This window comes from Bactrocera neohumeralis, chromosome 5, assembly GCF_024586455.1.
Source record: "Bactrocera neohumeralis isolate Rockhampton chromosome 5, APGP_CSIRO_Bneo_wtdbg2-racon-allhic-juicebox.fasta_v2, whole genome shotgun sequence".
Classification (NCBI taxonomy): domain Eukaryota; kingdom Metazoa; phylum Arthropoda; class Insecta; order Diptera; family Tephritidae; genus Bactrocera; species Bactrocera neohumeralis.
In genome coordinates, this window is record NC_065922.1 from 15692449 (window position 1) to 15755114 (window position 62666).

General features: G+C 38.3%; 7 protein-coding genes across 7 annotated transcripts; 1 reads left to right on the plus strand and 6 right to left on the minus strand.

The window, feature by feature from the left end:
• The first annotated feature begins 9033 nt into the window (after positions 1-9033).
• LOC126760561 (uncharacterized) lies at positions 9034-12908 on the plus strand. Its single transcript, XM_050476272.1, has 2 exons — positions 9034-9139; positions 11698-12908. The coding sequence occupies exons 1-2, from the start codon at positions 9137-9139 to the stop codon at positions 12865-12867; spliced, it is 1173 nt and encodes a 390-aa protein (XP_050332229.1). The 5' UTR covers positions 9034-9136; the 3' UTR covers positions 12868-12908.
• A 1065-nt stretch (positions 12909-13973) lies between these two features.
• Positions 13974-21513, minus strand: LOC126758252 (nematocyst expressed protein 3-like). The gene is made up of 2 exons (XM_050472414.1): positions 21493-21513; positions 13974-15170 (listed from the first exon to the last, which is right to left on the minus strand). Exons 1-2 carry the CDS (start codon positions 21511-21513, stop codon positions 13974-13976), a joined length of 1218 nt encoding a protein of 405 aa, XP_050328371.1.
• A 2742-nt stretch (positions 21514-24255) lies between these two features.
• On the minus strand, positions 24256-25795 carry LOC126758254 (cuticle protein 16.5-like). The gene is made up of 2 exons (XM_050472417.1): positions 25755-25795; positions 24256-25071 (listed from the first exon to the last, which is right to left on the minus strand). Exons 1-2 carry the CDS (start codon positions 25755-25757, stop codon positions 24256-24258), a joined length of 819 nt encoding a protein of 272 aa, XP_050328374.1. The 5' UTR covers positions 25758-25795.
• A 3422-nt stretch (positions 25796-29217) lies between these two features.
• Positions 29218-35162, minus strand: LOC126758259 (uncharacterized). Its single transcript, XM_050472423.1, has 2 exons — positions 35118-35162; positions 29218-31977 (listed from the first exon to the last, which is right to left on the minus strand). The coding sequence occupies exons 1-2, from the start codon at positions 35160-35162 to the stop codon at positions 29218-29220; spliced, it is 2805 nt and encodes a 934-aa protein (XP_050328380.1).
• Positions 35163-43363: 8201 nt separating this feature from the next.
• On the minus strand, positions 43364-44462 carry LOC126758260 (RNA-binding protein 12). The gene is made up of 3 exons (XM_050472424.1): positions 44442-44462; positions 43801-44398; positions 43364-43725 (listed from the first exon to the last, which is right to left on the minus strand). The coding sequence occupies exons 1-3, from the start codon at positions 44460-44462 to the stop codon at positions 43364-43366; spliced, it is 981 nt and encodes a 326-aa protein (XP_050328381.1).
• Positions 44463-46115: 1653 nt separating this feature from the next.
• LOC126760562 (loricrin-like) lies at positions 46116-48008 on the minus strand. The gene is made up of 4 exons (XM_050476273.1): positions 47842-48008; positions 47207-47717; positions 46913-47008; positions 46116-46825 (listed from the first exon to the last, which is right to left on the minus strand). The coding sequence occupies exons 1-4, from the start codon at positions 47842-47844 to the stop codon at positions 46317-46319; spliced, it is 1119 nt and encodes a 372-aa protein (XP_050332230.1). The 5' UTR covers positions 47845-48008; the 3' UTR covers positions 46116-46316.
• Positions 48009-55340: 7332 nt separating this feature from the next.
• On the minus strand, positions 55341-56949 carry LOC126760563 (loricrin-like). Its single transcript, XM_050476275.1, has 2 exons — positions 56908-56949; positions 55341-56402 (listed from the first exon to the last, which is right to left on the minus strand). Exons 1-2 carry the CDS (start codon positions 56908-56910, stop codon positions 55341-55343), a joined length of 1065 nt encoding a protein of 354 aa, XP_050332232.1. The 5' UTR covers positions 56911-56949.
• Positions 56950-62666: the final 5717 nt, after the last annotated feature.

Sequence of the window (62666 nt, forward strand, 5' to 3'; positions counted from 1 at the left end):
TCCTGTTCAATCACGCTAAGGCATGATCTGCCTGATCAAGAGAAGATTAAATGCTGATAATCGTGTAATGGAATGCCTTAAGCGGTGCTTTTTAAATTTATGTGATGTCTTTTGGAAAATAAAATTTTTTATTTTCGCTCTAAATAAACCCCTGCAAGTTCCAATCTTGTTAAATATATTTATTCTTTCCTTATTTTACTGAACCAGGAACCCAAACTAAAGGCTTAAGCTTGCTCTTCATCGAGTCAAGTAATTTTTTTAAGCTTAGCACTTCGTGATATGCACCTCGCAGCGTTAGGGTGGCTCATTGAGATTAAAATGATCACAAATTTTAATACAAATCTGTATTATCATTTCTCAACATAGATTGTTTTTGAGCCAATCAGGCTAACGCTTAATCTAATTCTCTATACTAAGCCTTGGTGGCGAATGCCTTCAGGGAATGACTTTTGATGGTTTCAATGACCTAATATCGAGAATTGCTTATTGTGAACACCTTAGAGCGCCAAGTAGTATTCCTCATTGATAGTTTGAACCTGTGGAACGAATTCATGGTGAACCACACCACAGTAATCAAAGAAAATGTTGGGTACCACCCTGATTTTTTATTGACTTTCTCGTGTTTTTTCGGTTTCCTTGATTTTCGACCGACTTTGACGTAACTTTTTCGGTTTCGGATCATTTTTGAAGCATCAATTGCTAGATTGCTGGATAATTTCGTCGTCATATACATACGTCTCGTTACAAGCAATGATGCATTTGATGAATGTAGGACTGCGTTGTCAAGCAGCTACATTATCAAGCCTCTTTTTGGCGACTTCTACTCGACGGTTTTTGTCAAAGATTCAAGTGTTTTGGTACGAGTCTAATTTTGACTCATTTCATACCCAAAACATTAACCAAAATATGTAGAGTCGACTCATAAGAGTTGTTAAGCTACTTTGCTATTTCTCTGATGCCAATACGATCAATTATCTTTATCTTTCGATTTTATCATCATTAACTGAGTTGGATGCATGACTCGCATGAGGCAAGTTTTCGATGGCTTCACGACCTTTTCTGAATGCTTTACGCTATTCAAATAGCTGTGTTTGAGATGAGTGGACTCCAAAAAACTCTTCTGCAACATTTTCAATGATTCCGTAGCTGTGATTCCATTGGAAGTATAAAATCACTGGCAAACTCGTTGTTAAAGTTTATCCACAGTAAAAGTGGCCGGTTTGTGTCGTGAAAAAACCGCTGCATACAACAAGAACATTTTTCATGTTCATTGTATCAATCTTGAAAAAAAAACATTGTCGATTAGGTTTGTATCAGTCCGAGTCAAATTTGATCGGATGGCATACTGATAAGAATATATTACAAGAACATTTTTCAGTGTTCATTAAAATAGTTCAAGTCTAAACTATTTAATATTTTAAAATTAATATATAATCTCTTTACTAACAAAAATATAAGTTCAATCTAAGTTTGTAACGAACATCCCTAATGTAAGCATTAACATACAAATATATTTTGATGGGCTTATATTGTCTAAGTTATATAATTTTTATTATAATAAATTTGCAATATGATCCAACCCACGAAATGAACACGAAAAACGATGTTTTATTTGTTTACATTTTTTATCTGATTTCGTTAAGTCATTGACCGCTTTCGAAACTTTATATAATCACACTATTTACAGCTTGTCATAAGAGAAGAGACAATCCATATTAACATATTTTTAAATTTCTAAAGAATACATTAAGAAACATAAATAGAGATATTTATTAAACTTATAACCATTTTCTAAATCTCAGTGATTTTCCTCTTTTGGACATAAGTACATACATATATGGTATTTAAAGTTGGGTTAGTTACGAGTATCATTTTCTACAGGTTGACTGTTGCTTTAGAGTTGTGACCTAATTTTACGTAATTTGAGTCAAATATAGGGTGATCCATTTCGAGGTTCTCCACTTTTTTTTGAGAGAAAACACACACACTTCAAATTTAATGGTTAACTTTTATTATAATTCGAAAGAACATTCTGGGGTATTTATTTTTTGAAGATTATCTCCTTCAAATGTTGGTCGCGGCTACGTCTCAGATGGTCCATATTTTGATTCGAATTTTCCATGACTTGTAGACTCGTACGAGGATTCGACTGTTAATGGTGAATGACGCGCGTGATGTTTTGCTCCAAGGCCTGAATTGAAGCGGGATTGTCGGCATAGACTTTAGACCTTACATATCCCTACCGGAAAAAGTCTAACGCTGTGATATCACACGATCTTGAGCGTCAATCGATCGGCCCAAAACGTGAAATTATCTGCTCACGGAAGTCTTCCCTCAATAAATTCATTGATTTATGCGATGTGTGGGAAGTGCCGCCGTCTTGTTGAAACCAAATGTCGCCGAGATCACGAGCTTCAATTTCAGGCATAAAATAGTTGGTTGTCATATTGGTTGTAACGGTCGCTATTGACGGTTACGTTCTCACCGGAATCATTTTTGAAGAAACATGAACCGATAATTGAAGCTAAGCTTGACATGTGTAAATAGCTTCCTTTGACATCTTACTTATAATATAACATATTTACATTCAAGTCAAAGGCGATAGACGAAAATCAGAATTTCCTGTATTGGATGTATTTCAGACTAAGGGAAACCAGCGATTTTTGTTCAAAAAAAGCTTGAATTGCAGAGCCTTAGCCCGTAATATATTTAGTCTGACCTTTCTTTCTTGAAATTTGAAAAATATTTAGGAAAAATGGCAGGTTTGTGACTATTAAGGAGATAAAACTCTGGATATAGTACTTCAAGTTCTACCTAAAAATGTTTATCGGAAATGCTCAAAATTTTGGTATAAAAAATATACTATATCTGAGGGGTGTTAATTTGAAGAGAACTTCTTTGTTGCTTAATTTCATTTAATTTCATTTTTCAGATCTTCAAAAACTGTCGAAGTCTAACTAATTAGCCTGCTGATACAGTTCTACTTTTCATGAGCGGGCTTTGGTTTCGTTTAGTTCGCACTACGGATACAAAAACACTTTTAGGTCTTATGGCCTCTTGAGCAGTTATTACATTTATGAAAATAGTCGACAAATTTCTTGAAACTGACAAGAAAAGAGCTTCATCGAAACGTCAGATGAAAGATTCTGGGATAATGGAGACTCAGTTGCGGATGTTTGGAGCATGAATAATATTTACAGTGAAGTTTCCTAATCGAGCCTTTTCAACATAAACAAAGGTGTTTTTATTGACTCTCTCTAAAGTGAATTCGAGTTTTATGAAACATAGTTCCTGAACCAACCGATATGCTGGCTGGATCATGTCGTCCGAATGGATGAAAACCCTTCAGCTCTGAGAGTATTCGACGCAGTACCCGCCGGGAGAAGCAGAGGAAGATTAAGATCTCCACTCCGAGGGAAATACCAATAAAGAAGAAGAAGAAGTTCTTGAATCTATTCGATACGATTGTGATACATTTTGTGTTTGTTTGATTGTTTGTTTTGGTTAATGGTTTGGGTTTGGTTGTGAAACTACCGAAAGTGAAAGGTTGAAAAGACGCCTAACTTCTAATTCCATTATGGAATGAACAATTATTCATCGATTAAATATGTTCAATATTCATTAACGATGTTTGAAATCGAATTATTACTTAATAAACGCATTATCTGTGGTGACAGTAGTCCCATTCCACAAACATATTTTTCATGTCACTGAAAAGTTTAATTAGAGATTTGAGTTTATTAATGACATCTTGATGAAGAAGTTCAAGATTACTGAAAGAAATACACCGAAAATTATACTCGTATCGAGTATTGAAGAATGTGTAAACTCATAAACAATATTAAGGAAATAATTGTTTGAAATAACTAACTAAAATAGTGTTAGCATCTTTTCGTCATTACCTATTAGCTTTGTCACATAAAACGGTAGTTTGTGCATAAATTTCAAACAAGTTTTATCTCGAAGAATGACCCCAACATATCACTCATGTATTATTAATCATTTCATTATTTTTTTTCCAAAATAAATAAATTCTCACAAAAAGAAAACTAAAATTAAAAAATTATCTTGTTAGTCCACATAGTTTAGCTGCCGGAATGGGAAATTAGTCGAGTCACAGAAACATTTAATTGCTGTCTAAGCTAATTGCAAACAATTAGTGCTATGATTGAATGATTAAATGATTGACTGCCTGTAGTTTGAATGATTGACTTGAATTTTGTATTATTTTGGCTTTTGGAATTCGCAATGCGTTAAGATGTGCGTACTTATTATATCATTCTGTTGGCTAAATGTTCACATCGGCATTCGTATTAGAATCCGCTTAGAGCTGACGTACTTACTATAAATGGCAGAATGGATGTACTCAGTTTGGCCTGCAAGGTACACGTATGAACAACAGTATGAAGTATGAGTTTGAAGGGAAAAAGCAGATGCGGTTTTCGTAGAGTAAAAAGAGCTATTGACACAGCAAGCTTCAAATATGATAAATAGAATATGAAATTTTGACAGAGTCGAGAGTGTTGCTGCTTCAGCTTTGACTATTGTTATCTCCTTCTGCCACTACCTGGATATGAAGGAATTGTAATTCTTGTCACTATATTTTTGTACCCGAACTACAAGTTTTCTATAAAGTATTATTACCAAGAAAGGTTCCAAAGTTCAAACTGAAAGCTTAAAATATCTTCAATAGACGTCATATATGATTGTTTCTCATGGGTTCAGTTTAGCTTCGATGGATTTCACTTGGACAGATATTTGCCCTTAGTGTTACCCATGTACTCCTAAAAGTGGAGCACCAGATCCTCATAGATCTTTGAGCTTACAGGGAATTTATTAAGGTGGTTAATATCAATCACAGCCACTTCGCTAAGTTCGCCAAAGGTGTTCAATCTCAGGTTAGAAAAAGCCGGGCAAGAGAGGAGGTAGTGACAAGATAGTTCCACTTTACCTTCCTCCATACAGCTTTTGCTAAGAGCGTCCAACAAAATATTTAGCCAGACCGCGTATAAGCTTATTAGTCAGTGTCCAGTCATAAAACCTAGTATAATTGCGGGGAGATTGGCTTTGCAAAGAACCAGTAGTTGAGGGGGGGCCTCTTACGTTTGACTCTGGACCAAAAGTATTTCGCAGTTCTGGTTGTAGACAAGGTTTCCTGAGGTTGCTGGAGTTCCAAAAGTCCAACACCAGAACGTAAGACATTAAAGGACCTAAAAATTGGCACCTCTTCATACCTAACGTTTGACTTTGGGTCAGAAGGATTAAGCAGTCGCACGAGTTCTGGTTACTGACAAGGCTTTCTGAGCTCGCTGGGGTTCTAAAGGTATAATGACAGAACGCAAGATATTGGAAAACCGACTCGCTTCCAGGAGGATGAAATTGGGAAATAATTTTTTCCTTAGCCAGCTCGTATGTTTTGCAGTTTTCGGCGATTCTGCTGTGAAAGGACGTCAACACGAGACATTTTTAAATGAAAGCTGCACCGCAGAGTCTTCCGGTCTTTAAGTTCGAAGTTCTGTCAAGCTTAAATTTTATAAAGCTTTTGCTTTATCGATGTTCGTAATTCTGTAGGGAGTAACAAATACGTTTCCGATATAAAACATAATCGTTGGCATGCAGAGTTTGCCATTTTTGAAAAACAGAATGCAGGATGTAACATAAAGAAGAAATTCAAAGAAATATGTAGATAAGGCTAAACAATTGAGACTAGCTAAAGGACTTCGCAAAAATCAGTTTTTTTCACAAGAGACGTATGTATATGTTAGGTTCTATGGGTAATTCCATAGCAGAGACAGCTGAAGAAGAAAGTCCTTTGTGAGGTTCGAAAACCGCTGTAGTGGGATCTCTACCTATAAAAGACCGAGTTCCATATCGACTAGTTTGCCTGGATGACAGATGATGTCAGATACTAGACGTTTCAGTCTTGGTTTAGTAAAGGTACGACAGTCAAAAAGGAGGTGTTGTCTCTCTATCTTGACTACATCAGAACAACTTCTATTTCGCCATTTGGACATTGATCAGGTAAAATACCTGCAAGTAGAGATACTCGAATCTTGTCAGAATATGAAAGAAATCATCTCCAAATGAATTTCAGTTTACTTTACACGTTTTAGTTATTATTGTTTAGAATCTTATGTGGCAAAACATTACTTCCATAGACTGCGGAATGTCAGCGCAAATTCGTTTTATTGGCCAATAAAGAATGCAAGGTGTTTTCCGGTTTTATTTGACCACCAGAAGTGGCTTATTGTCTTTTCGTTAATAATTATGAGCATTTAACTTTGCTTTGTTTACTTCGAACAAAAAAAATTCCAAAAATTTAAATAAGAAAGAATTTGTCAAGCGGTGGCGTTTCTTATAAATTACAGAGACCAAATGACGGCGCCAAAGCAAATATGTATGTTCGGGTACTACAACAACAACGAGACAATTGAGTTGTTGATTGCTGCGATGATGAGCGAAAAATAAAGCTAACTCTATATGGTATACTTACTACTGTTGTTGTTGCAGCTGCTGTGACAATTGCTCAAGCGCCAGGGGAAGTTCAACACTTTTGATTTTTTGGCTGAGATTTTTTATGACACTTATGAGCAGCGTCATTTTCGGCTTTAATGTGGTCCCATACAAGGCAATAACCTGCGTAACCTGCAATTTTTTAAATATATTATGTTTAACATATAAATATATGTATGTGTAGGTGTATGAGTGTGTGCGAACGCTTGATGCGTCGCTGGCGGCTGCTGTTGCCAGTGCAAATAGCTAATAACACTCGCAAGACGCAGCTCTGAGGTGCATGCAGTCAGTCGGCCCATCAATCACCTCGGCAGTCAGTTAATGCTTTAGACGCTTGGTTTTCGGTGCTGCCAGCATGCTTTGAATTAAATTAAAGGTATTTTATTTATTTTAAATTGTGGTTATTTTATTGGATAAAGTTATTTGTCTACTTGCTTCTTCTTAGTAGTAGGTTCATACAACCGATAAATGGAGAGCTTTAAAGGGTTACATGGGTTTCCTCGGGTAAAAAACAGCCTTATTTCAACAATTTTGTTCTCATATAAACAATTTTTTCTTGTTATAAGCAACCATACACTATTAACAAAGAAATTCTGAAATTTTCGGAAAAAAATATTTTAAACTCGACCATTGCGACGCCATTTTCGGTGACCCCTTGGCAAAAAGATGCACCCTCGTTGGCTGGATAACTCCTTACAGAATCATCTAAAGTAAAAAAAATACTTGTTTCAGTTAAAACTTTAACTTAGAACTTCAACGAAGGAAAACAAAACTGAAAATTGAATTTTTGGCAGACATTTTTTACAAAAAAAGGAAAATTTCAGTGAAATTTTTTTTCAAATAGTTTTAATTGAAAAAAATCCTTCATCCAAGTCTTTAAGAATGTATCTGAAAGACCTGTGTAAAATTTCATGAAGATCGGTTGAGTAGTTCTCGAGAAATCTTGCCAACCGACTTCAAAAACACAGTTTCGAGAAAAACGCGTTTAAAGACGGCGCACAAGCTCTCAAGGCTGTATCTCCGAAACTGTAACTCGATCAACTTGAAAATTTAGGACAATATTCTTGAGGTGTTGTAGAAATTAATAAGATCGATTTTTTGAAACCTGTAAGCCCATGTAACCCCTTAAAAAAGGTCTCAATTTTTAACAGATATTTATTTCGAGATTTTCTTCAAAGTGGTATCAAATTGCTAGGTGGTCAGTTGGTTGAGAGTACTAAAGATTGATCCAATTCGAGGTTCCCTACCTTTTTAAATAATAAACACAGAAGCTTCAAATTTATTGGGGAATGTTTATTATCATTCGAAAGAACATTATTTGGAGTTTATTTTTTGAAGATTATCTCTTTGAAATTTTGGCCACGGCTACGTCTCAGATGGTCCATCGGTTGAGTCCAATTTTCGACCAAAAACATGAAATTATCTGCTCACAGAAGTGTTCTTTCAATAAATCATCAATCATTGATGCGATGTGTGAGAAGCAGCACCGTCTTGTTGAAACAAAATGTTGCCTAGATCACGAGCTTCAATTTCAAGCATCAAATTTGTTGTCACACCATTTTCCGTGACGTTCTCACCGGCATCATTTTTGGAGAAATGTGGAACGATGATTCCACTGGCCCACAAATCACACCAAATCGTTGTTTTTTTTGGACAAAATGGCAGCCCTTGAATCCCTTCAGGCAGCTCTTCGTCCCAAATGCAGAAATTTTGCTTATTTACAGACCTATTGAGCCAGAAATGGGCTTCATCGCTGAACAAAATTTAACTCGAAAACGTCGGATCTTTTTGGATCTTTTCAAGAGCCCAAAGAGCTAAACGATGTCGCTTGGGAAGGTCGAGCGGCTTCAGTTCTTGCACAAGCTGAATTTCGTACGCTTTCAATTTAGGATCTCGATATTTTTAATGTGTGGCAACATTGTTCTAAAGCAAAATCGCATGTCAAAACACAGTTTTTCGAAAATATGACGGAATTTAAGAGTCAAATATAGTTTTATAATTCCTTCATAAAAAAACCACAGAACCAGAAATCCATGTCTGGCAACACCGAAAAGCTAAAATTTGCACTGACTTTGCAGGCAGTTTTGGGTGGAGTCATCGTCCCCCGATTTTGAAGAGCAGCAAGCCCCTCAACACTTTTGTATTAGAATATGATATTCTTAGTGTTCATTGACAACAACAACAAAAATAACAAGAAACACAACAATAATAACAACATGACAACCGCTCAGAATGACAAGCTGGCAGCGATTAGCTCAAAAGTTTGCGAAAAAATATAAAAACATAACATTTTTGAACATTTATTTTGAGTTGTTATTATTGTTGTTGTTGATGTGTTGTTTGTTTGGTGGCCGCTGCGCGTTGAACATTTGTTTGGGAAAATAGGCGCGCATACAAAGCAAAAAGAACTAAAAAAAGCCAAAAAACAAATACCAAAAACACACAAATATTTGCGTGTTGCTTCGAAGTATAAATTGGCTTGTTTACCTCTGCTTCGGCAGCAGTTCTTAACTCACCACAAACCGCAAACAACGCGTCCGCAACAACACGCAACGCGCCTTAAAGCCAAGTTTACACAGCTTAACTTAGAACTGGAGATTTTCGTGTGCAAATTAGTGCGAAAATGGTTAGTGTTATGCAGCATGGGAATACATAGCTCGCCTCTTATTGCACAAGTGTGGGTGTATGTGTGGTCGTCTGCTTTGTTTTGTGTGCAACAGTGTGTGAAAAGTGTAGAAAAAGTACTAAATAACCGCCAACTTGGATATTTCATTCAAAAGAGTGCTATTACAAGCCTTAGAGCGGATGATTTAATAGTTACACTAGTCAACAAGAATTTTTCTTGGTGCTGAAATTTGTTTTTTTATACAAACAATGGCAGGACTCTTATTGAAAAAAAAACCGTACATTCCTTGGAGCCGATGACTTAATAGTTACACTAGTCAACAAGATTTTTTTGGTGCTAAAATTTGTTTCTTTTTTGTATTCTACAAAACAATGACATGATTGTTATTAAAAAAAACCTTACATTCCTTAGATTCGATGATTTAATAGTTACACTAGTCAACAAAATTTTTTTTTTGGTGCTGAAATTTGTTTTATTTTTTGTTCTTTTTTTCATACAATACAATGGCAGGATTGTTATTGAAAAAGAAAACCTTACATTCCTTAGATTCGATGATTTAATTGTTACACTAGTCAACAAAAATTTTTTTTGTGCTGAAATTTGAATGGCAGGATCGTTTTTGAAGAAAAAAATTATCTTCGAAGATTATAGCGTTGTCTTGGATAACCATCTATGCCGAAATTCGGAAGAGACAATTTGTCAAATAAAAAAATTTTTATGGAAAAGTTAAACAATACTCGTAATACCATTTGAATAGGATTTTATAATATGACAAGCGAGATGCCTTCACAGCTGTAACTTTTGACGTTTTTTTTATTAGAAGAGTTTAAGTTGCAAATCATATTTTGAGTTAATGGTCACATATAAAAACATAATACAAAAAAATTAAAAAAAAATTTTTTAAATCAAAAAAAATTTAAAAAAAAATTATTTAAAACTATTTTTTGTAACTTTATATTCAGGAAGCTTGAAGTATGACTTCGGTATTTTTCACGAAAAAATTAACTACAAAAATAACCGAAACTACATACATATCGTTACCTAAAATTCAAAATGACGTAAAATCACTTTTCATAAGTTTAAGGGGATAGATTGCGTTTGATCGTTTAGTTTGTATGACATATATTTATACTATAGTAGCCCGATTTAAACAAGTTCTTCAGAGATTATAGCAATGCCTTTGATCATACTTTGTATCAAAATTCGTGAAGATATCATGTCCTATAAGAAAGTTTTCCATACAAGGACATAATTTTGAACGTTCAGTTTGTATGGCAGCTATATGCTATAGTAGTCCGATCTCAACAAATTCTTCTGAGATGGTAGCAATGCCTTGGATCACACTTTGTGTAAAAATTCGCGAAAATATCTTAACCAATAAAAAAGTTTTCCATACGAGGACATGATTTTGATCGGTCGGTTTGTATGACAGCTATGTACCATAGTAGTCCGATTTAATCAAGTTCTTCAGAGATTGTAGCAATGTCTTCGATAATACTTTGTGTCAAAGTCCGTGAAGATATCTTGTTTAATAAAAAAGTTTTTCATATAAGGACATAATTTTGAACGTTCAGTTTGTATGACAGCTATATGCTATAGTTGTCCGATCTAAACAAGTTCTTCAGAAATTATTTTACTACCTTAGATAATACTATGTGTTAAATTTCGTAAAGATATCTTGCCTAATAAGAAAGTTGCCCATACAAGGACATGATTTTGAACGTTCAGTTTGTATGGTAGCTATATACTATAGTAGTCCGATCTCAACAAGTTTTTCAGAGATTGTAGTAATGTCTTAGGTAATACTTTGTACGAAAATTCGTGAAGATAGCTTGTCCAATAAGAAAGTTTTATATACGAGGACATGATTTTGATAGGTCAGATTGTATGGCAGCTATATGCTATAGTGATCCGATATCAGCGATTTTAACAAACAAGTAGTTTCTTGATGAGAAAAGGACCGTGTGCAAATTTTAGATTGATATCTCAAAAACTTTGAGTTCCTAACTACAATATGTTACCAAAAAAGGACGTAAGTTCATTACTTGCAAATTTATATTTTAAGAATTAACATAATCTGACCGATTATAATAAATAATCATTTATAAAAAGTAGATGCTAAAAACCCTCTTAGCAATCTTTGTTTACGCGAATAATGTTGCGATGAACTTTAAAAAGGCTTAAGTTGAAATACTGTTATTTAGAAGTTGGCAATAATGTTGAAATAATATGAATTTTAAATTTTATCGAACAAATTCGTAAATTTATGCCAAAAAACTGTGTCTGACATGTAAAAGGTCTTAACTCCAAATTTTGCTTTTTAAGGGGGTTCAACGCTAAACCGACATAGCGGTCATACATATATGACTAAAAATTTTTTATAAAATCATTTGAAAGTTTAAAAAGACGAAATTTATTTTTTTTAAGTCAGTGAGTACGTATTGAATTGAAAAAAGTGCTAAGTCGAATTTGCTCATTTCTCAAAAAAAATTTATTCTCGCAGTAAAATTATCAACAAGTTTCAACATTCTTTAAAATTTGCGTCATTTTTCTTACAGAATTCCTTCATCAGTATTGCCCTACTCGCGCTGGTCGCATGTACCCACGCTGATGTGTCACATTTGTCACACACCTACTTACCGCCATCGACGGCCTCCGCATCCCGTACCGTTACTTTCAATCCAGCCACAGGCTATTCTAGTGGTGGTGGTGTAGGTGTTAGCAGTGGCGGCAGCAGTCTTGGCGGTCATCGTTACACTGCGTCCGCAGTTTCGCACAGTGCACCCTCCACACAAGTGTACAGCACATCGAAGAGCTCCGGCGGTTATTCTGTGCCTCCTGCACCACCTCGTAAATACCTAGCCCCCGCTCAAGTGCCGGCTCCAGTGCAACACAGTGCTACTAGTTATAGCGCACCTGCCGTGCACACATCTTCTTATCGCGCCCCGGCTGCCACATACATTCCTCCAGCAGTTCAAAAGCCAGCCGTTGTTCAACATCATGTTCAGCAATATCGCGCACCAGTTGTATCACAAAGTGTCTCGTCGGCCACCCAATATCGTGCGCCAGCTCCTGTCCATAGTGCAGCTGCTACGGTGAGTCATAGCGCAGCGTCCGGTTCTTATAGAGCTCCTTACTCCTACAACGCTCCGGCACCAGTTGTCTCACAAAGTGTCTCGTCGGCCACTCAATATCGTGCGCCAGCTCCTGTCCATACGGTGAGTCATGGCACATCGTCTGGTTCTTATAGAGCTCCTTACTCGTACAACGCACCGGCATCATCTCATCGTGCGCCAGCGGCTCAATATCAATCGTCTGCCGCAACATACAGAGCTCCAGCCGTTCAGCATCAAGCAGCCACCGTAACGTACAGAGCTCCAGTTGCTCAATATCAGGCTCCTGCTACTCTATACCAAGCCCCTGCGACTACGTATGGAGCCCCCGCGTCACAATATCAAGCTCAAACGACTAAGTATCATGCACCCGCCTCTACTTATAAAGCACCTGTAACCTCTAGTTATCAAGCTCCGGCTTCTTCCTACACCGCATCCACCACATACCATGCTCCGGCTATTTCTACAAGCAGCATTTCAAGCGGTTCATACCAAACATCAGCTGGTCATTACAGCAGCCCTGCGGTCTCGTACAATGCTCCAGCTAAATCCATTTCGACATCGTCATCCAGTCTTGGTACCCAATATGCGGCTAACGGTGGCTATATTTATTAAAAACTATATTTGCTCAAGGCCTCGATCTTTTCTATGTTAAATGTTGGTATTATCTCGCTTCGAATTGGTTGAAGAACATTAAACATTTTTTATTAAAACGAAATTCTATTGTATTTTTATTAACTCAAGTAACTTTGGTTTTACCTGATCATTATTTGGACGAATGTCTGAGAGCTTTGAGAGCTATGAGTATGATTGAATAACTTGGAGAGGGTGAAATTAATGACATCTGTGTTTGAATCACCTTTATCTATTGAAGACTAACTATAAAAATAAAGTTATGTCTGCATGATCGGAGTCCACACGAAAGCTTAAAGAAAAAGTTAGTCTACCACAATCTCGATAAATATTTTCCTGGAAATACTATTGAATCTTCATATATTTTGACAATATTAAAGCTCCTTTGATCATTGGAGGGAACCAAGTTGAGATAGTTTAGTTGGTATAATCTTTTATCTTCCTACATGGGAAGTGGTGGACCACTTTCACAATAAGTTTTAGCTTTATTGCAATTTTGTAGTCGTCGGATCGTTTTCATTCCTCTTTCAGACAAGTTCTCCTCGGCCGAACTACTAGTACTTTCGTCCCTGCCTTACGTCCGCTTGATTTGAAGTTTTACTATGTATGAAATACGCATCGGCTAAGGTTTTGACTCTAACCCTAAGTTCTTTCAATTATCTATAATTGTCTGGTTTCTTTGCCAGTTTTTCGTGTTATCGGAATACATCAAGGCTTGGATAGAATAGCCCTCTATAATTGCTTTCCCGCAGCAAAGGTGGAGTAATAAACTCGGTTGAAACTGTCTTCACATCTAATCTAAAATGCGATGTAGATTTGCAAAGTTAATCGTAGGCAACCAGCTTTCAACTCTTAAATGGAATGAGTTCCATCAGCATGAATTCTCTCTTCGTTCTCTTGAGCAAAGCTAGGCCCTCAATTGCAAATTAAATTCGTTATGAATCTATAAAGTAATAAAAACCCAAAACCATGTTCATATTTTGCTTGATATCACTTTCGTTTATTTGTCGTGTAATCGTTTGTCCGCGGAATGAAAAGTTGCGTCAGCATCGAAGAAAAATACTGAATATAATCGACAATACAATGGTTTAGTTCCTGTGTCTGAAACGGTATTCATAACCACCATTGGCGGCATATTTAGTGCCATAGTTGGAGGAGCCAGCGGCAACAACTTCCTGAATGTTGGAAGGAGCAGCAAATTGCACTGGAGCTGTGGCTGGTGCTGGAGCAGCGTAAGTGACATGTGGGGCCGACGCAGCGGCAACTGGTGCGGAGTAACCATATCCGGCATTGGAGGCAGCACCGACTGGGGCGGCATAGCTGGCGTGGCTGCTAGAAGCAGCGCCTTGTCCACCGAAACCGCCGGAGAAGCCAGTAGCAGGAGCGGAGTAGGCAGCGGCTGGTCTTGGAGCTGGAGCGAAAGCAGGAGCCACATGTGAGGCGGCGGCAACTGGAGCATGATGTACTTGAGGACGTGGTGCTGGGGCAGCAGAGTAAGCCACATTTGAGGCGGCAGCAACTGGAGCGTGATAAGCTTGAGGACGTGGAGCTGGAGCGGAGTAAGCCACATTTGAGGCAGCAGCAACTGGAGCATGATGTACTTGTGGACGTGGTGCTGGGGCAGCAGAGTAAGCCACATTTGAGGCGGCAGCAACTGGAGCGTGATGTACTTGAGGACGTGGTGCTGGGGCAGCAGAGTAAGCTACATTTGAGGCAGCTGCAACTGGAGCGTGATGTACTTGAGGACGTGGTGCTGGGGCAGCAGAGTAAGCTACATTTGAGGCAGCTGCAACTGGAGCGTGATGTACCTGAGGACGTGGTGCTGGAGCAGCAGCGTAAGAAGCTTGCTGACCAGAAGCGGAACCAAAACCACCAAAACCACCCGAGGACGCGAATCCTACTTGAGGCCGTGGTGCCGGAGCGGCATACGAAGCTACGTTGTGAGAAGCGGCAGCGACTGGCGCATGGTAAGCCTGTGGACGTGGAGCAGCCACTGGAGCAGCGGCATGGAACGAGGGTGCAGCAGCGTAGCTAACGTGTTGAGCCGATGCAGCACCGCTGCCGCCAAAACCGCCTGCTGATGCGAAGCCACCCGATGGTGCCACATGACGGCTGGGAGCTGGTGCGAAGCTAGCATGAGATACGGATGGTGCAGCGTAGGAGGCGGGCGCGGCATAGCTGCTGATTGAGTTCGAAGCTGAGGCCTGTGGCGGCAAATAGGTGTTGCTCAGCGCATTGGCGCTGACGCCCAACAAGGCAATAACGGTGGTGATAGCGAAGATTTTCTGCAAAGAAAAAGACGGTCAGAGCTCGAGTTTAAAGTGCTGATAGGTGATCTTGAGTTGCTGGAGCTATAACTGCTAGTCTTTACCATATTTTCAGCAGGACTTCTAGATTGTTGAACTGGAAATCTGAGACTGTTGCTGTTTGCTAGAAATCGTGCAACTTTTATACGAGAATCTATTTAATTCGGCCAGATGAGAGATGCTTGAATATGAGTAATAAGTAGAGGTGAAAAAATAAATGTCTGCAAAAAATTTTGGGTTTCTTGTTTAAAAAGGTGTTCTTGCGTCTTTCTTCACGCAAGTATTTGGTTAATTCGAAAGTCAATTCATTAATTAAAACGGGTTTAACCAAATATTTCTAGCCGATGGAATTAATATTATCAGCTTAAGTGAAGCGCGTATATCCAAATATCTACAAATGATTACATACATACTTGACTACAGACATACTTACATGCATACCCAGCAGGAAATTGCGAACTACGTACACTAAACAACGGTTCGGAATCAGCAATAGCTTCGTGTTGAGAATGTTGTGAGTTGAGTTTCATCCAAGTAGACCCGAATGAGTTCATCCGCCATTTGCAGAAGAGTCTCCGTTTGGGGGCTTACGAAATCCAATTCGTGCTGGAGTGAAATGGCGAATGTGCCGAAATGAAGAAGGCAGCCAATCACGATTTTCACAAGAAAATTTTAAAAAATTTTTGATGAAGCTCATTTTTGGTTGAATAGTACGATAATAAACAAAACTTTCGAATTTGGAATGACGCTTATCCACAAGACCTCGCTGATACGCCGTTAGGTCATCAAATAGTGACTGTTTGTGGTGCTCCATGGGAAAGGCGAATCATCACCATATCTCTTCATAAATAAAGTCGGCCACAAAGTTACCGTCAATGGGGAACGCTATAGAGCCGTTATTAATGACTTTTTTGTGCCTGCGTTTGGGAATGTTGATGTGGGGGAGCTTTGGTGTCCACAAGACCGCGCTTCATGCCATATAGCCAATGAAACATTCATTTTATTGAAAGAAACTTATGATAAGCGCGTTATCTCGCCTCTTACATCATCCGATTTAATGCCGCTGGACTATTTTTTGTAGAGTTTTGTGTAACTGCTTGTCCACAAGTCCACAAGTCCATGAAGTATTGGCTGAAATTTATTCAAGCCAGAAAAGAAAGTCACTTGACCGAAACTATTTTTAAAACGTAATGTCAAACCCTTATCTCTATAATAAAGTTAAATTCTTGGCCATAAAAGTAAAATATTAACGTTTTTTTGAATGAAAACTATACAGGGTGTATGCGGAAAGTAATAGAACTGATTTGCTTCCGCCACGACTGTACTATTCCGCACCGACTGGATTCGGTAGAGGGCGCTCCTAGCTAACAAACGAGCGGCTAGTCAGTTGTCTCCGAGCACTTGGAGAGTCAGGCCAAACATTTTCGGACGACGTGTTTCTGTCGGTGGTGCAAGCCGAAAATGCAGCATTCGTTAGATCAGAGGTAAGCGATTAAATTCTGTGTGAAACTCGGTAAATCTGCGACAGAGACGTTTGATATGATCAAGCAGGCTTACCCAGATGTTGCTTTAGCAAGAAATGGTGTGTGTCGGTGGCACCAGGCCTTTTTGGAGAGCCGGGTCGCTGGTGAAGACCGTTCTGGGAGACCTGCGACTTCGACAAACACCGACAATGTGACTCGTGTCCTCAAAATTTTGAACTCAGACCGTCGTTTAAGTATTATAAATGCCCAGATGTCTGTGGTTCATGACATCATCAATCGGGTCCGACAAGACATCGCAGCCGATTAGAAGTTTCACTAGGACAACGCCCCGGCTCACACCGTCTTTCTTGTGAACAGCTACCTAACTAAGGCCGGCATTTTGTTTTCTTGCCTGAAAAGATCGCTGAAAGGCAAGCAGTTTGAGACGACAGCGGGATCCAAGGTGCATGCTCCTCGGCTTTCAAGGCTATTCCGGAGAATGTCTTCCGTGACGCCTACAATGCTTGGAAATCACGCTGGCAGCGCTGCATCAACGCAGAAGGATCCTATTTTGGAAGTTTTTAAAGAATTGTAACGATTGGTTCAATAATTTTTTTTAATCGACTCAGTCCTCAGTTTACGGCTAAATAAGAGCATAAGAATTTCCTTATCAATCAGAAATTGTGCTGGGCTCACTTGAGCCGTATCTATTCCCGCATTTTCCTACTGGGTACATAGGCACATACAGGCATATATAAGTATATATACAACTATACATACATATATATAAATATATAAATGCAACCAAAAAGCAATAATAACAAATAATGGGAGACTAATTGGAGTATCAGAGTAAAAAATGCGTTTGAAGACACGAAAAGTAGAAGAAGAAACAGCAGCAGAAGATTGGTACCTAGACATGAAGTGAAGCTTAAGCCAAATTGGCTACTACTTTGTTATTTGGCTTAAACATATACCTAAATACATAATAATTTAAGAGATTACACACACACCCACTCATACATACACAGACCGAGGCACATCGCCAGCAAGCCTTGCCAAATTCGAAGTCCAGCTTCGGGTGTTGATTAGACTCCGATCATTTGTTCTGGTCTTCGAAATTGGCGTTGGCTCGACTAGCTGCTTAAACACAACAAATACAACAACACTTGCTCAATCAGGCAGCCAGCAGCTTGTTAACTGTTTTTTCTTTTCTTATTTGCTAAGTTTTTTAATTATTTAAAATTAGTATGCAGAGTAGGTATGTAGTATGTATGTATGAATATATCTATAGACGTATGAACGTGAGTGTGTGTGGCACTTCAACAAGATATTTATGAACTCAACCAGCAACAACAACCATGGCCAAACTGGAATCTATCTATCTATCTATTAAACACGCGCAGAACAAACAGTAGTTGATACATTTTACTAAATTAACTCAACAGTTTCATTTTGATTTTATTTAATATAATCGCTGGAATTGAATTATTTTATTGTCTAATTGTATGTAGCGCCATTAGTGGCGGCTTAACGATGTGATTATAGATAGTTTATGCGTGTGAACGAAAACATGCCGAGCCGACTGTGGCACAAGCTTAGAGCATATGCCAGTGTTTGTTATTGTGGTTGTGTGTATTTGTCTAATAACTGTGTTAAAAGGTTGTCAATAGAGTGAGAAAATTGCATAATTTGTTTTTGATTTATTTAAAGATTATGCGGATTATTTAATATAAAAAAGAATATGTGTCATAAAAGCGCTTGATAGATGGCGCTCAGAACGAAGTTGTTCTATAAAGAAAATTTTGTGATTAATTTGTAAGAATGGTAAATCTGAGATGTTTTCTGTAATATTATACTTATATATACTCTATAGTCGACTGAGGTACACAGATGACAGCTTTACGAAAGATTTTAGGTTCGAGTCTCGTCCGTGACAAAAACTTTTATTATGGGAAAGTCTTTTTCGGTCCACAGTCAACATTACGATGAGCCATGTTTAACATATTTCAATGGTATTTTTGCCATTAAAAAAACTTCGCATGTAATCTTACAGTCCTTCTGAGGCTGTAGGGATCTCTATTTATAGGATAAGTTAGTCTGTTTAACGATTGGCTCTCATTTGCATCAGTCTATATATCCAAGTTTCAGGCCTTCGATACTTACCCCTTCTTTTTCTTTAATGGCGTAGACACCACTTACGCGGTATAGCCGAGTTAACAACAATTCGAGATACCAAGTGCAGTCAGGTACTTCTCCACCTGATCTCTCCAACAGAGTGGATGTTGTTCTCTGCTTCCCCGAGCGGGTACTGCGTCAAATACTTTCAGACATTCCATTCCAACGACATGGCCTAGCCAGCGTAACCGCTGTCTCTTAATACTTTCCAAATCTCATAACGCCGATTCATCATGTTGTTATCGTCCATGAATCTGCATCTGCATACAGGATCATAAATATTCCGCAGAACCTTTCATCATGTGTAGAAAATCGCAAAGCTAATGAACATGCAATTAACGATACTTCTCATGGTTTACTATTGCATGCCTGAGTCTCATGTGAGCTTGACGAGCGAAGGTCGACTTCAAGAACTTCCGTAGTAGTGTCTGTCTGTTGTAGAAGTCGTTGACTGTCTAGTTCTTGCGAGATTATGGTTGGAAGGTCTCATCTAGGCCCTAAGGTGACGCGGTTGGCGGGAGTAGGAATGAAACTCCAAAACGGAGTAGTAATGGGCTCAAGGCGTATAGTTAGAACATGAAATCCAATCACAAGAATTTTCAGGTTTCAAAAGAACATGTTTTTAACAGTCCAAATGTGATCTTCATTTCGGAGATCAGCTATAGAATCTAACCAGGTTTAGTGATATTTTAAGGTGTTGCGCTGAACAGTTGACATTTCTCTTCAGAACGATTGAATTATAAAAGGACCAAGATTCAGTGCCGTTTATGGTTGATATAATTAGTTTTTATGACTGTACTAAGTTAGCTACGCTGAGACTTACCAATCCGAATATATCTCCGAAATAGGAAACTCCTACTTATCCGGAATAGACCCTGACATATCAAATAAATGTCCAGCGTGCAATGAGTCCTCGCATGACACTAGCCACCTCTTTGCATGCCCTGCTAGCCCTACTCACCTGATACCCTGCTGCCTTTGGTCCGACAACTTATCTCATCCTTACCATCCTAACGAGGATTGGGTACCCGTTGGAACAATAACAACAACTTTACTGAGGCATTAAGAGTCATGAAGGGACGAGAGCTAACTCATTGTCAATATTTCAGTTTAAGAATTAGAAGTTATACAACTTTATAAGAAGATTTCTTTGGTTTGTGAGTTATATAGAGAGGACAAAAGAGAAGCAAATACTTTAGTCTTCCGATATTAATGATAATCAATATATATATTTAAAGAATTTAGACACCGATGCCTTCGCAATATTTGTCGCATTTTCCGGGACTTATGATCACGCATAAATGACACACTCCTGCAGGATGAAATTCTCAAAGGAAAATGGGTGGCTCGGCAATGCTTAGAAACGCATTCTAAACACAATCATCCGGAACGCTATCAGTTGGTATCCACAAGGCAGCCGACGGAAAGACCGACTTGCTCTGCCCTGGAAAAAAATTTGGACATCGAAATATCTAAGGATCAAAAAGTTGGAGTCAAATCAGAGTGTAGCAAAAAATTTAAATAAATTGAAGACCCTTATTGTAGCCCGTTGCTTCCCCGCGGAGCCATAGGTTATAATCTATATCTTCTTTGGAGGTCGTATTGTATGAGCTTCATAAGATTCTGGGTTTCGATCCACTTAAACAGTATTTTCTATTAACGTCGCCTCCTCGGCAAACTATGGCAAATTTACTAGTGAATTTCCGGTAAAGAAAGCTTTTCATAAAAGCTCTTCGTATAAGATCTTTGAAGTAACTTAACCAAACAAGCAAATAGCCTATTTAGTGCCCAGGCCAGTTTCGAATATTTTTTCTTAACAAAAGAAATTTCCAAACAGCTTCGAAATGGGATTCGAATGTTGTTTGCGTCAAGTCTGATTAATCATGATTTAATTCAATTAAAATAGAATTTGAATTTATTTTAAGTCGAATGAAGTAATACCCACTGCTCCATCGTCTATCTTTTAAGCACGAAATAAGTAAACAAAAAATACTTACTCATAAAGTCGCATTAAATAAATGCATACCGTTATAAATTACATATAGTATATATTCATATGTGAAAGTTGTCCAAAGAGTCTAAATGACAATAATAAAATGCCTCTGCAACTTGTGGAGAGATTTTTTTTTAACCTTTTATACCAGTTTGCTACACGTTACCAGCATACCTTAGCGAATGCCGAGACGATGTTAATGTTCATATTGTTTGGTGTAAACAGCTCATGGTTCTAAGCAAAAAATGGTAATGTGAAGGAACTTCGAAATTTATGTACTGTTGGACGATTGAAAATTATTAAAGGGAAAGAGTCTCGGACCTCGCACTCTATCTTGCCGGTTTATTGACTACGCAAAATATTTCGTACAGGTCATTGCTTTATACTTTGTAAGATATTCACTTAAGCCAACCCCAACTCGGAAATCCATAATGCCGAATTTCTTTTTGTAATGCCAAGAAGTAACACTTGCCGACCAGCCTCTGTGCGACTGCGTGATGCTTCTAGGTAGAATGCAAGAGATCTGCTTAACTACTTTCCTTACCCTTCATCTTGCCGCGAATGTAGGAGTTCTTACTAGACATCTAGCCGATTGCTAGTCGCAAAAGTTTCTCATCCACTGTACAGCCTTTGCTAGACTGAGGCTGAAACATCTCGGTAATCTTACCTTCGGCGAACCAGAACCCATTTCCGAAACTGAAATCAGTCGTCTCAATTAATATGTGATAGGTTCAAAGAGCTTTGTCGATCTGTAAGGCTCTTATGATCCAGTTCTGAGGTATTTATAGGTACCACAACTGACCGGCGTTCTAAGCTCTTCAATTGAGATCCCTTTTAGGATCGAGCTAACCTAACCTAATACATCAGGATTCGGCCTCGGGTACTATAGTCTTCTTCGGCTAGCATTATATAGGGTTTATCCGGAAAGTAATAGGACTGATTTTCTTACCCCGCGACTGTACTTCAGAGCGTGCCCACAACGACCGGATTCGGTAGAAAGCGTTCCTAGCTAACAAACGAGTGACTTGTCAGTTGTCTCCGAGCACCTGGAGAGTCAGGACAAACATTTTCGCGCGACGTGTTTCTTTGAGTGTTGCAAGCCGAAAATGCAGCGTCCGTTAGAGCAGAGGTACGCGATTAAATTTTGTGTGAAACTCGGTAAATCGGCGACAGAGACTTTTGATATGATCAAGCAGGCTTACCCAGTTGCTGATTTAGCAAGAAGCGGTGATTTTCGGTGGCACCAGGCCTTTTTGGAAGGCCGGGAAGAGCTCGCTAATAAAGACAGGAAGAATACGCAAATCCAAAGTGAAAACGATGCTTATTGCTTTTTTTTGACATCAAAGGCATCGTCCTCTAAGAATTTGTTCCTCCTGGATAAACCGTCAACGCCAAGTTTTACATGGAAGTTCTCAAGAGACTCAAACGAAGGATCAATCGGGTCCGATAAGACATCGCAGCCGATTGGAGGTTGCACCGCGACAAGGTTGGGAACCGCTACCTAACCAAGGCCGGCATCCTAACGCTTTCGCAGCCGCCCTACAGCCCAGATGTGGCCGCTCCGGACTTTTTTTGTTTCTTTGCCTGAAAAGCGGATCCAAGCAGAATGCACCTCGGCTCTCAAGGCTATTCCGGAGAATGCCTTTCGTGACGCCTTCAATGCTTGGAAATCGCGCTGCATCGACGCAGAAGGAGCCTATTCTGAAAGTTTGTAAAGAATTGTAACGATTGGTTCAATAAATGTTTATAAAGGCCTATCTATTGACGTTGGGGTTGGTGTTTGTATTGTTCCAATAAGGAAGTGGAAATACCGCATCTATCCAATGAAACCAACCTTGAATGGAGATCCAATTTTGAGTTTGCTCCCACGACAGTCCGGTTCCCTTGGAACCGACACAGAACAGGATTTATATCCTACTACATATTCACTGTCTACTTGCCAACATTTCTCCAAATTATTTGGGTTTCGTCCGCACAAGGCAACCACTTACTTTTATAACATTGTGCCGTTAGCCAAGGTATTCTAATTGCTTTAAAAATAAATAATTTAAAAAATTTAATCAACAATTAGAAAGTACGACGGACCGACGACTCTGCTTGGTTATGTAAGATTTCCACAAAAAAAGGCTCATTTACATAATGCCATTAAATGTGCATATATTTTGTTGTTGCGCTCGAATGTAATTTTTTGCCGTTATTCGAAACACGATTGATTCTTAAATATTTCTTAATTAACTTGAAAGGAATTAGCGTGTTTATTTGGCGTAAGCGTTGCCACGCTTGCTGCTGGAGACAAAGTGGCGCAATTTTTTTATTGCTGTTGTTATTGTTATTATGGCAAAGAATCAAAAGCGTTAAAGAATTAAGGTTAACTGCTGCAGCGGCGAAAAAAAGCGAGAATTGTGCGCAAAAACAATTATCTCAAGAAATAAAAAGACGCTACAGCTGAGCGCCTGCCAACGGCCACAGGTAGACTTTGCGCAAACTCGTTAAACCCGAACGCGGCTGGGTGTCCGTCGGCCGTGCGCCGCGGCGCCTTTGGACGGCGTGTGTGCGTAGTAGGCCGCGTAAAGCGCGTTGCGGCGCCCGATGTAGCGTGTGACCGAGATTAAGCGTCGTTTATTTGGCGTAAATTGCCTTAATTAACTTCGTTTGTTGTTGCTTTCTTTTAGGCTGTGCGTCTTCGACGCAGCAGGCTTCAGGGAAGAAAACAGCGAAAATGGGGAAATTAAAGCACGCATCATATAAAAGATATGCGAAAGTGAAGTGTATGACTTAGTTTCACGATTCTTGTGCGTTTGAGACGACGCCGTTTGTTACGCTTGCGCGGAAGGTTTTCGCACGACGGCCAAGGTTTGTTGCAAATTATGGTGCAAATTTTTACATAAATTCTTTAACATTTTTGCAGATGTTCTTTTTCGCAATGTTACCTCTACTCGTCGTCGGCGCGCTCACACAAACGGTACACGAACCCATGACTGAGCATATTTACTTCTATCCACGACCCGGCGATGAGGCATCGCACAACATTTACGTAAAGCCTACAGATCTTATAACACGCCACCGATTGCAGCTTGTGACGGATTGGCCTTACCCGGGCGTCATGGGCGGCCACGTACACAAACCCATTGATTTGGTCGCCACGGCCGAGGTCAGCTCTCAGCCGATTTACTTCCGCAAACGTGACAATCTCGCCAATGTCAAACTCAAGCAGAAACAGAATATCTTATATCTACAATTGCCGATGTTAGCGCAGAGCAATCTACATATGACTAGCGAAAGTGAGAATAAAGTTTTGTAATCAAATCGAAATACATATTTTCTTAACAAAATTATATCAAATGCGTTTTTATTTCGTTATCGCTTCGTTTTTCCAAAGTACACACATAATTATATATGGAAATATATATTAGGCAATGATTTTGAAATCCTAACGACGTTTGCGGTAGATGTAACCACCGTTGGCACCGTAAGCGGTGTCAACACCAGAGTAAGAGGGAGCTGAGTGTGAAGCGGCAGCGACTGGAGCCGAGTAAGAGGCAGCTGGAGCTGAGTATGTTGGGGCTGAGTACGAAGCGGCCGCAACTGGAGCTGAGTAAGAAACGGAACGAGCTGGAGCCGAGTAGGATACAGCTGGAGCTGAGTATGTTGGGGCCGAGTACGAAGCGGCAGCAACTGGAGCTGAGTAAGATGCAGCTGGAGCTGAGTAGGAAACGGAACGAGCTGGAGCCGAGTAGGATGCAGCTGGAGCTGAGTATGTTGGGGCTGAGTACGAAGCAGCAGCAACTGGAGCTGAGTAAGATGCAGCTGGAGCTGAGTATGAAACGGAACGAGCTGGAGCCGAGTAGGATGCAGCTGGAGCTGAGTATGTTGGGGCAGAGTACGAAGCAGCAGCAACTGGAGCTGAGTAAGATGCAGCTGGAGCCGAGTAAGAAACGGAACGTGCTGGAGCCGAGTACGATACAGCTGGAGCTGAGTATGTGGGTGCTGAGTACGAAGCGGCAGCAACTGGAGCCGAGGAGTATGAAGAGACGGAACGGGCAGGTGCTGAGTAGGAGGAGACCGAGCTGGTAGGTGCAGCGTAGATCACGCTGGGAGCAGATGCAGCTGACGAGTAGCTTGGGGGCAGGTACTCGGATGAGACGGAGCTAGCAGCAGCCGATGGTGGCAGGTAGGTGTTGCTCAGGTGGCTGACATCAGCAGCAACGCTGGCAATAACGGCGAAGGCAATAGCAACAAAGAATTTCTGCAAGCATTTTAGGCAAAGAAAAGGATTAGTTTGCGCTTTGGATATTGAAATAATTAAAAAAATTATAATTAATGAGGCGATCGAAATTAGGATTCAGCGTATAGATGGGCTATAGCTCTTTCCTGAACTTTCTGTCGTGTCCAGGGTTGCTTAGGTATTATCGAATTAACTCAAAATGTAGTTTGTTATTACATATATTTTTTTCATATTATTATTATTTTAATTTATAATTAGTTTTTTAGTTAATTTTTAAAAAACTAATTTCGTTAATTAATTTTTTTAAATTATTTTTTTTTTGTATTATTTTTATTTTTAGTTTATAATAAGATTTTTAGTGAAGTTTTACTCAACTAATTTCGTTAATTAATTTTTTTAAATTATTTTTTTTTTTGTATTATTTTTATTTTTAGTTTATAATAAGATTTTTAGTGAAGTTTTATTCAACTAATTTCGTGAATTAATTTTTTAAATTTTTTTAATTTAAATTTTTTTGTTCAAATTTATAATTTGAATAATTTTTTTTAAATTAATTTTTTTAATTAAATTATTTAAATTAAATAATTAATTTTTTTAATTTAATTAATTTTTTAATTAATTATAAATTTTTTATTTATTCCACAGAACTATTAAACACACTTTATGCACCGAAGTACAATTTTCCTCCTTTTCTTCACACTAACCATTTTAATTTTGGCTCCGTTAACGGTTGGCTACACTTAACTCAATCAAGTGTCTTGAACTAATAACACACTTCCGTTCGCCAGCTTATTTATACAAATTTCACCGGTCGTCTGTCCGTTTATTTGCATGCAAATAGTCAAACGCATAAGTTCGCCAAGAACTATGTAGATATTATGCTAATTTACCACAAATTCTGGATCCTGTACTAGCATTCAGCTCGTTTCATAAATAACTCGTAAAAAAGTAATCATCCCAATGACTAGTCGCTAATAAATATGCAGCGAGTAGCACCTTCAACAAATTTCTATTGTATACACACACTTACAAATATATTTATAAATTTGATACGCTAGCAAAAGAACGAAGAAAAAAGTCTTTAATTTCAAATTGACGCCAACAATCTAAAACAATAACATTAAAAAGGCTTAAACTCTATTAATCACTACTTAGTGCTTTTGTACTGGAGCGTTGTGGTTTGGTGGCGACGCATGCGTCACGCCGGCGGGTTTGCGAATTGGCAGTTTATGGCATAAACCACATTTTAATTTGCGAAAACTTTTAATAATTATTTCTAAAAAATACATTTAAATATATTATAGACCTGATTTATGCCTTTTTTGACTAACTTTTATAATTTTTTTTGTTTGTTTTGAACTTTTTAAATTGAATAAAATTAGTAGTCAAACTCTATTTATCTTTTCTATGAAGATCATTAGCGAATACTGCTTTGCAGACGAATATTAGAAGTGGATTACGCAAATATACTATGCAACACAAGCTTTGCTCCTAGTCTTCAATTGGCGTTCGCTGTTAAATTTCTTCAAGAAAAGTAAATCTTAAACGAAAGTTAAGGAAAACAGGTTGGATCCGTCTGCATCGAAGCTAGAATACCTGTTACAGGTGCATTTTTTATAGCATAAAAGGGTATAAAAAGATTTGTTTTTTATTTTGGTAGGTAAATTTTTATAGCCGCTATATAACCGGATTTTCAATAAAAGCGTTACAAAATTCATTTTTAAATAACACAAAAACTCTTTATTCCTCTGAAAGTTCATACGATGCCATTATGTATAGAACTCGATTTCTTGGCATGGCCACCACGGGCACGCTTGCAGAAGTCCAGGCGCTGAACCCAATTTTCGACGATTTTATCGTTCAAGAACTGAAGTCATTGGACCATCGTAAAGCACGTGAATTTTGCTGATTGTGTCTTGGAACAACTTGAAAATGATAACGATTTTTTTAAGAAAATCATCTTCTCTGAGCTCACTTTCATCTGAGGCGTGCGGTAAATAAACAAAACTGTCGATTCTGGGGCGAAGAAAATCCACAAATTATTCATAAACAACTATTACATTCAACTCAATTGACAGTTAGATGTGGTTTTTGGTCTTGTGGAATCGTCGCTCCGTACTTCTTTCGAAATGAAGCTGGTGTGTCAATGAAGTGCAGTACTCATCGACTATGGCCGAAATTAGGACAAGTTGATCTTGACAGCATCTGCTTTCAACAAGACGGGCCTTCGTGCCACACAGCTCGTGCAACAACTGAATTATTACATTATTACGACAATTTCTCCGAGTTTGGAGATTCGATTATTTAAAGAAATTGTGACATTGAATGGTCTCCAGGTAGTTGTGATTTAACACCATTAGACTACTTCTTGTTAGGTTATTTGAAGTCCTTCGCCTCTAGGAATAAACCAGACTCTCCTCAAGCTTAGAAGTCAATATTGAGCATGCTATTCATGACATATAACTTGATTTAGTGGAAAAAGGACTCGAAAATTGGGTTCATGGAATTCGTTACTGAAAAGAACAGCTTAAAAGTAATAACAAACCGTAAATGTGAGTTAGATAAACCAACTTGAATCATGAGAATTCTATTACCGACGCTAAGAAATACAAATATGAATTCAAACCAGAGGTAGCCGAAGAAATTGACTTTGTTATGAATTACTGTACCAGAATAAGCCAGATTCAGAAAGCAGTCGCTCAATTAAAATATTTGACAGAATACATATAAATAGCTTCCGCTGCGGTTAAGTCATACATTTTGGGAATGGATCATTCCATACCCCAAATGCTGTGATTCTCGTTAAAAATTCATAAAATTGAAATATTTTCCATCAAATATTAACTGATCCCCTCTTTGGAAATCGAAACACAGTGTCACTAGAACCGCTTGCAACTACTACTTGTCTTCCTAGAATTTATTAATGGAATAACAAATTCTTTGCAGTACAGTGTAATCACCAACAAACATATACAATTTATGAGCAGCGTTTTATGTCTGCGAATTTCGTGTGGTCACATCAGGAGTGCGACTCGCAAGTTCATTATGAGCTAAAGATACAAGTATTATTATCCGGCAAATTTGCACCAATTAGTTGATTGTCTAGTTTCCGAAAAAAGTGGAAAGTGCTGTTCTACTTGCTGCCGTTTCAATTTCAGCTATTCAAGTATGCGTTTTAGATGCCGATTATGCAGATGCGATCGCTTAAACTGGAATATTTTCACCTACGAGCGCGGCGATAACAAGTGAGTGGCATTGGAGAAATTGAAGTATTGAGATAGTGATAGTGAATGAATGCAGGTTGGGTCTTCCATGCCGCTTGTGCGGAGAAAGTCAAAGGTTTGACAAATATTTATTTATAAATAATATTTAAGTGAAATAAAAAAGTGCAATTCACTTCATCAGGTTTTAGTTGAATGAACAATTTTTTTTAGGTTAGTTTAGAGTTCAGTGTCTCCAGAACTCGAACGTTAAGCAGGTGTTTAAGGCTACGGCGGATATTTGGTAGAGCTTTTTCGGCTCTTGGCGCTGTGATAATTGAAATTATAGGACTATCTTCTAGGACTAGTTTGAGGTATATACAGTTTCAGGTTAAGTCACCAAGGCAATCTGAGGTTAGTTTTGAGAAAAGTTGACTAGCAACTATTTTCTTCGAGCTTATTAGCTTGGCAACTATTGGTACTCGAACCCACGAGTGACAAAGTTATAGTGATGAACTCAACACACTCGGCCAACTCGTTCGTTGCTTCATCCATCATTACACACGCACAGCTGGGTTGGATTCTGGAAATTTATTAATACTATAAATCATCCCGCAGAGGTATTGTTAACCCCAAATAAAGCTGGAATCGTTCATAATTAATCAATAAAACAAAATATTAGTTATTTTTTTTTATATATGTACATATATGTGTGAATATTATTAATGCGATAAGTTTTTATTTACAAATGAGGTAATAACAGTATTAACCAAAATTATTATGGTACAACAAATTGACAGCATGGCGCTGACATCATGGCAATAAGATGCTATGAAAAGCTATTAAGATGATTAAATGCAAATTCGAATACTAAACACTACGAAAACGAGCGGCAGCAAGAGCTGTTGAGTCCGCTCACATTTCTTTCTACTGTCGGCTATTCGCCAAATTCCATCGACTTTACAGTTTATTTCACTTTTCTGTAAACGTAACCGCCATTGCTGGCGTATTCAGTGCCAGAGTCTTGATTGCTGACTTCCGGCGCCGTTGCATGCGATGAGGCGTGAAAGCTTGGACCAGCTTGCGGAGCCAATGCTGGAGCAGAGGCAGTTTCGTATTGAGGCGCTTGGCTTTGAGAATTACTCCCTGATTGGTAGCCTGAGGACGTTTGCTCGACGGTTTGGCTCAAAACAGCGCCACCCCCATGGCTGTTACTGAGGACTGGAGCTGGTGGTGGTGCTGGAGCTGAATAGCTCTGTGTTGCTGGTGGCAAGTATTCCTGGTTAACTGAAGGGTACTGCGGAGCTGGTGCTGAGTAAGACTGTGGAGCAGGAGCAGAGTAGGTAGGAGCTGCTGGAGCTGAGTACGAGGGACCCGCCTGTGCGGAGTAAGATGGGGCTGCAGGAGCCGAGTAGGATGGAGCTGCTGGAGCCGAGTAAGATGGGGCTGCGGGAGTCGAGTAAGATGGGCTTGCGGGAGCAGAATAAGAAGGAGCTGCTGGTGCTTGGTAAGATGGGGCAGCTGGAGCAGAAGCCGGTGGTAGATATTCATTGTTAACTGGAGCTGGAGAGGGATACGACTGTTGTGCCGGAGCTGGGAATGAAGCTGTATAAGGCTGTTGATTGACTGCGGGTTGGGCTGGACCAGCATGGGATTGTTGTTGAGCCGGAGCTGGTGCAGGCGCCGAATAAGTCTGATGACCAACTGGAGCTGGAGCGTGTGCCGGTGCTAACACAGCTTGTTTCACTGGAGCTGGTGGGAGGTATTCATTGCTAACAGGAGCTGGAGCTGGGGCAGAGTAAGACTCTTGTGCTGGCGTCGAGTGTGATTGTTGAACAGGGCCTTGCGAAGGAGAGGAATAATCTTGGTTACCCTGTGCTGGTGTAAAAAGCGGTAGTTTTTCGGGTGCAGGAGGTAAGTATTGCTTATTTACTGGCGCTGGAGCAGGAGCCGAGTAGGACGGTTGAGCTGGAGGCGAGTATGACTGTTGAGCTGGCGCCGAGTACGATTGTTGAGCTGGAGCCGAGTACGATTGTTGAGCTGGAGCCGAGTAAGACTGTTGAGCTGGTGCCGAGTACGATTGTTGAGCTGGAGCCGAGTAAGACTGCTGAGCCGGAGCCGAGTAAGACTGTTGAGCCGGAGCTGAATAAGATTGCTGAGGCGGAGCCGAGTAAGATTGTTGGGGTGGTGAATACTCAGGAGCAGGGGCTGCAGCTGGAGATTCGTAAGACTGCTGGTTTGGAGTTGGAACTGCAGCAACACTTTCGCCCTGATAACCTGAGGAAGTTTGTACCACAGATTGACTTAAATTATCTCCACCAGATTGATTGTGTCCATGTTCATGCACCGTCTCTCTTGGACCTTCCTCTTGTGGAGCTGAATAAGTTTGTGGTGCTGGTGCTGAGGCTGGTACTGATGCAGGTGGAAGGTATTCGTTTGAAACTTGTGGGGCCGGTGGCTTGTTCTGTTCAGAGTAAGATTGCTGAACAGGTGCAGCATAAGATTGCTGTGGTGGGGGGTTGTAGCTACCGGGCTGTGGAGCTGGAGGTAAGTATTCGTTGGATACTTGAGGGGCTGGAGCTGGGGAAGAGAATGACTGTGGTGCAGGGGCAGGTAAAGGAGACGATGCTGGAGCTGGGTCAGGGGCTGAAGCTGGTGGAATGTATTCGTTCGAAGGTGCCGCTGGTGCTGAATAAGATTGTTGGGGTGGTGCCGAATAGCTTTGTTGATCTCCACCAGAATAAGATGGGCTTGGTGCTGCAGAGTGAGCTGGTGACTCATAATTTTGAATAGGTGTTGCTACTGGTGTTGGGCCACCATAACTGTAAGAACCATCATTTTGCTGTCCGCCTGAAGAATATGAGGGGCGCGACAACTGTGCTTGGTGCACAGGAGCTGGTGCTGGCGATGCATGTGATTGGTGTTCGGGTGCTGGTGCTGGAGAACCGTAGTTATAAGATCCATCATTTTGTTGTCCGGAACTATATTGAAGAGCTGGAGCAGGGGCAGCATAGTTTTGCTCTATTGGAGCTGGTGCGGCATATGTTTGTTGAGGGGCGGGAGCTGAAGCAGGGGCGGTATAAGATTGCTGTACTGGAGTTGGTATCGACGCTGGTACTGGTGCTTCTGCAGGTGAGCCGTAGTTGTAAGATCCATCATGTTGTTGGGCTGGTGCTCGAGCAAGAGCTGGTGTCGGTGCAGGGGCAGCGTAAGATTGCTGTACTGGAGCCGGTGCTGGAAGTGGTGCTGGTGCAGGCGAGCCGTAGTTGAAAGAGCCATCATTTTGTTGTCCAGCAGATTGTTGAAGTCCTGACTGTTGTTGTGGTTGTGGCTGATAGTTACTATGTGGTGCCTGATAATTGCTTTGTGGCGCTTGATAGTTGAAAGAGCCAGCCCCACTTTGAGCATGTGATTGCGCAGGAGCGTAAACGGGAGCTTGAGCATAGCTTGTTTGTTGAGCCGGCACAGTGTTGCTTAGCGAAAAGCTAGCAATGGGAATTGATCTGGTAATCTCAACGCCGTTGGATAAGAAGCTCTTCGGCGGGTGTTGGTATTGCTGTTGATCTTCTTGTTGTTGAGCCGGTGGTTGATAGGGCGCAATAGCGGTGTCGGCTGAAACATGTGCATGTTGACTGGGTGGTAGATACTGGTTGTTGGACAGATGGCTAACGTCTGCGTTAACTAGTTGGCTGGCTACCAGCGATATGCTGAGAATTGCAAAAAATTTCTGTGACGAAGAAAATGGATAAATTTTTAGTTGTTACTGTGATGCTTTTGATAATGTGATAGTAGCATATTGAAAAATTAAAAATCGTTTTTTCTATAAAAGAGGGAAGAATGCCACGCAAGCCACCAATGAAATTTGTGAAATTTACGGATACTGTATCAGTTTGTGTAGCCCAACAATGGTTCGCTAGCTTCCGTTCTAGAAATTTCGATGTGAAATATGCACCTCGCTCTGGCCGACCTATCGTTGAAAAAGTCGATGAAATTATGGAAAAGATTGACCAGGATCGTCACATAAGCAGCCATGACATCGCTAAGGCACTTAAAATTCAGCATCAAACGGTTTTGAACCATTTAAAAAAGACTTACTACAAAAAGAAGCTCGATATTTGGGTACCACATGAATTCTCTGTTAAAAATTTAATTGATCGAATTAACATCTGCGATTTTTTTGCTGAAACGAAATAAAATCGAACGATTTCTGAAGCGAATGGTAATAGGAGACGAAAAGTGTATCAAATTCGACAATAATGTGCGAAAAAGATCATGGTCCAAGCGCGGTGAAGCTCAACAAATGGTCGCAAAGCCAAGATTGCCGCCTCGAAAGGTTATGCTGAGTGTTTGGTGGGATTGGAAAGGTATCACTCACTATGAGCTGCTCCAGCCTGGTCGGTCGATTGATTCTACATTTTACTGTCAACAACTGATGAGATTGAAGCAAGCAATCGAAAAAAACGACCAGAACTGATCAACAGAAAGGGCTTCGTCTTCCAACAGGACAACGCTAGACCAGAAACAACTTTGATGACTCGGCAAAAACTGGGAGAGCTTGACTGGGAAGTTTTGATGCAGCCACCATATAGCACTGACCTTGCACCTTCGGACTACTATTTGTTTCGGTCAATGCAGAACTCCCTTAAGGGAGTAAAGTTGGCTTCAAGAGAAGTCTGTGAAAATAACTTGTCGCATTTTTCGCCGAGAAACCAGAAAAGTTTTACACTGTTGGAATAATGTCTCAAGCGGAGAAATGGCAAAAAGTGGTCGACCAAAAGTGTACATATTTATTTGGTTTATTAAGGGGGTATTCTTGTCTAGGATTTTGAAAAAATCGAGTTTTTTTTGCATATCTTGAAAGTTTAGACTTTCAAAAATTTTTATTGAGTCTTCTTTATAGGCTTGTCTATGGTTGGAACTAACCCCATCCATAAATTTCTATTTTTATTATTTTTAAAAAATTCGAAATAGTCAGAAAAAGTGATCCAAAAAAACTTTCAGGCAGTCGCCATTTTGTAAAAAAATTTTTTTCCCACTTTTCGAAATTTCTGTACCTATATGTAAAATTACCTGAAATTCATGCTTCTAGACTAGATACCCCCTTAATTATAAATATTCAAAAAAGTTGAAGTTTCATTAGACGTACGAAAAGACTTTTTCGACTACTCAATATTAAGAAAAAAATTTGGAGTATTCTAAATTTCAATTTCGCGTTATTTTTATTATTATTAAATAAGCAATTTTTTTCTTTGTAGTTTTAGACAAGTTCTATTTTTATCAAAAATTTAAGATATATGACTATAAAATAATTTTGGAGATAAATTTTTATTAATTTTTTAGAAAAAAAATTTGCTCAATATTTTTTGATTGTATTTTTGACTGTCAATAATTACAAAAAAATAATTAAAAAAATTATAAAAAAATTAACAAAATTTAAAAAAAAAATTAATAAATTTTTTATTCAATAATTAAATGTTTTTATATAAAAAATAATATTAATGTTTTATAATTATATTTTTTTTTAATTGTATATTTTTATTGTAAAAAATCACAAAAAAAATATATTTTTTTTTATTTAATTTATATATATTTTATATTTTTTGAAATTCAGACTTAAATATTTTTTTTTATTTATACATTTTTCAACAAGTAACTGTAAACTTCAAGTACTATTTCACATTCGAATTAAATTTGTTGCAATTTTAACTTTTAATGATAATTTTTGTCTGCAACACTTTAACGATTTTAGCCGCTTTAAACGTTAAATATTTAATTTTCGTCTTTTTGTCTCAACACATCACACACACACACACAAACAAATTAATTGCAATAACACTTTTAATGCTAATAAAGTTGATTAAGTTTTCAGTTACTAGTAAGCGTTCATTGCTACTGACCATCTTCACTGGGCTGCCACTGCGTGGTTAACTAGACGATTGAAGCTCTGCAACTGATACTCCAATCCAAAGCCTCTTGACCATTTATAGACCACCTCCCTTCTCCAGGGCGGCTTTGGCCGCTAAGCGTCGATCGGAGCTGTCGTCAAGCGACTCTAACTAGCGCTTGGAGGTGCGTACGCGTGTCTGTGTGTGTGCTCGTGTGACCAGCGCCAATTCAGTGCCAAGTTCGCGAACTCTGCGCCTGCCATCTGCCAGCCCTCTGCGCAGCTGCATTATGACATCTGCCTACCAATACAAATAGAAATTGCAAAAACCATCGAGACACACACACGCACATGGACATATGTAAATGGCTATTAACAGCAATAACAACGCATTTCGCTACCGTTTCACACGATTTGCATTTGCATTTCTGTTCGGCTTAATTGGTTGATTATCAAGACGACGCCAAACGCCCGCGGCCACAGGCAACGCAACAACGCCACAACCCAACGGAACGGAACGGCCACACACACTTATAAATATTAACCAAGCAGCAAGAGTGCTAACTATCATAGTTCAATGGTTTAATGCTCAAGTTTATGGCTAGAAGCAGTCTTCAGCCGCGCTTCGATTCGTTGCCCGCAATGTGTCAAAGCGGTGCAACAAATTTACAAAAGTGCTTAATATACGAGTATTATATGCATAAGTGCTGAGAATTTTTGTTGTAATTTTTGCTGTTGTTTAAGTTGATTATCTTATTAATTGATTTTCCTTGTTGTTGCTATCCTCCCCTTCCTATTGCTTCATTCATTCAACCTTATTTATTGCATTTTTAATTTTTTTTGTTAATTTTTTAGAGTTTACGCATTAATTTTGGAAAAGAAATGAAGGTGCTGTCTTAAAATGGGTTAAATCGCACATTTTTACACAACAAAAAACAAACACACACATATAAACAAATATACATAAAGACATAATTACTTGCTACTTCTAATTTACACTCGAGTCCGCGCGCAAGCGCCTCCCCCATTTCTACTTTTCACTATGCAAATGAACCTTGAATGTTTGAAGCGCACTTCCAGACAAAAAAAAAAGTAAATGAAAAGGAAATGGTTACAGTAACTTTTGTTTTAATCAATTGTAATTTCATGCGATTTGTTAGTTGTTACGTATATTACCGAAGCGATAAAATTTGTATACCCTGAAAAGGGTATACGAATATTAAGTTTGCTACGAACACCCAACAGGAAACTTCTGTAACCTTTTAAAGTAAAGAGTGATCCATTTCGAGGTTTCCTACTTTTTTAAAATGAATGAATGCTTATTATTCTTCGAAAGAACATTCCTTGGCATGTATTTTTTAGAAAAATATTATCTCAAATGTTCTCCGCGGCTACGTCTCAGATGGTACATCCGTCGAGTCCAATTTTCGACGGCTCGTTTGAGCATTTCGACTGGTAATTGGTGAATGACACGCGCGATGTTTTGCTTCAAGGACTGAATTGAAGCGGAATTGTTCGCATAGATTTTGGACTTTACATATCCCGAAAAGAAAAAGTCTAAGGACCCAAAATGTGAAATTATATGCTCACCGCAGTGTTCTCTCAATAAATCCATTGATAAATGCAATGTGTGGGAAGTGGCGCCGTCTTGTTGAAACCAAATGTCGCTGAGATCACAAGCTTCAATTTCAGGCATCAAATAGTCGGTTATCATGGTGAAATACTGGTCGGTTACGTTTTCACCAGCATCATTTTTGAAGAAATATGGACCGATGATTCCACAGGCTCACGAACCACACCAAATCTTTGTTTTTTTCTTGTAGAAATGGCAGCCCTTGAATCTCTTCAGATTGCTCTTCGTCCCAAATGCGGTAATTTTGCTTCTTTACATACCCATTGAACCAGAAAAAATTGAAAACTTGGTTAAATGACTTCGAAACATCTTGGAATTTTGAAAACTTTGAAGAGTTCATATAGCGAAGCGCAATCGCTTGGGAAGGTCGAGCGGCTCAGTTCTTGCACAAACTATATTTCGTACATTTTCAATTCAAGATCTCAATGTAAAATGCGCAAGTCGTTCCATACGTCAGTCCGAGTTGCTCCACGGTCTTCGTGTACACTCTCAGCTACGGCTGCTGTATTTTATTCACTGCGTGCTGGACTTGGTTTATTCAGTCGAATATTATCCAATAATGAATGCTGGGTCTCAAGATCGGTGTACGAATAGTACGCTCAGTAGGCTCATTTTGTTGACCATAAGTTGAGCGAAGCGTGCAAAACACATTCTTTACAGAACGTGAATTTTTGTAATAGAGTTGAAGGATTTGTAAATTTTGTTCAGGCCTAAGTCTTTCCATCATCAAATGCCAAACAATACTGAACAAAATTAACATGACAGCTTGACACTACTCACGTGTGATCTGTCAAAAAAAGGCTGTTGGAAGGAGTACCACTCCTTGAATCACTCGTTATAAATCCAAGCTGCCAATAATACCTAAGACTATGTGCTTGTAATTCTTTTGTAATACATATATATTTTGGTCAGTGTGGAAATACTTTCTAATACATGCTGAAGTAAGTGGATGTACTTTGTCATACCGTTCAAGGATCCCACATATCTAATTTTAAGATTTTCGCCATACTTTTTTATATTATTTCCGAATATATTAGTTGTTGTGTAGGTTATTTGAATGATGATTAAAACACAAGCAATGAAGTTTGCTGATAAAAATTGTGGAAATCTATATCTATCTAACCTCCATTTTCCAAATTGCCACTACTATTTATCTGGTTGATTGCGATAGGTTTAACAGTTTGTCTAATAACAAATGTTGAATTTTTTTGCGATTTTTATACCCTACAAAGGGTGTACTAAGTTTGTCGCAATTATTGTAGCCCCAAACGGAAACGCCTGAGACCCTATAAAGTATACATAAAAATGCTCAGATTCTGAGATCTCTACCTGAAATTTTGTGCCCTTCCCTTTCTCACCAAGAATTTGTTCATTTGTCGGAATCGTCTATATCGAACTACTAATGGATGTAACTGTCATACAAACTGACCAATTCAACTCAAGTTCTTATATCGAAAATATTTTTATTTGACAATAAACTTTACTTCGCATTCTGTGCTCATGCGACTCATACACGAACGTGGCATTACCGATTGCAGCGTGCCGATTTAATTACTATGGATTTGATTTTGAAAAACTTTGCGCAAAAATGCAAATGAATGTCTAATAAATTACAAAAGCTTTTTTCTCAAAACAAAGTAGAAACGAAATGGATTTGGTTAGATTTCAAGTGTTTATTAAGTAGTGTTTGCTGAAATAATTTTGCATATCAACTGCGATTATGGGCACGCAGCAGCTGGCTGCGCACGTGTACTGCAGTCACAAAGCTATGAGTGTGCATATGTGTATTATATGTGAGTGTGTTTGAGCTTGCCAATTCGAAAAAGCCCAAATTAACGATTTCCTGTTCATGTCGCAGTGGCCAATTAATTTACAAGCAGCATTGATCAAATAGATTCGCCAAATATTTTTCGCGCATTTTCGCTCATTCGCGCATTTTGTCTCCAACTCCGCTTCCATTAACAGCGATTTTGTAAGCAAATTTCTATTGTGCACATTAAGTGGCTTCGCTTTAATTTATGCCTTTCAATATGTGCAGCAATAGCCACTAGCTGCTCGTAGATCTGAGCACATTACATATGTTCGTCTTGTCATTTCGAAAATTTAATTCGGGTCAAAGCACTTGTGATGCACATTTTTGACATTTCCAAACGCAGATAAAATGTCATTTTAATTGGTTATCATTTTAAATTTGCTGTGATGGCGCTGTTAACGCCCATAATGTTCGATGCTTAGAGCATTTATCGATTGGTGAAAGGTGTGGAGTTTCAGTCGGCTAAGCACATGTGTTTGTGTGTGTGCGTTTGTGTTTGTGGAGTTATAAGTGGTTGGCAAATTGTTTGATTTTGCTTTTAGTTTTTTGCAAACCACTTAATCATTGGAGATGTTTCGACTCTTAATTAATTAAAAGGTTTAACTTTGGGCGATTAGGTAAACCTATTAGCATATGACCTTTAACAGTTAAGTGGTGTGCGCGTTTCTTTGCTGCAAAATGAAAGGAAAATGAAGTTAATTAAATTTCAACTTGCAATTTATTTTTCCATGTAACTAAGCGTACTCAATTGGATTTTGAATTGAATCCAATATACATATAATCCTAAAAATATTTTAATTACAAAAACAATGATAAATTGTCTAACAATTTTCGTTAATGTTTGTCCAAGTTTCAGCTGCTCATCTGGGGAGTGTTTTCATCTTATTCCGCAAAGCAAAAGTTGTACAGGACTTATTTATTGAACGACTTGGCGCATTTTACGTCAAGATCTTAAATTGAAACGCACAAAATACAGCTTGTGTAAGAACTGAAGCCCTTCGACCTTCCCAACGATATAGCTTCGCTCTTTGGGCTCTTGAAAAGTTCCAAGAAGATCCGATGTTTTCAAGGCATATTTTGTTCAACGATTTCTGGCTTAATGGGTATAACTAAAGGGATTCAAGAGCTGTTATTTTATCCAGAAAAAACAACGGTTTCGTGTGGTGGCCGGTGGAATCATCGGTCCACATTTCTTCAAAAATGATGCCGTTAAGAACGCAAGCGTTAATGGAGACGGTTATCTCGCCATGATAACCGACTAGTTGATGCCTGAAATTGAAGTTCGGGATCTCGCCGATATTTGTTTTCAACAAGACGTCCCCATTTCTCACACATCACATCAATTAATGGATTTATTGCGAGAATACTTCGGTGAACAGATAATTTCACGTTTTGGGCAGGTCGACCCTTAGACTTTTTCCTGTGGGTATATGTAAAGTCTATGCGGACAGTCCCGCTTCGATTGAAGCCTTGGAGCAAAACATCACTCGTGTCATTAGCCAGACGAAATGCTCGAACGAGTCATCGAAAGTTGGACTCAACGGATGGATCACCTGAAACCTAGCCGCGGCCAACATTTGAAAGAGATAATCTTTATAAACTAAAAGCCAAAGAATGTTCTTTCGAATGATAATAAACATTCTGCATTAAAATTGAAGTTTTTATGTTTTTTCTTTAAAAAAATAGGGCACCTCCAAATGGATCACCCTTCATAATAAATATATATTTAATTTCATTTGTGCATACTAACGTACATATATACATTAATATGCACTCAATTTGCAAAATTTATGCGAATTTTCATAAAACCCATTCATAAAATGATGGATCTTTCTGGCTTGCCCTACTAACTGTTTCGTCATACTTAAACTCAACATTTATTTATTTTTTTTTCATATTCTCTTAACATTCATTTACATAACGGATTAATTATATTTAAATACAATATGTATATTAATCGAATAGTTGATTAAAATGTTGACAGATGTCAAATCAATTAGTTGAACATTAGTAAAAGTTAGTTGCAATAAAAAAGGTGTTAGTTTGAGTTATGAGAGTTGAAAAATAGACATACATACAAACTCCTACGAATATATATATACTGTATGTGCATGTATGTATACGTTATATGTATATATTCATTCATATACTTTTGTATATTCATGTTTATGCGTACAGATTCGTATATGTGCGTTTTATTGCTCAAGGTCATATGTAAATTGGTACAACAACATACATATGTTGATATACTTGTATATCTATGTAAATCGTTTAAATTATGCACCTACTTACATATATTTGCCTAAACTCGTGTTTAGGCACAAAATCCCATGTATATATGCAAATGTTGTTGCGAACTGGACCAATCAAATTCAATTTGTGGCAGGTTTGTGCTATAAAAGTGGATGAATTTGTGCGATTTCGACTTAATGACTTGAAAGATGCAACAAAACAAAGAAAAAGCGTAAAAGTTTCAATAAAAAACAACAAGAAATGTTCGTAAATCTAATTAGGTGGCGACATCTCTATCACGTGTTGCTATGTAAATTATATACACCAGTATTTTATTTTTATTGATTTTCTAATTTTGTTTTGGATCGGTTTTTCGTATTTCGAAATGAATACATTTTATAATTATAGGCCTCCTCTGTTTAAACAGTCTACGCATGATTTAGATGTGGCGATATTTTATCAGATGATTTATTCGTATGAGGGAATTTTAATTTTGCAAAACTTGCCATAATTACTTATAAATAAATTTGAAGGTTATCAAATCGCCGATAAGCTGGAAAGAGACTAAATCACTGCGATAATGTTCTGGTTTCATTATGCCAAATTTATTGACAGCCGCTGTCAAATAACTCAATACATTTGTAATTTCAATTTTATGACAATTTAGAAATTTTAAATAATTTTTCCGAGACTTCGATATATTTTCAATCGAATTTTACTATTTTTTAAACATATTATATTTTCGTCATTAAATTTGACCAACCAAAATTGAGGCTAAGGAAGTTTACGAATTCTGCAAAAGATTTGAATTCATTCAACATAAATAGTATGAGAAACTATATACAAATATGTGGGTACAAGCCAAGACCCTAACATTGTCAGCGAAGTGGCACCTCTAATTATGATAAGATTGAGACAACAGATTTGGCGTCAGTCAGTCCATACAATAGAGGCGACTTACATAAATGTCTTCTTCTCTGCCCTGAAGTAATACGTTGTCCAGTGGGCCCGTGCGAGAGACATGAGATTAGGAGTAGGTTACGTTTAGCGGATTAAAGTCCCGCTTAACGAAATTTTTGTGTACGATTGTACCAGTTGAGTATTCCTAAGTAAAACTAAGAGTGACTTTTTTGACAAATCTACTTCAAATCTGTGACTGACATTTTGATATGAAAATGCCCTTCATTGAACGCAGCAGTCGTTTGACAGAGTTCAAAAACTTGCAGGTGCCTAAATTTTTCGGATATTACTGAGAAATACCCAATAGATAAGATGAAAAAAAGCCACCAAATCTCTGGGTATAAGCATTAGCAAATTAATCTACTTCTTTCTGCCTAATAAATGCTCATGCTTAGTAGTGAAAAATCATAAAAATTATATCCCGACATCTTTTTTTATGATTCCAATGGATATTCCCAATTTTCTCGAAGTAAATACAACCACATTCCAACTACAGTGTTTAGTAAATTGCCAAAGAAAATTCATTTAGGATTAGGATTAGGATTTTCCGACTTTTAGTTCGGTTGAGAGTATAAGTATCACCAAATGGTCAGATCACTATAGATCGGCTCTGATCTGTATATGCATGGTGTACTCAGGAAACAACGGCAAAATTCTATAGAGTTTTTGAGAATCCAATTGTCAAAATGTTTTTTATTATGCTGACATATATACGCCTGAAGTACGTTACAATTTTGAGCTGTATCGATGGCCTAGCCTTCACATTTGGTAGATATGGTCTCGTGTGACTTTATCCTATTTCCAAAGATCTTAAAGGGACGTATATTTACAAGATCGATTAATATTGATTCAAGATCTATAGGCTATCCAAAAAATCGACTTTGAGAAGTGTTTTGACGAATTAACGTTTTCTCGTATTTTTTAAGTTACGGAAAAATAGGAAACCAATTTACATTCTCGTTTTAAGTCCTTCTCACTGGGCAAGAGGTAGAATTTGCCCGCGGTGATACTGTCACAAGAGGCGACTAAAATCCAATATTCTTGTCTGTTAGAAATAGTGCTAGAATATATCAGCTTGAACTGATATTGTAGAGTTAAATTGAGATTCCTGAAAAGACATTTGAAGTTCAAGCGACAGATGTCACCAGTCAATCAGTTTGATGGGTGCTCAATTGGTAGCAAAAGCTGCAAGGTTTGACCAGAGACTTAAATCTGGTACCATGGGGATCAGTTACCTCTTGGAGTTCGTGCAAATTGCTCATTGGGTTTGACTCTTTGGGGAGATTTATGGTGGCTGTGATTTAAAACTAAAGGCAGGTAGAATTGAAAATTGAGTTCAGTGAGAAGTCGCACTGCGTCCGGGTGCCGGAACTGCAGCAAGACAGAGGGTTTTGGTCAATTTTTTTTACTTTCCTCAAAATCGCGGAAAATTACTTCATTTATCCTCCCTGTACTGGTACTACCCCTTTAAAAGGCGAAATATATGTATTTCGGTAAAAAAATAGTGCTAAAAAGTGTTTTGTTTTGAGCGAAAAAAATAATTATGCGATTAAAATATTTATGCGGTTGCTTCCATAATTTATTATCACGATAAAGCCTACGCCATAAACAAATGCAGATATAAATAGTTAAGAGTCGTAAAAAATTACATATTTGCTTCAATAGCAGCATATCTACTTTGGCCACTCAACGCCTATTGCCATGATGACCATGGCCATAGCAATGATTTAACCCACACGATTCACGCACTGAAACCCGAAGCAAGCTGGCTATGAGATTTGTAAAAAACAAATAAAAAATTGCACGCATGATTGGCGACAAAAGCTAAAGATGCTTGGAATTAAATTATTGACTCAAAACGCTGGAGATTGGCGTGAAGCGAAGAGTTGCCGCCAGATTTATGATTCCAACGTCACAGCTGATGCGTTAAGCGAGGTCATAAAGTGGCAAATTCCAATTCGTAAAACAACGGCTAACTGCGAGAATAATCGCCGGTGAGAGAGAGAGAGAGAGAAACAGAGAGGAGATCGAAAGACTGTGAACATGGATTGGCTGCTTGTGAAGACTACAGTGGGTGAGCGTAAAGCGTTGGTGGATCTCAAAAGCAAATTTTGAAAATATAAAAAAATAAAATGAAATAAAAATTTAGAAAATGGGTCACGAACTAGTCCCACCAACTGTCACTTATCAGCTGTAAATGTAAACAAACCAATTGTTACTATTAAGCTCATTTTGGGCTGCGAAAATATGTACGCCCAACACGCTTTACTGTTATTTCGACATCACGCAACTTGCTTGATTTATTAATGATGTACTCTCACTCTTACAAATATTAATATTCATTAAATAAATAATTTATTCAGCAGCAAAATGGAATATAAATGTTTTACATAAGTCTAAGTGTTACACTTTCGCATTGTTTCGTCGGCCGAGTGATAAAATGCTAATTGATTCAGCATGATCAAAGTCGCAAACTGTGGAAAAATCAGCATTAACTCCGACGAAGAAGAAGAAAACAATAAAAAACACATAAAATCATATACAAATCGTCTTAGAGTATAGGCAATTCCAAAAAAGGAATGAGAAAAAAATTATTTGGGCTTGTCGTAGACATAACCGCCGTTTGCGCCATAAACTGTATCGCTGGCTATGCGCGTTGTGTGCACACGAGTGTTGAGGCCCTCTATGGGCTGTGGTGTGTTGAAATCGCCGCCGGACTGTTGCTGTGTTTGGTAAGGTAAGCCTGGGAAACCGCCCGCTTGTGGTGGGAAGCCTTGACCGGGGAAGCCTGCGCCGGGAAATCCAGCTACCGGAAAGCCCTGTCCAGCAAAGCCTTGACCTGAGAAACCCTGTCCAGGAAAGCCAGCTCCAGAGAATCCTTGTCCTGGGAAACCTTGACCTGAGAATCCTTGGCCAGGAAAGGCAGCTCCCGAAAAGCCCTGCCCTGGGAAACCTGCACCCGGAAATCCTTGTCCCGAGATACCTTGCCCAGAGAAGCCAGCACCTGGAAAGCCTTGTCCAGAGAAACCTTGTCCTGCGAAGCCTGAAGCTGGAAAACCTTGTCCAGGAAAGCCTTGTCCCGGGAAACCTTGTCCTGCGAAGCCAGCTCCAGACAAGGCTTGTCCTGGAAATCCTTGACCAGCGAAACCTTGTCCTGTGAAGCCTGCTGCAGGAAAACCTTGTCCTGCGAAACCCTGTCCTGGAAAGCCTGCTCCCGTAAAACCTTGACCCGGATATGTTGGCCCACCAAAGCTGGGTGCAATTCCAGCGCCTGGAAAGCCACCAAAACTAGGTTGGAAGAACGGATCGCTGGCAGATTCACTGGCGGCGTTATCATCTGTAGAACTTTGGTGTACTATTGCAACGGGCTCATTATCCAGCGATTGGTCAACATCTTTTAAAGCATGTGAGTTACCATTGGCCGACTCGTCAAGTAAAATAACATCCAGTTGGGCTTGTGGTACTTCGTCATGTTGCACTTGTGGTTGTGGCGGCGCTGCAAGTTCTTGACTTGGTGCAACGTGCAGTGGTTTACTGTGGTAGGGAGGCAAGTAAGCGCTTCTCAAATGGCTGACATCGGCGATACTCAACGCAATCAGAGCGTGGAAGATAAGTAATTTGGAAAGCTGGCAAGCAAAATTCACGACGTTAAATTGTAGTTTTTGAAACAAAATCTTTAAGACTTACCATTTTCTATTAAGAGAGCGCAGGCGTGCCGCATGCGTGTAGAACTTAGAATGCGTACTAAATTTATGTTACTTTAAGTTGGCTAGTTTTATAGTTTTTCTCCGTCGAAAAAGTTATTCAACTCTTAGTGATTATTTTTCTGCTTTCTTCGTCTTCCACTTTCTTATGCTAATAAATTTGGCCTTAGAACGCCAATAAAGGAGAATAGCGATTACTTAAATGGTAGACCACTTCGCGTAGGTCTTCCAGGTAGCTTCTTCGATTCTTAAAGAACCAATATTATGCCATAAGTGTAATTTTTTGGCATTTCGCTGACCTCTTTCTTCTTTTATAGCATTAACCTAAAGAGCTGTCTGAGAACATTTAAAGAGTGTGCTTCCAAATTGATGCTCCGTTTTCGTTGATTGGCATCTCTTTGTTTTCTTCGTCAATTTAATGACTAAATTTAGTTATTTGGGCGCCTAATCAGTCAATCTTGATGGTTTCTTATGTCTAATTTCCATATCGCGGCATCTTAAATTAACAGTTTTGCATTAACTTTATATTACTCTTTGGTATTATACCATGAGGCGAATGTTGGTAGAAGAAAATGACAAAAAAAATTTAACAGAATAATGTTTAGTGTGCGTAGAGCAGTGTCTGCGCATGCTTAGTACTAGTCTTTTATATAATTTTCTTTTCGCAACAACTTCTTCATTTTGCATAAAGAAGGGCATTCGCATTTCAAACTTTAAGCGCCTAAAAGTAGACAAAATCAATACAATTGTATATCTGGTCAATACTAATTTTAATTAAGAATTTATTTAAGAAATAAAACGTTCAATTCTTTTTGAGAATATTCACTAAATTCCAATAGATTTCTGGTTACCAATTGGTGAGTAGATTTTGCTAAAATTCAATGCCAACGGCCCAGCAAAAGACCAAACATTTTTCTTCTTTCTGAAAATTTCGCATTTTTCAGTGTCTATTTAATATCATTAATCGAAATTCAAATATTTTTGGGACTAAATTTGAGACCAATTATAAAAAATCGGTACGATATTGTTCCGAAAGTCTTGCAAAGGTGCTGTGGACCTTTTGATAGTCTAAAGAAAATCAAAGAACTTGTATCAAAAACAGAGCTGAAGACCTTATAATAATCTAAAGAAGATCTAAGAGCCTATATAAAAGACTGAGATGAGAATCCTTTTGAAAGTCTAAGGAAGATCAAAGAACTTTTATAAAAAAAAATCAACTGTGAACGTTTTGAAAGTCTAAGGAAGATCAAAGAACATTTATAAAAAACTTAGAGCTGAGGACCTTTGAATAATCTAAGGTAAATCAAAGAACTTTTATTAGAAACTGAGTTGACGACCTTTTAATAATGTTAGGATTTTTGAGAAAACTTTTATAAAAGACTGAGCTCGGAACCTCTTACTAATGCTAGGAAAATGAGAGAACTTCATAAAGAACAAAGCTGAGGTTCTTTTGATAATGTCAGAAAACTCAAAACTTCTGATTAAAGACAAATAGCTAAATATAATCAAAGTAATTTTTTGCTCAGCTCTGTCTAAATTTATTAAACCACCTTTTGACATTTTACGGATTTAATTCTATCCTTTAATTATCGGATAATAATGTTTTCCAGTAGGAAGTATTAAAAACTCTCTGGACAAATTAATTTTTTAAAACAAAAATTTATTTTATTGCAATAACAAAAACTATCTACACTATTTATGCTATTCAAGGTGAATGAGGTAGTACAAAGTGTTTTCATGGTTTAAGGATGATATACCTAGGGCAATTCAACAATAAACAAAATATTGCCAAGGTATTCTATTTACAAAAACGATTCGACGAATCGCAGTTCCAAGCGATTTACTTTTTTCTGTAGATGTAGCCACCGTTGGAGCCATACTGGGTGCCAGCACTGCCGCCAGAGTATGAGGGGCCAGAAGGACGACCGCTAGAGTAACCGCCAGCACCGCCGCTATAGTAAGAGCCACCGGCACCACCAGCACCGCCGCTGGAGTAACCGCCAGCACCACCGCTAGAGTAACCACCGGCACCGCCGCTAGAGTAACCGCCAGCACCGCCGCTAGAGTAACCGCCAGCACCGCCGCTAGAGTAACCGCCAGCACCGCCGCTATAGTATGAGCCACCGGCACCACCAGCACTGCCGCTGGAGTAACCGCCAGCACCGCCGCTATAGTAAGAGCCACCGGCACCACCAACACCGCCGCTAGAGTAACCGCCAGCACCGCCGCTGGAGTAACCACCAGCACCGCCGCTTGAGTAACCACCGGCACCGCCGCTTGAGTAACCGCCAGCACCTCCGCTTGAGTAACCACTGGCACCGCCGCTGGAGTAACTGCCAGCACCGCTGGCTCCACCATATGAGTAACCTCCAGCACCACCGGCACCCCCGCTTGAGAAACCGCCAGCACCGCCGCTCGAGAATCCGCCTCCGCTACCGCCTGAAGAGTATGATGGACCAGAGTAGACTGGAGCTGGAGCGGGAGCTGAGTATACTGGAGCTGGGGCAGGAGCAGAGTAGACTGGAGCAGGTGGTGAGTAGCTTTGTACAGGTGGTAAGTATTCCTCGGATGGAGCAGAGTATCCAGAACCACCGCTAGAGTAAGAACCACCAGCAGAACCGCCAGATAAACCAGCAGAGCCACCTGATGAGTAAGAACCGCCTGATGAATAGCTTGGACCAGCTGAGCCGCCGCTAGAGTATCCGCCACCGCTACCGCCTGAGGAGTATGATGGAGCAGAGTATACTGGAGCTGGAGCTGGGGCAGAGTATACTGGAGCTGGAGCTGGAGCCGAGTAGACTGGAGCAGGTGGTGAGTAGCTTTGTACAGGTGGCAAATATTCGTTGGATGGACCAGCAGCACCGCCTGAAGAGTATGAACCTCCAGCACCTCCTGAGGAGTATGAACCACCAGCACCGCCTGAGGAGTAAGAGCCGCCTGCACCACCCGAAGAGTATGAACCACCAGCACCGCCAGAAGAGTATGAACCACCAGCACCACCCGAAGAGTATGAACCGCCAGCACCACCCGAAGAGTAGGATGGACCACCATAATTGGAAGAGGGTGGCAAATATTCAGTTATTGGAGCCGGTGCGGGACCATGGCTGTGTCCGTGACCATGTCCGTGACCATGTCCGTGACTGTGTCCGCCATGACTAGGTGGCAGGTATGATCTCGACAAATGGCTGACATCAGCTGAAGCAATGGCGACCAACGCAAGAGTGGCTACAACGAAGAGTTTCTGAAATTAAAGAGAAGTAAGTTTGTAGATAAACATTTGTTTGTTAGAAAGCTTAATTTAAGAATGCGACTTATTTAGACTTCAGCTTTATAATATACTCCTTTGTTTTGTCGAGTTTACCCACCATTTCGTTCCGTTGGGTTGTGGTCTGTTTGAAAAGGAGGAGACTTCTTTGCTGTACAAAGAAACCGTTGGAACTGATGCTCTTCCACCAATTGTCACACCAATTTATACAAAAAATTTATGCTTACACGCGAATTATGTTTTTGCCGCGCAAATCACCTCCGCCTCGCACACACTCACACATTACTACCGTTAAACGTAACGCGACCTCTGCAATCACATAACACTTTGGCGATGAAGTTAGGTCCGCTAAACGTGTTTCGATGATTTACATTATGTATGTCCAAGTGCTTCATAATATCACCAAAGCAAAAAAAAAAAAAGAAAAAAACACAAATGCTAATAAAAGTGGCAATAAAATAGGTGAAAATAGTAGTAAAATTGGAGTAAAGAGATTACACCGATAGACACAGTTGGTTAGTGTTTCGCATTATAATTCTCAAACCACCGCCAAAATATCCTCGAAGTTAGTGATTGCTTTCGGAAATTGATTTCATTCTCTCACGGAAAGCGTAAACTATTCTTGAGATCTTACTACTTTACTTTATCAAAATTACCAGCATCGAGCAGCATGTCGAAAAATCTGAAGCTATCACTTGGTTGATAGACAAACTTCTTTAGATTCGTTTTGATGAACCAAATTAAGATAACAAGTCCACCCATATTGGTCAAATCGGAGGGTTCGAATATATTGACTCCGGTCTTACCCAGCTTTATTTAGTATGTCTCCGACTACTCCGGTTCAAAATGAACTCACTTACCTATGATATTCATTATTCTTCGAGAAATAATTTCAGTTTCCAATAGCAAAGAGCCATAAGACTTTATGCAGAACCAGAAAATTATAAAAATTAATTTTTTGTTCAATCTCACACCTCGAAAGCTGGAGTCTTCATTCAACACTTGTAACTTACATATATTTTACGAAGTCGACGTTTTAATAAAAAGGAGAGTAAAATTTGCCTTATTTTTTTCTCTCATATATCCAGGGTTGTCAACTGTACTTTATATATTTTTACTATTAAGCTTGGGTGTTCATATATTAAAGTTTTATACAAATTATCTTTTCGACATGAACATTGAACAAGGATTCAATCTAACCATAAATACGTCTATAGGCAAAATATGCGTTTTGGTTAGGCAGCAATCCACACGTACTCCATGAGTCACCATCGCACCCCGAAAAAGTTACGGTTTGATGCGTGGTCACGGCGTTTTCCGTGATGATCAAGACCGGCACGTTACTGTGAATGGGAATCGCAACCGAATATTTTTGGCCCGAATTGGATGATATGGACTTGGACAATATGTGGTTCCAATAAAACGGCTCCACAGGCCACACAGCGAATGTCACAATCGTTTTATTGAAAACCAAATTTGGTGAACGTGTTGTCTTACGAAATGCCCAGCCAAGTTGCCGCCTCGATCAGGCAAATCTTGTCTACCTTCTAAAATAATGCTTTGTATTTCAATTACTTTCTCAAATTTTTATAGTTTTAGGTTAGATTAGGTCATATTGGCCGGCTATCACGCATAAATAGATAATGTTTAGAAATGCCAGATGGCGTTTAAGTTTTATTTAAGCTGAAGTAGGCTTCATACAGGACGTCAATGCTTTGACTTTATGAGTGATTTAATATCTAATTTTGATACTTCAACTCGTCGCTTGAACTGCGAAGCTCCTAGATAACTAAGACGAGTTCTAAATAATTCTGGATAGTTTCTCTCATGCCTACATCTCTGCACTTTCGATATATCGTCATTACTTCAGACCATCTGGCTGCCATGTGATACCATACCAGTGGGTTGAGATCTGTCTTTGCTTCTGCCGTCGTTTCGAAACTGTGTGGGTAATGAGTATGCAAGTTTTTCATGATTTTAGCCTCAAGGCGTTTCATTTCTTGCTGATCCGTCAGTCAACACTTTTCGAATTTCATTGTATATCGTTTTAAGTGACTTTCGTATTTCCTCTACTGGTTCGGTAGCCACTCGGATGACAATTTTGACAATTACATCAGCTTTTTCGTTTACCGGGATTCACTTGTGACCTGGAATAAAGTATATTTTCTTACGCTTTTCGGCAGCCGCGGTCCACCACACCAAAGCGCCGAAAAGAAAGATTAGCTTGAGTACTACTCTGTAACACCAATGGACGAGTCCAGTTGATGGACCTTAGTATCTTATAACAAGCATATAAGACATCACTGCCCTCTTTCACTATTTCCGCCACTTCAGTTTGCTAAATAAATTCCAGGGACTTGGCATGCTCATTAACTCAATCCCATTGAGCATCGGGCGTTTCCTTAGCGCGACTTTGTACCACTTTGTAAAGAATGCCATAACCGTTCTACTGGCGTTAGAACGTTATATATCACGCTACTAATTGTGCCTTCCGTCACTAGTACAAAAAGTTTTAAAGTATACTAAAATTTCCCCGTACAAAATAAAATATCACAAAAATTCTTTAAATCTCAATCTTAACGTTGTCCTAATCCGTTTCAAGTTTGTATGGACTTTGACAATCTGTTAACCAAAGTGTTCTTCTAAGTCTCTCGACTAATCCATCGAATTTATTATTCCGCAACTGACCCATATTAAAGCAAATTTACACAGTCTCTCGAATACGACACTTATGCCGCCCATAGACATCCAGGGTGACGTGCTCACGAGATTATATGAGCTATCAGCGCAAATTACATATGAGTGTACATCCAAAAGAGGGAAGAGAAAAAGAAGAGCATAACTATATGGCAGCAACGGTGGCACCCCTCAACTAAAGGACGGTGGACCCACAGACTTATACCTGACATCCATACGTGGATAAGTAGACAACATGAAGTCAAAATGACGTCATTTATTGTTCGATGTGTACGGAGTCAATAGTAGACTCTGAACACGTGTTTTCCATTGTCCGCGAGTTGGGTTAGGCACTAGGTTAGGTTTAACGGATGGAAAGATTGCACTTATGTGCCACCCTGAGCTTTCGAGCGGCAACTTCCTCCATCATACTATAAAAAGACGGCTACAGCATGAACTTAGACTAGGAGCTGGGGTTTAGTTATTCATATTAGTTCCGTGGGATATTTACTATCGATTAATTTTCTATAAAAAATCGCATGAACTTTGAGGTTTAATTCATATTAGATTTACTATCGATTTATTTTCAAAAAGATCGTAAATTAAATAATGCATATTAAAGGAGAAAAGTATCGGGATCTACGAAAAAGTGTTGCATCAAAAAGTTTAGGCGTTCGACCCTGCTTGGCGCTTGTAAATATCTTCGACAAATTTTAAATAGATGATTAGAGCTTCAGGTGGGTAGCTGTTCACCCCTAAAAGTCCGTGTCCGATTGCCACCGATGCACACATGTAGTTTATGCATTTATGTATTTAGTGTCGGCGCGTGTGCTGCCTCCAGAGGTCGCATAGTGAAAATTACTGCCGCGAACTAAAAACGTGCGCTTGTCGGTGCAAATTTTTGCAATTAAAACTGTAAAAAAATAACAACGAATTTAGATTTAATTATTATTTTTTAATTAATTTTGTTTTTGCGGCTGATGCGCCATGACATCTGACGGCTACGTCGAGTAGTGGCCGACAAAGACAAGTCAACTAAACGTTTCGTATATTAAACATATGTTAATTTAAGTTAATGATGGCGAAAAAAATGCGAATGCGAAAATTATAATGTTATAAGTTATCATAAAGTTGTCGTCGTTTCTTTTTGTGAAAATAAAAAAAAAGAATATTAAAGTCAACGCGCCGAAGAGGGAGCGTTTGCCATAAGCGGTGTGACGAAAAGTTAAATCAAGACCAAAATAGAAATATTAAAATGCTTGAAATCAACAAATGGTGTCAAAATTTTATCAGACGCAGTAAAACGCCGCGACGCAGCAAGCATAATTTTGCATGTAAACGATATTTGTAGTTTAGCAACTCAGCGCTGAAGGGTTTAGGCCCAAGCTAACTTGAGTTTAAGGGGGCGCTACAGATTTATAAGCGCTGCGCATGGCTTATATCCGTCCTATATATATATATTTCTCAAGTAGTAAAGCATTGTTTAGTTTTAGTAAAACACATTTTTCTTATTTCTCAAACCTTCAGCCACTATCTGAGCCGCGAACTCGTTACTGTCAACTCAAAAACCAGTGTACAAGCACATACTGTACTCCTAATCAAAATCGACTTGCATTACCGGCAAACGCGCCGAGATGCGCCGCTTAGTCGCCTTGCTGACTAGCGCTGCTTTTACTGGCGATGGCGTGAGTTGGCGCGCATGCGTATATCGATGAACCGTATATTTGTGTTAGTGGTGCGCTCCAATGACCGACTGCCTGCATACCGGCGCGCACAGTTGAGCGTCGAAAATTAGCTAATTCAAATTGATTAGAAATAAAAAAGCCAATTAATGCATAATACAAATTATATGGCGGCGATTAAATGCATTTCAATTTCGGTGTTTAATTATAGTCGCTTTATGCAAATTTCTCTTACGTCTTCATTGAATTTCTCTTCGGGTTACATGCATTTCTTTGACTGTTTTTTTTTTGCACAAGGCCACTAAAACACATACTAATGTATCTTTCTCAAACTTACATAATATGTTTGTCATCCCTAAGTGCTGGCTGGTCAAACAATAAAACCGTTGATAGCGCCATCAGCAATTAATCCACTTTCTTGATGCGGAAATACCGCATGAATTTGAAATCACGTGCACGTGTTGCCACTAACGGTAAAGAAATAGCCGAGAACTCGAAACGTGTCCGATATTTGGTAAACTCATGCATTGTTTATACGACGATCTAGACTGAAGTGGATCGGTGGAACGATCTACTGGAGTGCAAAACTGCAAATGCATGGGAAAAGCTGTAGATCAGAAATATTGTACAAGAAGTTCTACAGGACTCGGAGAGGTTGTAGGAACATGGTTGAAATGCTCACTGGTCATAGTTTAGGGCTGACAGTTCGAGAAGGTTGCAGGAAATGTGGAAAATGTCAAGAGCAAGACTTCAGTGAAGCAATGAAGCAGCTCTTGTTTACTTGTACCGTATTTGGAATTTGAGAGCCTCACGGTTAAATTTGATTGATGAAGGATGTGGCTTTGGTGAGGCCAAAGCTCAGTTGAAGTTTTTAACGGCTGAGTACTATTGCTGGACTACGTGATGACAAAGAACCAAAACTGGTCTATGCATGTCTTATTAAACTACTAGATTAATGCCTAACTGAAACGTTTTTTTTTTTTCAAAAGTATAATTATTAGGATTGTATGTTCAGTCCCCAGGCATTAAAGTATGTAATGCGGTATCAACTATCGATAGCAGAGAATGATATAGGCCTTCTCAGCGTTAAAGAAACATAAAGTCGAAAAGAGAGCTTAACTAATAAATGAAACAACTTGAGGCATTGTGGACTTGGACGCTCGTTCTATTTTGACAAATAAATGAAACGACTTAATGAGTTAAGAGCGAAATATTAATGTGGATCTTGGATTTTATTCAATGTGTTTTTGAGTTTTTTATTTCCAATGCGTCAAGGTCGCCTACGAGGTTGGAAACGCTAAATGACCTGCGGCCTCGTAGGGCAGCGATTTTTAATCTGTTAGCTCAAGGCTGTGAAGGGAGATATTTATCTCCAGCAACGAGATGCCGCATTGTGATATTACTCTAGCATGGAACTTTAATCTAACTGCAGAAAGATAGGAACTCCGTTTTTTATTTACCACTATCAGACCAGTTCAGCAAGCGTTGGTTCACAGCTAGCAGCTGCCAATCGCACAGTCAAAAACTTGCCTTGAGTAAATCGTAAGAGGTCTAATAAACTCTTCAGTTTGACACTTTCGATCCATTTTGAAGATTTGGAAGCGCTAAATGACCTGCGGATGGAGGATAGAAACATCGATACACTTCTTCCTCGTACGTGGGCAGGCCAAGACCAAAACACTTCGGATCTCATACTTTTATACATCCAGGAGAAATGTGGAAATATAAGATAAGCTCTTAAGCAAATTTGTGAGAGGTTCAGGGCGCATTACCGATAGCTGATATCCAACTACTGGAGTTTTTCAGCAGGATTCACAAAGAATGGTCTGTATGTAACAGTTTAAATATGATTCGCAACCCATATGGAGTTATCCGTCATCTAACCTAACCTAATTTCGATAATTATCTTGAAATTCGAGTTAGAAACAGCAATGCCAAACATGCTAAAGACACTGCTAATCGTCCTTAGAATAGTCATGGAAAAAATAGAGAGTCAACTCATTATAATACTTAAGAACAGATACATTGTAGACTCAATTGTTGGACACAAGAACTGGTATTAAATTAGAATATGCGTATACTAGTATTCTCTATGAGCTCATTTTAGATTTTTCATTAGGTTCGTTGAGTATCAACATGAAAAAATTGATTGATTATTGATTATTTTTGTTCCGAAAATAATTCTTGCAGGATATATGGAATCTATTTGGATACCACTCGTTCTTCAGAGCGAAGACAACAGGCTTCGCCCAACTAGACTATGAATCTGTTAAGCATTATAATTTTTCGCAGGTTTAGTTTAAATAATTCGAACTCATCAATAATGTTCATGGTGTTAACTTAGATTTAATTATTTCCAGTTGAGTTTCGTTATCGGCTATAACCGCGTAAGCAGTGTCTGCGCCAATAAAGAAGAATAAGGGTAATTTGAGAATATTCACAAGTTGTAAATACATATGTATATTATAAGTCCTTTCAAAAGCTGTGTCCTTGCCCAAGAAAGCTCTTAGCCGAGTTTCAAACCATTAATATATCAAGTTTAGCAATGTTCAGAACCCATTTGTTGTAAGAAAAGCAAGTTAAACTTGATTTCATGTTGAGGCTGTTACTTCATCAATTTTTTTTGTAAAAAGTTGCACAATTTTTTGACTTCGTAATAGGTAAATGGACTTGCCTACTTTTGCGTAAATGGAAACATTCAAATATTTACATATCAAAGCCAGTATTTGCATCAAAATATTGCAAGAATGAGACAAAGCAAATATGATGCGCGAATACTGGACAGTCGCGTCAATAAACACCTTAACAGAAGCAGCAAATAATTGAAGATGCGAAATGTTGAAAGAGCTTAACTCGGCTTTAGGGAATTTTGAGAGGAGCGGTTTAGGCTTACTTTTTTGCTATCTTCAATACCTAAATATTCTAATTATGTTGTTGTACTGGCGCAATAATGCTAAGGCTTTTGAAGTAAGTGAGCCATAGCCTAATACGATTTCATAGTTTTTCCCATAAACAAAATATTAAAATAGAAAAACCACAAATTTTTAAATATAAAATTAAAATGGATTTAATAAAAAAGACTTTACTATTTACAACATGTTGTTTGAGAGCAATGAGATGGTTGTTTGTGACTCGTATGTATGAACTACTTAAAGCAATACAACATTAAAAACAAAAAAAAAATATTGCTACGGTGTCTTAAGTACAAAAGGAAGTACGACTAATCACAGTTCCAAGCGATTTACTTCTTTTTGTAGACATAACCACCGTTGGAGGCATATTGGGTACCAACATCGGCGCCAGAGTACGATGAACCGCCGGACGAGAAGGATGAACCACCCGACGAGTAGGATGAACCACCCGATGAGTAGCTTGGGGCAGCTGGAGCCAAGTAAGTATTAGATGGGCCAGAGAATCCAGAAGAGCCACCGCTCGAGTATGAACCACCGCTGGAGTAAGAGCCACCAGCAGAACCGCCAGAGATACCAGAAGAAATACCAGCAGATCCACCAGATGAGTATGAACCGCCTGATGAGTAGCTTGGAGCAGCTGGGGCCAAGTAAGTGTTGGATGGACCAGAGAATCCAGAAGAACCACCGCTCGAGTATGAACCACCGCTGGAGTAAGAGCCACCAGCAGAACCGCCTGAGATACCGGAAGAAATACCAGCAGATCCACCAGATGAGTATGAACCGCCTGATGAGTAGCTTGGAGCAGCTGGAGCCAAGTAAGTGTTGGATGGGCCAGAGAATCCAGCTGAACCACCGCTCGAGTATGAACCGCCGCTGGAGTAAGAGCCACTGCTACCGCCCGAGGAGTATGATGGAGCAGAGTAGACTGGAGCTGGAGCTGGTGCAGAGTAGACTGGAGCTGGAGCTGGAGCAGAGTAAACTGGAGCTGGAGCGGGTGCAGAGTATACTGGAGCTGGAGCTGGGGCGGAGTATACTGGAGCTGGAGCTGGGGCAGAGTACACTGGAGCTGGAGCTGGGGCAGAGTATACTGGAGCAGGTGGTGAGTAGCTTTGCACAGGTGGCAAGTATTCGTTGGATGGACCAACAGCACCGCCTGAGGAATATGAACCACCAGCACCGCCTGAGGAGTATGAACCTCCAGCACCGCCTGAAGAGTATGAACCACCAGCACCGCCTGAAGAGTATGAACCTCCAGCACCGCCTGAAGAGTATGAACCACCAGCAGCGCCTCCCGAAGAGTAAGAAGATGGTGGCAAGTACGTCCTCGACAAATGGCTGACATCAGCCGAAGCGAAGGCGACCAAGGCAAGAGTGGCGACAACGAAGAGTTTCTGTAATCAAGCAAGAAAGAGTGAATGAGATAAAGAGAGCACAGTTGACGGTATGTGTTTGAAAAGAGTATGAATGTTCAGTCTATACTAGACGTTACATTTGGTAGATTTTATAGACGAATTAAGAAAATATTAAAAAACCAGACTTAGGAAAATGTACACGCTTAGTAGTTTAATGTTTTGAATTTTTTCGAGCATTATTTAATTTTTTTTTAAGTGCACTTCACTGTTGTGTTCCACAAAGACATTTTTTATAGGTTTTGATTATATTTGTGACCTAGTAGCCACTAAGATGACACTTTTTCACTCGTGCAACATCGTTTTGAGTACAAAAAGTCGTATTCACTCTAAAAGCTCTTAATTTGATAAGAGACAAGCACTGCTACACTTATCAAGAAGGACTTAGCGGTAACTCTGCAGTCACAATACAATCAATTTACGATTTTTACAACAAGCTTTAAACTATAATTTTATTTAAATTATTTTTGTTTTCTCGTGCACCCACCATTTTGCTCCGATGATTTAATGTGTGGTCTATGGGAAAGGATGAGACTACTTAGCTGTACGAAGAAACCGTTGGAACTGATGCTGTTCCCCCAACTGACTGACCAATTTATACAAAAATTATGCTTACACGCGAAATACGATTTCGACGTACAAATCACCTGCCCGCTTACACCGCTTACCCCGCAACTACCAACGGCACCACCACCGGCCGCAACACTCTAGCACGGCGGCAGCGGTGGCAGCATAACGCTGCGCCACGCAACGACGACGCGACGCTAGGGCCGGCAAACAAGTTTTAGTGATTTACAATGCATACAACAACATTTAGATAAATAACAACAACATTTAAATGCTACCTAGAGACCCCTAAAAAATCCAAAAGCGCAAAAGTAATAAAAACTAGCAAACATCAAAAAAGCAAAAACAACTAAAGAAAACAAAACATCTTTGAAGGTGAAGACAGCAGGCGCGGAGACCAAGGTGTCAGCGCGGTTATAAAGCATAAACCCCCGGAAAACAAAAACAAAGCGCGAATTGGTTAGTCTGCGAAAAAGCTAATAAAATAAGGAAAAAATAGTGAGGTGAGAGATAAAAGTAAAACCAGAAAAAATTTAAATTTACAAAGAAAGACTTAAAACGCTTACAACAAAAGCAAAGTGGTGGTCTACATATGTTAATCGCAGCCAGATTTGTAGTTAAGCTGGCTGAGGCAAAGTAAGTCAGTGACTTTTGTTTGGCGCTTGCACGTGAAAAAAGCTGAGCAATTAGAAAAAAATGTATTACTAAGAAGAAACAAACAATAAAATTAAGAAAAAAAGATAAATAAAATTAATAAAAAAAAATAATGTGATAAATACAATAAATAAAAATAGAATAAAGGGAAAAATAATAGAATAAATTAATAAAATAAATTAAGTAATATTAAAAAAAATATTAATAAATAAATATAATTAAAATAAAAAAAATTAAATATAAGATATTAACTAATTAAAAAAAAAAAAAATTAAATTAATCAATAAAAAATATTAAATTAAATTAATCAAAATTATTAAAATTGATTAAGTAATATTTAAAAACTATAATAAACATTAAACACATTAAAAAATAATAATTAAATTAATAAAAATTAATAAACTTAATTAAGTAATATTTAAAAAAATATTAATAAGTACAAAAAATTAAAATTAAATAAAATTAAACATAATACATTAAAAACTATTAAATTAAATTAATAAAAATTAAAAAAAAATAATTAAGAAATATTTAAAAAAGATATTATAAATAGATATTCAAAGATATTAAATTAAATTAAGAAAAAAATAATAATTATGAAATATTTAAAAAAATATTAATAAGTACATAAAATTAAAATAAAATTAAATGAAATATAATATATTAAAATACATTAAAAAAATATTAAATTAAATTAAGAAAAATTAAAAAATTATTAATAAGCATATAAAATTAAAGTACATTAAAAATTATTCAATTGAATTAATAAAAATTAATTAAACTAATTAAGTAATATTTAGAAAAAATATTAATAAATAAAAAAATTAGATATATTATAATAAAATGAACTAAAAAATATTAAATTAAATTAATAAAAATTAATAAAATTAAATGAAACTAAATTGAATTAATGTGTAACAAAATAAACAAAATAGACTATAATATTTAAAAAAAAAATTAATAATGAAACAAATTTAAAAAGAATATTTGGAGTAAAACCAAAAATCTTAATTCCAATTAATTACGATATAAACAAAATAAAAAATTTGAAATAAAAAATAAAATTAATAAAAATAAAGTAAAATAAATGAACTTCAGTTGCACTGTAACAATGATACCCTTCACAAATATAAATATAAAAAATTCCTCACAGAAACCCGATTCTGAGTTTGTATGGCAGCTATATTCTATAGTGCTCCGATCTATTTCGTTGTAGATTACACTATTGCCTTCAGCAACAATTCATGTCAAATTTGGTGAAGATATCACCTCAAATTAAAAAGTTTTCCATAAAAGCGGACCAGGCTAAATGAGTAAGCTCGTCACTCTGATCGTGTAAAACTTATACATACATATATACTATAAAGGGTCTCCGAAGTTTTCTTTTATATATGTATATAGTATATATATGTATATAGTATATACCTTGATTGTTATACAATATTTGCAACATATATCAATTGAATGAATTTGAAAAGAAATTATTAACAATAAATTAATAACGTTCATTTGTTAACGGCAATAGGACATCCGCTGTGAAATAGTTGCCGTAAGCACCATAACATACTTCCACCGCGGCACATGCATAACCAGTTGCCAGGCGCACGCATGCGCAATGCCACCAGCCGCAAATAACGAATTGTGCCACATATTAACATATACACATACATATTTAGTATGTTTATTAGTGTTTGCTTTCGCTGTCGACCGTATGATAATGCAGTGGACGCATTTTGAGCAGCTCATCAGCTGCGAATCTGCGCATGCGCATGCATTAATTTTTAAATATGTTGGCATATAAGCATATATTTATTTAAATATTTATCAAGCTGACTGATAAAAAAGGTCAGGTTAAACTAGAAATTAGCCATCCGTATAGTTCAACTTGACCAAGAACGGCGCATGCGCACGTTGAAATTTATGCTAAAAATTATTTAAATTTAAAAAGCTTCGAATTCAAGGCATCAAAAACAATAGATGGTTTTGATGGATCATTTGAAGCGCGCATTGGCGAACGGAAGCGCACAGTGGGGCAAGCAGAAATAAATCTAACTAATTGTAATTTTAATATGAAATGTTTTACGGATTATGATTTAGAGGTTTGTGAACTAGAAAAACTTACATAGAGCCAAATTATATGAAGAAGGTGATTACGCGATATATTTTATTTGCCTAGTAAACCCTATATTTGTCAGTGTTTCTGCAAAAATATTTAGGGCTCTTGGTATGAGACGGACATTGAAAAGTTTTATGACTCCAACTTCGACCAAAATTTTTTCAGTCGATCCATACAAGGTGTTGAATGTGTTTGATATCTTTCTAATACGTAAATAATGAATTTAAATAAAGTTGTTCCTAATTTTATTACCGTTGTCGTCGTTAACATTGAAAAGGAAAGTTTTCTGCCAGTCCATGGTCCAAATGTTTAAGGGCAAATATTTTTAAATCTCGATAAAAGTTTCGTCGGATTAATTTTGCGTAGTTAATGAGACAAGTAATCGATATTCTTGATAACAATATTTCGATATTTGATTAGAATATATCGATATATTATAATTTATCGATAAAAAGCATTATTCGATTTAAATTTTATCCGTCGTTAAACAAAAATTTTTTGTCACTCTATGACCCTATGGAAATTCTCTCGCAATATCTTTAAAAATATATCCAGAATTGTTTTTCATATTCATCGATAAAACTTATCGATATATTTGATTTTATTTATTTAAAAATACTGATAAAAATTCATCAATTTTTTGTAATTTATCGATCTAAATTATTATTCGATTTTAAGTTTATTGGTCGTAAAAACAAATTGTTTGTCCCTTTATGACCCTAAAGAAATTCTCTAAGTCAAATGCTTGCAAATATCGTCAAAATTATTTTGAATATTTATCGATAAAAGTAATAGATATATCATATTTCATTTATTTGAAAAACCGATAACAAGTAATAGAAAGATTGCAATTTATCGATAATACTCATCATTCGATTTTAATTTTATCGGTCGTAAAAAATTTTTTTATTGTTCTAGAATCAGAATTGTTTTGAATATTTATCGATAAAAGTAATCGATATATTCGATTCAATTTTTCAAACAAATCGATAACAATTAATCGACACTTTCTAACGGATCTATAAAAATCTACGATATATTTGAATTTAATATCACCACAAGTAATAAACAATATTTCTTCCACTCTATGACCTTAGCGATATGCTCTAGGACCAATACATACCTCCAATCTCGATAAAAGTACCATCGGTATAGTTTTGTATATTTATCCATAAAAGTAATCTTTATATTCAACTATTTAAAAATGTATAACAATCAATTGATATTGTGTAATTTATCGATAAAAACAATCGATAAACTCGATTTCAGTTTCATCTTTAATAATGAGAAAGTTTTCCGTCACTCTATAACCCTAACGTTATTTGTCGAAATAATTTTGAATATATAACGATAAAAGAAATCGATATATTCGATCTCAAATATTAAAAATAATCGATAACAATTAAGTTTATCAACAGACACGTTTTCTGCCATCTTGGCGGTAAGCTCTTTATCTCAATTTCTCTTTATTCAAATTCTTTAGATCAAAAGGAACTAATAGTCCGATATTTCTTACTAGCAAAGTAGGTTGTACCAACAAATAAATTCAATATAATTGAAACAGCCCGATTGAGTGTCATAAATTTCAAATAACTCAGAGCTATTTGCTTATATTTGATCTGAATTTATACACTTTCATCCCACTGTGCACCAACGCCGCATTGATGGATCTGTTGATGTGCGGTGACAAACAAAGTCAAGTCGATGTGAGGCCAAAAAATCAAAAACACAACATGCAAACGCATGTTAATGAATGCTAATCACAACGAAAACATGCCAAAAGCGAAATGTTAGAAAAGATATGACAAAAAAGATTAAAAATATTTGCAAAATAATGAAAAAAATTGCAAGTCAATGAGTAGTTTGTGCAACTGACAGGCGGGCTGCAAATAAAAATGCGGCTACAAATGCTTAACGCCACACAGCAGTTAGTGATAGCGTCGACACCACGGAAAGCGGTCACGAAAACATCAAAACGGTGTCAACGCAGATTGCAGCAGCAGCAGAGCAACGCGCCTGCGCAGCAAACACTTTGTATTTGTGCGGATAAACAAACAAGTCAAATAACAAAATGATTAAACAAAAGCAATGCAATGCCGGCCAACACACACGTTGAGACATACATATGTATATGTGTGTGTGTGCTTAGACGCCTTGTTGGCTGCTTGGTTGGCTGGCTGCGCTGTATGCGGGCTCCTCTTATTACGGCTTATTGCGGCTCATTGCGGCGGCGCATGCGCATTTGCATATGAAAAACTGCTCGCATCGACAGCTGCGTGATTGGGCGCGCGATTTGACATCGCCATCGCCTGCTCTGGTCTCCTCGCAGCCGAGCTAACGGTGCGCTAAAAAGCACTCGAAAATTCGTCAATTAAAATTATTGCAACGAGAAATATTAAGTGGTGATGTCGATGTGTTCGTTTGTGCAAATCGGTTGCTCGTTGTTTGCATTGTGATTACTTTTCTTTGTATTTTCTTTTACTTTTTGTTCTTCAATTTCTATTACAAATCGCTTGAATTTGGATGACTAGGCAAGGTCAATGATTAGTTGGCTTTTTTTGTTTTGGAGCTTATCAGCGCACTCACGTACCTGTTTCCCATTATATTTGTATGCCACTGTGGGCCGCTTGCCGCGTAACTTGAACGCTATGAGCAAGTACTCTACATACTTTGCTGCGCAATGTGGGCGCACGAATTCGCATGACTTCGATTACAAATCGCTCGCACGCAGCTCCACGATGCCAGCTGTGATGACTTCTTAGGGGATTTTTTGATGTTATATATTTTTGTGTGTTTGTGCAATGTAAGTATGTAGCCATAAATTGAATCGAAAGTAAAACGCTCGAGAGCAAGAAGATTAAAACGATTTATTAAATAATCAACGCGTCGGTAGAAATGTTGTTACAGTT

Bases quoted from the DNA above. Each gene is read 5' to 3' on its own strand.
- LOC126758252 (XM_050472414.1), bottom strand. From the start codon at position 21,513: ATGGGTTCTGGTTCGCCGAAG. The intron at 15,171-21,492 runs GTAAGATTACCG...TTTTCTTTGCAG, and splicing joins TGGGTTCTGGTTCGCCGAAG to AAAATCTTCGCTATCACCAC.
- LOC126758259 (XM_050472423.1), bottom strand. From the start codon at position 35,162: ATGGGGGAGGCGCTTGCGCGCGGACTCGAGTGTAAATTAGAAGTA. The intron at 31,978-35,117 runs GCAAGTAATTAT...TCTTCGTCACAG, and splicing joins TCGAGTGTAAATTAGAAGTA to AAATTTTTTGCAATTCTCAG.
- LOC126758260 (XM_050472424.1), bottom strand. From the start codon at position 44,462: ATGGTAAGTCTTAAAGATTTT. The intron at 44,399-44,441 runs GTTTCAAAAACT...TTTGCTTGCCAG, and splicing joins TGGTAAGTCTTAAAGATTTT to CTTTCCAAATTACTTATCTT. The intron at 43,726-43,800 runs GTTTCTCTGGAC...TTCCGGGTGCAG, and splicing joins TTCAGGCTTCGCAGGACAAG to GTTTCCCAGGGCAGGGCTTT.
- LOC126760562 (XM_050476273.1), bottom strand. The intron at 47,009-47,206 runs CATACTCCTCAG...AAAGCTACTCAC, and splicing joins TCCAGTATACTCTGCTCCAT to CACCTGCTCCAGTCTACTCT. The intron at 46,826-46,912 runs GTAGCGGAGGCG...CATATGGTGGAG, and splicing joins TCCATCATACTCTTCAGGCG to CCAGCGGTGCTGGCAGTTAC.